The sequence below is a fragment of the Setaria viridis genome, chromosome 8, assembly GCF_005286985.2.
Source record: "Setaria viridis chromosome 8, Setaria_viridis_v4.0, whole genome shotgun sequence".
NCBI lineage: Eukaryota > Viridiplantae > Streptophyta > Magnoliopsida > Poales > Poaceae > Setaria > Setaria viridis.
Genome location: NC_048270.2, coordinates 15,252,193 through 15,324,281, shown reverse-complemented (window position 1 = coordinate 15,324,281; position 72,089 = coordinate 15,252,193). Strand labels below are relative to the sequence as shown.

At 46.2% G+C, this 72,089-nt stretch overlaps 1 protein-coding gene across 1 annotated transcript; it reads right to left on the bottom strand.

The window, feature by feature from the left end:
• Window positions 1-39,099: 39,099 nt before the first annotated feature.
• On the bottom strand, window positions 39,100-43,317 carry LOC117866585 (probable beta-D-xylosidase 7). Its single transcript, XM_034750827.2, has 3 exons — window positions 42,649-43,317; window positions 40,641-41,190; window positions 39,100-40,558 (listed from the first exon to the last, which is right to left on the bottom strand). Exons 1-3 carry the CDS (start codon window positions 43,102-43,104, stop codon window positions 39,201-39,203), a joined length of 2,364 nt encoding a protein of 787 aa, XP_034606718.1. The 5' UTR covers window positions 43,105-43,317; the 3' UTR covers window positions 39,100-39,200.
• Between the last annotated feature and the right edge of the window lie 28,772 nt (window positions 43,318-72,089).

Sequence of the window (72,089 nt, the reverse complement as noted above, 5' to 3'; positions counted from 1 at the left end):
CATGTTAGAAGCCAAAGTGCATTCACAAAAGTAAGAATGCAGGAGGAAATAAATTGTCGGGTGGCCTTGGCAGTTACCGAGATGGCCCAATTTGGAGCACTGCCAGATCCCAACGTCGTCAGCCCTTCTCAACGTTGAAGCAGATGTGCTTCCACAGGGGTTCCCGATGAGCACATGCCAAGATTACCCGTGGACAACCAACGGGTACCCTTTGGATGACATCACTCAGCGCACCTCATGTGAGCTGCATAGACCATTCGACAACATCACTATTAAGGTATACATATATATAATTTATGCAATCTTCTCAATTGATCCACACCTCGGGAGTTTAATAACTTCTTTATTTCTCCTATATGTACAGGTGGCGTACGGGAGTGCTTTACCGATTCTACCAGGGCAGACAAGCCATGACATAGAGATTCCATCTGGCTACTCTAGCGTCGGCCTAGAGCAGATTGTTGATAGTCAATATGAAGGCTTAGAGCTTGACCTCCTAGGAGGTGATGGAGAAAGGACACTTGGAGATGCACTTCATGGGATCATTCTATGGCGCAAACGCTACATCATCATCCCTAGCATGGAGGCATCATTGCTCCCCATAGATCCCCCCGCAGCGACCATCTTCTCAAAACTCAAGACCATCATCTCCAGCACATCCTGCTCTAGGACCGTCGTCACCATCGGGATTGTCGCATCCTGCTCGATCACCGTCTCCATCTCCATCGAATCCTGGTGGTGTGAGCGACAACGACAACAACACCCCTCCCCAATCACCATCGCCAGGACTAAGACCCGCAACGAGTAAGGAACCTGCAGCACCTCTGAAGAAGTCGCGACCGCCGCCTTCCAAGCCAAGGTAGCTAAAGAAAATAAAGAAGTCTTAACCCATTCAAAAGCTACCAGCCGATATGACTATAGAGGAATTGTGGGAAATATCCCAAGCAACTTGCAAGGAGTTCTTCAAAAAATGCGCTGAAGAAAGAAAAGCAAAGGAGATGGAGCCAAAGCTAGTAGATCTAGCAAAATTAAAAAAATTTATTGGCATGTCAAAAGAAAACAAGAAGACTTTACTATTGAACTACGATCGGGCGTTAGTTAAGTCTGATCAGAAGAAAAAATGGCGAGGAGCGTCATCTTCAAGTCATACTGTCCCCTAGCTTAGGGATTTACCAGATAAAGACGCTGAAACTATACGAGCAATGCCCTTAGAACAACAAATCAGAGTCGTTGGATTTATGCAGGATACATGTATGTCTCTTGTTGAAGTTCTAGGGCAAGTTAAACTGCCAGCTCCAGAACGAATTGTACCTAAATGGACCTTTGAGGTAGGCAAGCCTCTAGTAAGGCTTGAATTGGTACGGAAGCTATCCATGAAGATGTACGAATTCCATGAATGATACATGAAGCAGTCTGCCGATGAGAGGCTCATGTTTGGTCTTTGGGTTAAACCGATTGATTTTTTCGACGAAGGCGAGAAAGTCTTGAGGATGGAATTCAAGGATATATATGAAGTGTACCATCAAGTTGCCCTTGACGTCTCTCTCATCATCGCCTGGGTTCTGTAAGTGTCAGTTTATCAATATGTAAATTTTGGCTCAGATCATTATTTTTTGTGTGTGCGTCGTCCTACTAACTTCATCTTCCATTTTATGTAGAATGCTAATTTAGAGGTGCCGCAGAGAATTGTACTTTAATGTTGGCTTCATGGATCCATCGCTTGTTAACCAAAAGCAAATACGAGATCAACCAAAGAAAACATTGGAGGCAGTATACAATTTCTTGGACAAACAATATTACAAGGGATACATACTACTACCATACAACTTTAAGTAAGTGTGGGTACCGTCTATTTTCAATTTCTTTTTTCTTACCTAATTAATATTAGGTAGCTCTAATATGAACATTTATGTACGCAGTTTCCACTAGATTCTCATAATAATTATGATTGATAAAAGCCATGTTTTTGTGTTCGATTCATTGAGAAAACCACCGAAGGAGTACCACGACATTCACACATGCTAAACTCGTAATAATTCTGGACCTTTATCTCTATGCAAAAGTTTGTTTCCTAAATTTTCACCTAACACTGTATCATTCATTATTTTAATCTACAGCGCATGGAAATGATTCCTTAAGAATCATCGTGGTTCATTCAAAGGAAAACTTACATTTAGTACAAACTTCCCGGTAGGTATGAAGTTTGCACATTTTGTACATTCTATAACACGAATATTTCATAACTTTTTTTTACCACTAAAGTGCTTGAGATAGGAACAAGGCAACAATCTATATGGATACAACCTTTGTGAGCACATGCACAATTTTGTGCATCCCAAGGTGCTGTTGTTGCATGATATAAATGTATGTAAAATAAAATTATTAATAATTAATTATTTTCTAGCTTCTTATATTTAATTGTTCGTATAACATTCATATATTTTCAAATTATAGATGAATAAAATTCAACAAAAACTCTTGGAGATGGAGAGAATTTTGGCAATATGTGAAGGTCTCATAGGAGTCCTGGTGGACGAGGTGATAAATCCATAGGGAAAATTTGATTACGACGGACGTTCAATAGACGCACCGAGCAATACCACGACGGGAGGATCCTAGGAATGAAGTGGACAAATTATTATATATATATTAATTGTATAAATACTAATTTGATTTGTATAATATACTAAGAATTATATATATATATACATACTACTGCCATGAAATATATATACGACTTGCATACAATATTACTATGACTTGTATAGATTATTAATATGGAAAATAATTTTTTTTAAAAAAGTCTTAAGTTCTAAAGGGGTACGTGCATGCATGGTGCATGCACGTATGGACTTTAGTCCGGGTTGGTTTTACCAATCAGAACTAAGGGGACCCCCTTTCATCTTGAAAATTTAATGCCGGATGGATTTTCGGTATCTTTGAGGTCTACCTAACGAGACTAATGCCGCGTTCTCCACCGGTGGGTCCATCTTCGAGAGATTATTTGATGGACTGATGCATGGATTCTTGAAGGACAAATAAACATGATGAGATGGAGTACACAATTAGTGGTCCACACGCATGCGTTGTCTTCTTTGTTGCCCAACGGAAGTCTACCTCATTGAGGATTATTGCTTGAACGGATGGGGTCTTGTGAATCTTTAATAATTAAAGTCTCAGAGCTCCATTGGGAGATAGGAGCGAGACATATTTGTGCACATGCTGGTTTGTGGCAGTATTGTGGTGCAGAAATGATTCATGGTAGAGAATTCACCTTTGATCCACCCCTTTTATCCCGCTTTAAATTTGGCCTGTGACTAAAGCTGACGCACCACGGTAGGCCAGATTGGGGGGGGGGAGCTTTAGTCCTGGTTGTAAATACCAACCGGGACTAAAGCCCCCCCTTTAGTCCTGATTGTAACGGTCGGATTTTTCGCACCGACGGTGCCCCCCTTTTGCCCGTGTTGGAAGCTCCAACTAGGACAAAAACCTGACCCTTTTGTCCCGGTTGGAGTTACCAACTGAGACAAAAGATTTACTCCTGGTGGGTAATTCCAACCGGGAGAAAAGGGGAGGCTTTTGTCCCGGTTGGAGTTTCCAACCGGGAGTAAACTCCCAACCGGGACAAAAGGGGTTTGTTTTTGTCCCGGTTGGAACTCCCCTATAGAATCGCAAGACAGAGATCTCTTCTTCCTCCTCCAGCCCAAGCCACTCCACTCCACCAGAGAGCTTCATCCTCCTCTCTCCATGGCGATGAAGCAACTCTAGAGAGGTGCTGCCCGAATTTTTTTCCTCATTTACGTGGGGATTCACTCATCCAAAGTGTTGTGAAGGTTACCTACTTCATCCTCCTTTCATTTATTTTTATTATGCTTTGTTTTATGCTTTAGAGAGGGAGAAAAATTAGTTTTTTAGAATGAGGGAGAATGGAGAGGATTTTTATTTATACATATTTTGAGTTAGAATGTTATGGATAGTTTGCTTGTTATATACGATTTGTATTAGTCAAAACAACTTGACGTGTAGGAGAATGTGAAGGAGAAAATGGAGAGGATTTTGAGCTAGAATGTGAGGGAGAATGGAGAGTAAATATGAGGAAGAATGGAGAGGATTTCAATATTATGTATGACAAAAAAATTAGAGTAAATGTGTTTTTAATATTTAGTCATTGCAATAAAATTAAGGTAAATAAATTGTAGGGGTGAGAAAATATAATTTTGTCATTGCTACATTTTTTCATGTTACTATAATTTAACAATTAATAATTATATTTCTTTGACAAACAATTAATTTATGTCATGTTTAATGTAGAACAAAATTATAAACAATAATCTGATACGAAACTCTATGGTCATTTTCCATGTAATATGATGCAGATGGACTAGAAATGGATTTACCACCTCCATTCCTCCAATCCCAATTAACAGAATGTGCCGCTATTCTCTACACGTAATACGATGTAGATGGACCGGCAATGGATGTACCACCTCCGTTCCTCCAATCCTAATTAACAGAATGTGCTTACGCTATTCTCTACACGTAATACGATGTAGATGGACCGACAATGGATGTATAACGTGGATAGATGAACCAAGGAGTTTGTTGATGGCTTGCATTATTTTCTTGAAGTGGCCAAAGCGAACAAGCTAGAGAACGAGTTCATATGTTGTCCATGCTTCCAATGCAGTAACAAGAAGGACTATCCACAGGCTTCCTGGGGGACTATTCACAGCCACTTGTTTAGATACAATTTCATGCCTAACTATTTGGTTTGGACCAAGCACGGCAAAAGAGGGGTTGTAATGCAAGATGACGAAGAAGATGAGGATGATAACAACATTTCGAACTGGGCTGCAAGCCAAGCTTTTGCAAATACTACAATGGGCGAGGCTGATGAAGATGAGTTTGTAGAAGACAACCCTATTGATGACCTTGGTCAAGTGCTACGGGATGCACACAGAGATTGCAAAACTGTGAAGGAATCACAAAAGTTGCAGTGCATGATTAATGTGTAACGATCGAGCTTTGAACATCGTTAAGATCAGCAAGATCATTAGAGTCTTATTGAGCTGATGAATTAGCAGCTTTCACAGCAAAAAGACCACAATGACCTTAAAGAGTTAAACTGCTGTTTACATCCTAAACCACGTTTTTGGCACAACAACTTTAAGTTTCACCAACAAGAAAGTTGTCCAACTGGTTATATACCAGCAACCTTGGTTCTCAACTTTTGTTTTTCCTTAGCCAGCCAGAACTCTAAATCTGTGAGACAAGTTCAACCTTGGAGCCTTTTTACTCCAATCTGTTACGATCTTGATCTAACTTCTTTTGGCAAAGTTGTGCACGGGTTCAAGGACAAAAACTTGTGAAAGGGTTCAATTGGTGCGTGGTTCAAATTTTTGGAGAAGAGTTGCAAAGCAAGTAACTGCTCTGTTCTCATCGCGCCCCGAACCAGAGCACCCTGTGCGACATCGGCGCATGGCACGCCACCACCGGCAGCTCGCCGGCAACCAACCCACAGCCGTGACGCGACGGGACATTGCAAGCACTGCCCAATCGCGCCAGCAGGCCATCTCTCCTCTCTATTCCGAATCCCCAGCGCCCAATCCCGCTCCACCTCTCCCCTCTCCGCGAACGCCACACCGCTCTACCTCTCCCCTCTCCGCATGCCTTCGCCTAGTAACCAGCGTGATGCGACCACATGCGCACGCAGACCTAGCAGATCCGCATGCCAAGCAAAACTGCTTTGCCCCCAGCCTGAAATCCTTGCTGTCCAACCAGGGCAAGATTGCGTCCGAGCTCGCCAATGGAGGCGCCGACCAATCCCCGCCGCAACAAAGCACTTCCTTCTCCCTCGATCTTATCCTCTCACCTGCTCAAGCTCGTTTCCTTCCTCCGAACACTTCTGCGCATCTATAAAAAGGTACCAAAGCCTCTTATCAGAGTCCCCTTCACCACCACCGCCATTGCCGCACTACCTGCTCTGTTTTTCTCCCCCACACTCACCGCCGCACTTGGAGCTGCCACTCCGGCCAGCCCCGCGCAGCAACTCCTTCACCGTCAGCTTCACCTTGGTCGCCTGGAGCTCGCCAACCCGTTCGAAGAGCTCGCCGACCTGCTCAAGGAGCCTCTAAGGCCCCTGTCTTACCGCATCGCTGTCGCGAGTTTCCACGACGCCGACCAAAGCCGCCATTGTTCCTCGTTCCACCTCGGCTTGTTTCTTCCCGACCCCGGACCTCATCAGTAGGACTGGAGGTGAGCTGCCGACCCCTTTCCAGCTCTTCCCAACCCTGAATCGTCCGCGAAAGCCACCGGACCTTGTTCGCCTCGCCCGAGGGCTCGGTTGTGTCTTTTCTTTTGACCGAGGGTATCTGTGTTAAATTTCGAGGACTTCTCTATGTTAAATCTGAGGATCTTGGTACAGTTATACCTTAAGTCTAAGGGTCATATCATAAGTTTTCCCCGATCGGACTCTTTTAACTCAAATTAAATCGACAGAAACTTGGAAATTACATCTTAAATCAAGGAAAAATCAGAAAAATGTGAAATCACTTTGGTTGGAATCCTCGTTCTGAGTAGAATCCAATAAAGTAGGTTTCGCACCTTTTCCTATAGTTTTGCTACAGTTTTGGGTTTAAATCCTTGCATACTGTTGAAATCACCGTCTAAGTTTCTTATCCTTGCATTGCATCTCGTGTAGAACTGAGCGCTGCTGATGGCACCTACGAGCTGCATCAAGTGCTTGACGAGGACCCTGCTGCAGAGCAACTCCAAGTCGGAGCAGAGCCCATTGCTGAACCCACTAAAGGCCCTCAAGCTAACTTAGCATGTGAAGGCAAGCCCCGGAGCATAACCCGGTTTTTCTAAACTTGTGCATGCCTTCTGTTGTTAATATTTGTGCATTTACGTTTACAGGAGTTGTTTGGAAACTCTAGTTGCATGATCCTAGGTTCCTTTGTTCTGGATATTAGCATGACAGGATCTCAAGTAGTTGCTTTGCTTAAATAGGACTCGGTAAAAGTCGAGTGATTTCCTGTTACTCGCGAGTTATAGGAGTTGCTTGCTTTCTTTTTGCAACAACTATAAGGACGATGGACGGGGGCAGGGCTTGGTGAATTGTTTTGGTGGTCGGTCGGTTGCCCCGTCTATCTAAATGAATTTTGACTAAGGTCGAGATGTGCTAGTGTTCGTGATCAAGTGTTTGAACAGTACTAATCTCATACTTAGTATGGGATGGGGAAGCCTAGTACCTGATTGAACCGGCAACTGGCTTATACCCCTGCTATCCTTGGAACGTAGTTCCCATGGTGCATCATGTGGGTGCAAGTGCGGTCACAGTACAGTAGAGACCGGTACTGTGGAGCATTGCATGCCAAAGGCGGTTTGGACCTAACACGTGCCTAGGAATTGATGGGGACGGTGGACAAGTGAAGCTATCCTTTGTGGTGAGCGGATGTCATGGGATTATTCCCACCATGCATGGTTAAAACTCGGATCGATTCGTCTGCCTCTTATAGCTTGAGACTACTTGATCACTATGCTACACTGAGTAAGAAGAGGACTTGTTGATGATGTTAATGCTGATGTTTTCTATTAATTGTTTGTATAACCATGCTTGTTCAGTATGAGTTGCAAATGTAGAATGGTTAATGAACTAGAACTCATGGCTAAAATGTTGAAAGTAAGGATCCACCACTAGTCGCTTTTGGCAAAACAACCCCTTTGGCCAAACAGCCTGCATGTCTAGGTGTTGGTGGATTATTACCACCGACGGGTAAGTCTTGTTGAGCGTAGTCGCTCAGCCTTGTTGTGGCTTATCTTTTCAGGTTTTGTTGTGGAAGAAGGTACTGCTTGGCCTTTCCAACTCCCTTCGGGATGGACGGTCGAGTGGGCTCCCTCCTTGGACGGTAAGGATGGAGGTTACTGATGTCGTGACCGGCTTCGTCACGGTGTCGGGCGTCGATGTTTAGTTACTGTTGTTTATTTCCGCTGCTGAACACTTTGCAATCTTGTGTTGAATTTCAAACTCTTTTGTTATAATAAACTTATGCACTTGCTAGAAGAATGGACTGTTGTAATCTCTGCAACCGCTCACTCTCGGGTGAGTCCGCTTTCGCGATCCTGTAGCGTGGTTTCATCGGAAAGAGTTCGACAAATGACCAAATTGGCTTGACTAAGGTGCACGATCGCATGCCAAGAGACTTAATTGTGCTTCAGCTGAGTTAATTTGGATGGTTCTGCCACATAATGATCACAAAAAATTGTTGTACCTAGATTGCAAGTAGGGCCATAAAAAACTGGATACCACACAAGAATTTATACAATGGAAGACTAATAATGGTGTGTTCGATAAGGCATTTTAGGCGATGTTGCAAATTGTGAACAAGATTTTTGCCGAAAATAATGAATTGCCATCTACAACATGTGAAGCTAAACATATTGTTTGCCCTCTAGGATTGGAGGTTCAGAAGGTACACGCATGCCCTAATGACTATACCCTCTATCATGGTGATGAAAATGAGAAATTGGATGCTTGTCGTGTCTGCGGAGCGCTGCAGTTAAAGATTAGGCGAGATGATCCTGGTGATGTCGAGGGGCAGCCTCCCAAGAATAGAGTTCCCACGAAGGTGATGTGGTATTTCCCTGTAATACCACACTTGAAGTGTTTGTTCAGAAACAAGGCAAATGCTAAGTTGATGCGATGGCACAAAGAAGAATGTACGCAAGATAAGATGTTGAGACACCCCACGGATGGGGCCTAGTGGAGATCAATTGATAGAGCATTCGCGGACTTTGAAAGTGATGCAAGGAATATAAGGTTTGGTTTAAGTACTGATGGATTCAATCCCTTTAGTGAGTTGAGTAGTGGTCATAGTACTTGGCATGTGACCCTATGTATGTTCAACCTTCCTCCTTGGATGTGCATGAAGCGGAAGTTCATTATATAATGTGTACCAAAACAAGGCCGAAACAAGACCCAAAATAACCAGGCAATGACATTGACGTGTACCGAAGACCGTTGGTTGATGAACTTTTACTGCTCTAGAAGGAACAAGGTGTACATATGTGGGATGAGGAGAAACAAGAGACCTTTAACCTACGAGCATTGTAGTTCATAACCATCAATGATTGGCCTGCACTGAGTAACCTTTCGGGATATATAAACAAGGGATATCGAGCCTACACCCACTATTTAGGCGATAGAGATAGCATGTATTTGAAGCATTGTAAGAAGGGTTGTCTATACGGGCCATCGTTGATTTCTCCTTGCTAACCACCCGCTGAGAAAGAGAGGGATGCATTTCAAAGGGATGCTAGACCATCGTAAAAAACCTACACACCATAATGGAAAGTGTGTCTTTGAGATGATGAAGGATGTAAGGGTAGTCTTTGGAAAGGGTCTTGGTAGCGAACTTGTTCCAAACGAGAATAATAGACGTGCACCCATACGGAAGAAGTCAATATTTTGGGAGCTACCTTATTGGGAAATCCTAGAGGTCCACAACGCAATAGACATGATGCACCTGATGAAGAATATTTGCATGAATGTGCTAGGCTTCATGGTTGTTTATGGGAGCTCAAAAGATACATTGGAAGCATGACAGGAACTGAAACGTATGGGGCAACAAGATGACCTACATCCGAAAAAGAGAGATAACGGAGAGCACTACTTACATCCTCCCAGTTACACTCTCAGCAAGGAAGAGACAGATAGCATGTTTGAATGCTTGAACAATAACGAGGTCCCGTCTAGGTACTCCTCGAATATAAAGGGCATAATAAATATGAAAGAAAAGAAGTTCAGAAATCTCAAGGTCCATGACTGCCACATGTTGATGACCCAGTTGCTTCCAGTTGCACTGAGGGGTATTTTACCAGAGAATGTCCGATTGCCGCTCATAAAGCTATGCACGTTTGTTAATGCGATTTCGTAGAAGGCAATCAATCCAACCAAGCTAGTAAAGCTATAGAACGATGTGGTGCAATGTTTTATCAGCTTTGAGTTGGTATTTCCACCATCCTTCTTCAATATTATGACGCACCTCCTGGTTCACCTAGTCAAAGAGATTACTATTCTCAGCCCAGTATTCCTGTACAATATGTGGCCTTTCGAGAGGTTCATGTTAGTCTAAAAAACTATGTTCTTAATCATGCCCGTCCAGAAGGAAGCATCGCCAAGGGATATGGAACAGAGGAGGTCATTGAGTTTTGTATTGATTTTGTTGACTCAATTAATTCGATTGGGGTTCCAACTTCACACCACGAGGGGAGGCTACGGGGAACAGGGACCCTTGGAAGGAAATCAAGTTTGAGCAATGATACTGATTTGTTTGTGTTGAAGCCAGATTTCGTCACAAGTAAAATCGGCATCAGGAGAAGAAGAAATGGGAAGGTACAACAGAATACAGGGGTAATAGTTGGAAATCGGACGAATGGCGCTATAGTTAGAGATCGGTTGGTTGGTGCTACAGTCCAGGATCGGCCGATGCTACAGTACAGGATCGGCCAATGGATCCTTAGGAATTCTGCCTCGCTTGACCCTTGGGGTTTGGATCGGACACGCCTAGTTCCCGATCGGTTACCCTTTGCCGATAAGGAAATCGGCCGATTAGGATGTTGGAATAATTGGGCCGGTATGGGCTTGGAAAGGATCATAAGGATGAAGAGGGAATCAGCCCATGAAGCGTATAATAACCAACCTAGTACGAGTCGTACTTGTAAATATTCGTTTTCTATTTGAATTAGGGATAGAGTTCTAGTCAGATAAGGAGTCGTCTGTACGGGGCTATAAATAGCCACCTTTGAAGATCTGTAATCATCAACTACTCAATACAACAAACTACTGTTTCCTCGTACTTACTTTCTAGCAGGCGACTTTGCCAAATATTTTCTTCCTTTTCACGAGTTCGTACGGGTTGGCGGGGCTGCATCAACTTGACCTCCGGCCGATCTTGTAAGTTTCGTTTACCGAGTAAATTCTAAGCTTTAACTCCGGGCGCATCGCTGTCGTTTCGTTTAGATTTATTCACTAGTTATCGATATTTACTAGAATTGTAGGTTTTACCTGTTTTTCTAGTTTTATCACCAGTTATCCAGCTAGGAATCGGCAGTTTCGGCTTTTCTCATATTTTGTTGTTTAATTTACTTATTCCACGCGTAGCCGATTAGGTCTGTCCCTAGTGTTGCTATTGTAGCATTGTACCGATTACTCCAATAACTCTCGTTCACGCTGTTTGGTAGTCGGCTGCTTCATAGCTGATTTCTTTATTACGGCAAATCGGCCGATTCGCTGATAAGCTTTCTCGAGATCGGAAATTTAGCCGATCGCGACTTCTGGATCTGACACGTACTCTTCCTTGCCAATCAACAGGTCAGATTGGCTGGCACGCCGCGCGAACCGCACCAGGGCAATCACCCGAACAGGAGTTAAGCAGATTCTCCCGGGTCGTGTGTTAGACGTTGGGGATTCGGTTGACCGATTTCTAGCGCCAACAGTTTGCCAAGGCACACTTCACTGTTCTGCAACAATCATCCTTTGTAGCTCCATATATCAAGCAACACAAGCATATGCTAGTTTCCGAACACCCAACAAAATCCGATGCCTGGATTATACGTCATCAAATGGATACTTTTCCCTCTTGGTTGCGTCAACACCTTATGGGTAACTCTGAGATTCACCCACAGCTCGTTTAGTTAGCCAGGGGACCTTTTTCTAGCACAATTGTGAAATTCTAAGACTACGAGATAAATGGTTATACATTTTACACGAGAGCCGAAGACCGGAAAAGCACGAACCAGAATTGTGGTATCCGCATAGATGACATAGATAGCAACATGAGCAAGGACTCATATTATGGTTTCATGGAGGAGGTATGGAAACTCGAATACGGACCGCTGAACATCCCTCTATTTCGTTGGCAATGGGTGAAGCTAACTGGCGTAACCAAAGATCAGTATGGAATGACAATAGTGGACCTAACCAGGATTGGATACAATGATGAACCATTCGTACTTGCCAATGATGTGCATCCAGTTTTCTATGTGAAGGACATGTCTAGCAAACCAAAGAAAAATTCAAAAGAGCCATGGGAGCCAAAGTGCCACATAGTTCTTCCAGGTAAAAGAAAAATCGTGGGAGTCGAAGATAAAATAGACCAATCAGATGATTATGATCAGCTTGATGGCATGCCTCCATTCGCTATTAACCGACGGCTCATCGAGTTGACTTGATTAAGGCATGAGGATCGCGTGATAAGCGAATTAACCGTGCTTTAGTTGAGTTAATCCGAGGTGTTCCGCCATAGTCACAGGGTCGGATCTTGATTTGGTGATAGCAGCACGAAGATCAATCTTGGAAAACACTCTAGCTCCAGCTAATTGATCAAACAGAACATCAATGCGGGGAAGGGGATACTTGTTCTTGATAGTCATCGTATTGAGGGGTCGGTAGTCGACACACATGCATAGACTCTCATCCTTCTTCTTCACAAACAGGGCTGGGCAACCCCAGGGTGAAGTACTGGGTCGGATAAAGCCTTTCTCCAACAACTCATGTAGTTGGGTTTTTAACTCAGCCAACTCGGCGGGTGGCATCCGATAAGGTCTTTTGGAAATAGGGGCTGTGCTGGGGATCAACTCTATGGAAAACTCCACATCTCTATCGGGCGGCATGCCTGGCAAGTCATCGGGAAACACATCGGGGTACTCACAAACTACGGAGATGTCCTCCAGACGGGTCTCAACTGCGGGATACGCACAAGAATTCACATCTTCTCGGCGAGGCAATTGGACAACAGAGGGGCCTTGGTGGGGTGAGTTGACATGGATAGCTCGGGCTGGGATATCTAGCACAACCTGGTGCCTAGTCATCCAATCCATTCCTAGGATGACATCAATCCCCTCTAGATCGAGGATAACAAGATTCTCCTTAAAAAGGGTTCGGCCTAGCTGGATAGGCACATTGACACTCATCCTATCTGATGTGATTACCCCACCCGGGGTGGATATCCTAAAAGACCCTCTCGTTTGGCATTCCTTTAACCCATATTTGTCACTAGTCTTTCTTCCAATAAAACTATGTGATGCTCCTAAGTCAAACAAAATCAAAGCTGAACGACTGTGGATAAGAAAGGTACCCATCATTATTGGTGCACCTTCAGGAAGCTCTGCTACATTGGTGAAGTTTAGCCGACCTTGGCGAACTTGCATCTTGGGCTTCTTCCCTTTATTGAGCATCACATTGCTCTGCCCTGGGCGCTGATTCTGATTTCTGGGGCAATCCTTGGCGAAATGCCCCACATTGCCACAGGTGAAGTGCTACCGCTGGTGGGGGTCAGGCAACCCATCTTCCCGACTGCTGGGGTCGGCTGGGCGCCTATGGGGGAACCATTTTGAATCGCTGTGCAGGTGGGCTGGGCGTCGGCATTGGAGCCTTCCTCTTCCTCTCGGTTGCCAGAGCCTTCATGCAGTCCTCTTATGAGATGGCCAAGTTGACCAACTCGTTGTACGTATTCACCCTTATCGAGTTCAATCTCTCCCTGAGCTCCAGGCTTAGCCCTTTGCGGAACCTGTCCCGCTTCTTCTCATCTGTGTCCGCATGGTATCCAGCATATCAGCACAGATCATTGAAAGCCTGCGCATAGTGCAGGACATCACGACTTCCCTGGGTAAGGGCCAGGAACTCATTGAGTTTACGCTCCAGGAGACCTTCAGGGATATGATGGCCCCTGAACGCCATCTTAAACTCTTCCCAGCTGACAACGTGGTCGGCTGGCTGCATGGCGTGGTAGTGATCCCACCAAAGGAGGGTAGAACCACGCAGTTGTTACGTGGCAAATCAAGCCTTGTTCCCCTCTGGGCAATGGGCGGTGAGGAGGGAGAACTTGGATTCAATGGCACGAATCCAGGCGTTGGCGTCGAGCGGGTCTAGTGTCTTCTGGAACAAAGGGGGTTGCGTGCCTAAGAAATCCTCATAGCGAGCAATATGAGGTTGCTGCTGAGCCCTTCCCCCATGGGGCTACTGCTGTTGCCCTTGGGCAATATGCCTCAGCAGCTCAGTTTGAGCAGCCAAGATTGCCTCCAGTGAAGGCGGGGGCGGGGGCGGGGGAAGATCCTGCCTCTGCTCACTGCCACTGGGAACAGGGCCGGAACGGGTGCGGTGCGCCATCTGCAAGAGTCAGTGCTCCATTAGTTACATAATCCCAGAAGTATTCCAATCATGCAGGAACTTATGTGCTGAATCCTTAAGGCGGCTCTTGCCGATACTGCACACAACAACATATCTTTATTAATGAGGTGCACATCTCTTTTTGCCATCTTAGTTAGTAACTAGCTCATTTCTGCACTGTCGTTTTACTCTTGCTAACCGAACAGAAAGGTATTCTGATCCACGCTTGGTAGGGTCCACAAGATCCACGTTCCCATCGGCTGGTCCACACACACCCTCGGGCGAGTCAAAACCTTATCCCGTGGGTCCCGCTATGTCCGACCTTTAGTGCCCAGGTCGGGCGAAGTGGAGCCTTGCAACAACGGGTCGGGCGAGGCGGAGACCTGCCACGAGGGGTCGGGTGCATCCGACCTTGTGACCCTGGGTCAGCCAAGTTTTGGACAGACCCAAAAGAGCGGAAACTTTGCGTGCGGCTACAGCACAAGCTTCACACACAACTTTGGCATCCCAAGCGTGTCCCAAAGGGTCAAAAGTCGAGTCAAGAGTGAGGGGAAAATAGGAACTGATTTCACCAAGATCATTTCATTGCTGGTCTCTTAATACAGAAGGAGTACTCAAGTCAAGGCTAACCTATTACATCACTATCCAAAATTATAGGTTGCCGAGGAGTACAACAAAAGACCAACTTCTACAGCCTTCAACCTAAAAGTCATCCAGGTTGCCTACTAAGGAAACACTATGCGTTGGAGAAGGGGCGTCGCCATCTTCAATGTCCATACTTGAGACTCCCACTACCTCCTCGGGTCTTCCTCCTCCTCCGGGGCCATTTGCTCATCCAGCTGCATTTCCAAAGCATGGATATCATCGAGCTCAGCATGGTGCTCGGCCAAGTGTGCATTAGCAACCGCGAGCTCCATCTCGACCCCCAATTTCTCTTCGCCAAGCTTGAGTCATATCATGCTCCATGTCCGTCACTTCCTCCTCTAGCTCTGAAATCCTGGTCTGCATGTCGGAGACCTGTATGCCCCTTTGGATAAGCTGATATGACTGTTCCACCAAGTCTTTCTTGGCGGTGTTGAAATGCTCCTGGGTGTCTACGGCGATCCGTGCCAAGACAGCCATAGCCCATCCTTGAAGTTCAACCAGTCGGTATAAAGCTGACATGCACGTTGTCGTGGTGGAAACGGTGACCAGTGAGTGTGAGGCTGCCAACACCTCCATGTTATTCACTCGGTCAAGCCAAGCTGGGTCCATCCGATCCCTAGCGGGGAACAAACCGATCGGGTCCAAAAGGACCACAAACGGGTGTAGCCGGCAAAACTGAGTGAGAGCCTGCAAGGCAGCTGACTCCCAAGTGTCCTCAAGGGTGTGACCATAGGTTGAGACCTCGAGCTGGGGCCACTCGGTTTGTACAGGGGGTGGAGGTACAACTAGTTGCACGTTGCACCGCTGCACTCCGTGCTCTTGGTACTCACGTCCCTCATAAAGAGGCGGTGACTAGTACCCAAACCACCTCAATGTATCCCACAAAATAGCAGGAAAGCCCTCGAAATGTAGGCATGTGGAGTGGGAAGTGCCATCGGCGCCACGAAACACATGTCCGGGAGTAGCCATCTGGAACCAAAAACTGAAAGAAGTATGAGATAGAACCCCAAAAGAGAACAGATTGGGTAGGGTGAGATACTCGGATTTCTGACCAGAGCGCAAGCTGAGAAGGTAGCTAGAAATCCTTAAAGCGAAGAAGGGCTTTAAACCAGGGCAAGGTTGTTTTAAGGATGCAGTTTTACATATTTTAGTTCATGACGCATGCATGACCTACATCATCCTCTCAACCAAACATAACTGCCAAAAGCCTTAGTCTTACCCTATTAGTACCGGTGGCAAGGAAAAACGTACGTCGCTCCCTATAGTAGCTAGTCGGTTCCTAGCATCGTTCCCTAAGCGAACGCGGTTAGTGTACCAGCAGAAAACACAACCACATGAACCTTTCATGCCAGCACTCACGAAAGTGTCCCCAAGCATTACCGTTCACTATAGAAATGGTACCCATGCGTTTAACGCTGCATGGACAGCACAACAACCGTGGAAATAGGTCCCCTTTGAATAGAACCATATAACCCTTCACACGCTTGCGATACGGAATCTGCACACGTATAATAGACGTGGCACCGTGATGATAGGCTTGTTGGAATCAAACCATACCACCCTTCACATGAGTTAACATGCGGAACCTGCACACGTATGATAAACGTGAGCGAAACAACCGCGATGATAGGGTCCCTTGAATACAACTCCCTATCAACCCTCCCATACTCGCGATGCGGAACTCGGCACACGTATGATACATGTGGCGAAGTGCTGGACGTTAGCAAAATAACCAATAAGTAATAGCCACCTAAAAATAACCCCAAAATCCCCTAGGGCCTCTCGTACTAAGGTCATCCTTAACGATCGTACGAGATTTTTCAACACCTTTCATGCAAATTTATTTAAAATGGAAGTGTTTTAGGACCTATTGTGTTCTCTGTCCTGCTATACCAGCTTTGGTACCAGCTGTGGCAGAACAACACCGATTAAGTTGGGTAAAGCACATCTGAGTCGCCTAACACGCGATCATATGCTTTAATCAAGTTAACTCGATGATCCATCGGATTTCATCCGATAAACCACTATACTGGACCGAGTTAGCATGGCTCACACGAAGGTGAGTGGTTCCAGAGAATACAACAGATCCCTTACTTAAACAAGTACATTAAGTTCTTCAACACTGGTTCAAAAATCAGAGTTTTACAAGTTCACAAACAGCGGAAAGATAAACTAAACAGCGAAAGCTAGCGCCGAGTCAGATGTCCCTAATGAGGCCGATCAAGACATCAATGATCCCTCTCCTCATCGTCCAAGGAGGGATCCCACTCGACCGTCCACCCAAGAGGTAGCTGGGGCGACCAAGTACCAACAACAGCAAACTCAGAAGCTTCAACTTCACCAGAAAGAGATGCCACAAGCAAGGCTGAGCTGCTAAGCTCACCAAGACTTAACCGACTAGTGGGGAACTACTCCACCAACATCTAGACATGCAAGGCTCTTTGGCTGAGGGGTTTGTTTTGCCAAAAGCGACTACAGTAGGTCCTTACTTTCAATATTTTAGCTCAGATTCTAAGTTTATTAACCAGTCTACATTGGCAACTTATGCTAAACAAACATAGTTTCCAACAACAATATATAGAACAAGCATCAAGTTCATATCATCATCATGTTCCATCTTAACTTAGTGTAGCGTAGCGATCAAGCAATCTCAAACTGTGGGAGGCAGATGAATCGATTCGAGTTTCTTAACCATGCATGTCGAACCTAATCTCACGACATCCGCGCATCACAAAGGGTCACTTCATGTGTCGGCTGTCCCCATCAATTCCCAGGCACATGTCAGGTCCAAACTTCCCTTGGCATGCAATGCTCCACAGCCCCAACCTCTTGTCGTACTGTGGCCGCACTTACATCCACATGATGCACCATGGGAACCTCGTTCCAGGGACAGCAGGGGTATAAGACACGCCCTAGTTCAATCAGGTACTAGGCTTCCCCATCCCATACTAGGTATGAGATTAGTACTTTCAAATACTTGATCACAAACACTAACACTTTCCGACCTTAAGCAACTTCTTATAGACAGACGGGGCGATCCACCGACCACCAAAAGAGTTCACAAGGCCCTGCCCCGTCCACTGTCCTTATAGTTGTAACCAGAAGGAGAACAAACAACTCCTACAACTTACGAGTGATAGGAAATCACTCGACTTTTACCGAGTCCTATTAAGCACTGCAACTACTTGGACTTATCAAGCTAGTATTCAGGTCAAGGGAACTAAGTCATGCATCTATGGTTTCAAACAACTCCTGTAATGTAAATGCACATACATACAAAAAAAGGCATGCGCAAGTTTAGAAAGATTTGGTTATGCTCCGGGGCTTGCCTTCGAGCGGGGCGGAGGCAAACTGAGCTTCGGCGCACTCGGTTTTAGCTCCTGCAGTCGGCAGCTCAGCTACCGCTCTGTCTTCTAGCACCGGGTGCAGCTCGTAGGTGCCGTCGGCGAGAGTTAGTTCTACACGAATGCAAATGCAGGGGTTGACACTTAGACGGCTATTTCAACAACACCTGCAAGCTTTCGCCCAGAAACATGTAGCAAACTACAGGAAAGGTGTGGGAATCCCTGCTTCTGTTGACAGAGATTAGATAAAAGAGTCAGGTTGGGAAAAACTTATGATTTGACCCTCAGACCTAAGGAATAACTGTACCGGGGTCCTTAGACTTAACATAGAGAAGTCCCCGAAATTTTGCACAGATACCCTTGGTCAAAAGAAAAAGATACAGCCGAGCCCTCAGGCGAGACAGATAAGGGTCCGCGAAATAGATAGGGGTCGGGCGAACCAGACAGGGGTCGGCAGCTTACCCTTGGGCCTACTGTGAAGTCTTGGGGTCAGGAAAGAATAGGCTCAGGCGGAGCGATGAAAGGTGCTAAGGCTTGGGTGGTGGCGAGGTCCAGCGGTGCTCCGGCGGCGGCGGTGCTTCTTGTTGATACAAGTAAGCTCTAGCACCGTGCGGAGGAAACAAGCGGCTGGTGGGTTGGGAAAGGCGGGTGTTGAGCGGAGAGGGGAGTTCCTCAAGAGCTTAGGTGGCAGTGCTTGAGCACGAAACAGCGGAAGAAGCGGCAAGGCAACGATAGCGAAGGGAACTCCGGTAGAGGCTCTGATACTCCCTTTTATAGCTGTGCAGAAGAGACGGAGTCTGGGCAGCGCGAGGATCAGGTCGAAGAGAATGGAGTGCTCTACCGTGGCGGCGATTGGTCGACGCCTCCATTGGCCGGCGAAGTGGAGCTTCGGGGATAGGGTCTTCGGTCATTGGGCACTAAAGACAGAGCTTATGCAGGCATGGTCTTGCCGGAGAGAAGGATTGGCGAGGGCGAGCGCGGGTCTGGTCGCGTCAAGTGGCGGATTGGTGGCGACGACTCGGCTAGCATATGACAGGAAGGAAGGAAGGGGCACTGCAGGCGAGAGCGCTGCAGGTGAGGTGACAGGGTGAGCGGTGACGCTGGCAAGCGCCGAACCAGTGGCTTTGCCGGGGCACACTACTGGCGAGGCGGGAAAAGGAGTTGTCACTGCTGGATCCGTGGTTGGCGAAGGCAGCACCGTCGTGGGGCGCGTGCGTGGGCAACGCAACTGAGGGGCGACGGAAAAGCGAGAAGGTATTGGGGCGCACGGCTGGGGATCCGGGTGAGATGATGAGCGTGGGAGGTGAGGCGATCTGGCGCGGCAGCGGCCAATCCTTGGTCGCAACGGCGACAGGGCACCTGGCGCGGCCGGCGAGGTTGCAGGCGAGATGAGATTAGGCAGAGAGTTTGCAGGGCGCTTCTGCGCGCGATTGGGAAGGAGGCGCGCTGATCCATTTGGTCGTGGCCGGCAACTGGGCGAGGTTGGGCTCGTCGGAGAGGTTAAGCCACGCAGCAGCGGCACTCTGAGACAGGGCGCACGCTTGCTCTAGCGTGCTTGACCCGAGAGATCCGTGAGATCCTTTCCTTGGGTCCAACTTCCAGACTCTGGCTCTCCCAAAAACTGAACTGCACCACTTTGACTGCCTTAACAAAAAAACTAGATCTCAGGCCAAGGCCCAACTCTCGTAATTGGACTGAGTCCAAAAACGCAGTGGATTTAGGGATCCAAGGCTCCAAAGTTTGGAGGAACACTAGTTTTTGGGACTTAGAGAAAAATAGCGGGTTGTTGGGTTTCAGGGGTCGGGGCTGATTAGAACTGCAGATTTGGGAACTTGTCTTAAGATTAACTCGGCTGATGAACCTAAGTCGTTACACAGGTCCATAGCAGGGTCTGGTAATAACATCAACTCCACAAGGCAAATTCGTCTACTGGCCCAACATGAAACCACCGGGTCTTGCCAAGAATGATGAGTCACGCCTCATCGCCTACCTCGATACCCTCCCATACTGGGAGAGAACTCCTCTGTCGTCCATCTATGAAGAAGACAGCTCCATGGAGGTCATCACATCAAGTTCAGAAGCTATTCTCCAGAGCAAGAACTCTTCGCTCTCATTGCTACATAACAAGACGAGGATGAAGAGCAACCAGAGGGAAATCCGTGGCATGAACGTCACCCAGATGACGTCTCATAGGATGAGCTCACCGCAAACGTAGTCGGAGAAGAATCTGAAGCTCAAAGAGCTCGATGATGAGCAAGAAATGCGGCAAGAGTAGAGTGTCACTACCGCCTTGCAGCTAACTTGCCGATCATGAACTTGGATCACGTGTTTGAAGCAGTTCAATCACATCAATGTTGTACTCGTCTTGCCACCATCACATCCATTGATCTGATTACTCAGGCAATGCCACAGGACAGGTACACTAGGCAACTGGCTGAACTGGCAGAATGCGCGTACGAGCAACTCGATCAACAAAACCCAATACATTCAGTTCCGCATACCCCATCCTAGCACGGCAGTAGCCGTAGGCGTACTCCATCCAAACCAAGTCAAATTGGGAGCATCAAACCAAGCCAAGCCAGAGCAGAGGGTAGTTGGGCGGAACCCTTAGGAGGCCATGGCCACCATGGGCACAACCGAGAGCCTAAACACCCAGTACGGGACTTCCGTCAAAAGATCAATGCTAGCCGCGATGCCCGTACAATCATTAACAGATGTCGTCGCAAGTGTGAGCAAGAAGTCGAGTACCCAAGAGAGGATTCTGATGGGTTCCTCACATTCTCAAGACGAGTAAGGAGGATAGTTTTACCTTAAAAATTCAAACCTCCAAGTATCACTAACTATGATGGCAAGCAGGACCCAGTCCAATGACTAAGGTGCTACTCACTGTCAGTACAAGTAGCAGGAGGAAATAATGACACCAAGGTCATGTACTTCCCCATATGTTTGGAGGCAGCGCCACTCACATGGCTCGAGTCACTAAACAAGAACTCCATCGACATGTGGAAGGATCTCAAGGCGGCATTCACCAACAACTTCGCAGGACCAATGTAGTGTACTGGCAACAGGATCGACTTGTCTCAAGTCAAGGAGCAACAAGGCGAGACTCAGCGTAGTTACCTACATTGTTTCTTCGACAAGAAGGCCACAATCATGGACATCACGGAGTGTGACACCATAGATTGCTTCCAGAATGGTCTGTATGACCACCGGATATTCCAAGATTTTGGCAGGAGATGCCCTGAAGATATCAAATCTCTTATGGACGGATGAAGAAGACAAGGAGATTGAGAGATTTGAGTCTAGTTGCAACAAGGGCCAAAACAACAACAATCAGAGTAATGGCCAGCGCAACGACAAGAACCCCAACGATCGCCCCAATAATGACAATCGAAATAACTACTTGGGAGGACAGAATCGAAAGAGAAAGCCAGACAATACTGTCACGGTGATGTTCCAATCATCCAAGAAAGGTGGCAGGAACCAAGAAAGGACTCCGTTCAGCAAGCTTCTGAAGAAGCAGTGCAAATGGCACCTGTATCATAAGCACTCTATGATGGATTTCTATAGTCTACGTAGAGTCATGAAAGATCTGCCGAAACCTTCTGGAACCAAGGACAAGGACAAGGCCAAAGAAGACGAAGACGATGGTGATAATGGCAAATTTCAGAACCCTTCCAATACCATCAAAGTAATCTTCGGTGGCACACCGGGCACTGCTACTAAGCGGTCCTAGAAGCTAGCCCTCCGAGAGATCATGTCCATTGAACTAGCAATGCCTACATTCCTCAAGTGGTCTTAGGTGCCAATCACCTTCTCCAGGAAGGACCAATGGACTAGCTTCTCAAACCTAGGATGATATCCTCTCGTCCTAGACCCAGTAGTCGTGGGCTCGAGACTCACCAAAGTACTCATTGATGGCAGTAGCGGTCTCAATGTACTCTTCGCCAAGACATTGAGGAAGATGGGCCTCAATATTACTAGCATGCTCACCCCAATGAACTCTCCATTCTATGTGATTGTCCCAGGCAATGTGGTTGTACCCCTTGGTCAGGTGGTCTTGCCAGTTACCTTTGGGACCAAAGAACACTACCGGACAAAGTACATCCGGTTCGAGGTAGCAGCCTTTGAAACATCATATCATGCTATCCTCAGAAGACTTGCGTTGGCCAAATTCATGGCTATCCCACACTATGTGTACCTAGTACTCAAGATGCCAGGACCCAAGGGTGTCCTCTCCCTGCGTGGGGAATTTAAGAGATCATACGATTGCAACATGAGAGCCGTGGAGCTAGCAGCGACTACTTGAGTTCCAATTCAATGATGCAAGTCTTAGCTGCTTCCAAAAAATTGTCCCCATCAAAACTCGAGATTTCAAAGAAGAAGTTGGGGGCAACCAAGGTCAAGATGGCAAGTGAAGTCGACATCAAAGCCATTGACCTTGAAATGGGTGATAGCTCCAAGACTGCTCTAATTGGCTCAGGGCTAGACCCTAAATAGGAAAGCACACTCGTCAGCTTCCGCCAGGCCAACCGTGATATCTTCATGTGAAAACCATCAGATATGCTGGGAGTGCCCAGGGAGTTGATCGAGCACTCACTAAATGTGGATCCAAAAGCAACACCGAAGAGACAACGACTACGTCAATTTTCCCAAGAGAAAACAAAAGCAATCAAAAGTGAGTTGGCCAAACTACTTGCGGCAAGCTTCATAAAATAAGTCTATCATTCAGAGTGGCTGGCCAATCCCATCTTGGTGCGAAAGAAAAATAACAACAAGTGGAGGATGTGTGTCGACTACACATACCTCAATAAGCATTGTCTAAAGTACCCCTTTGGGCTCCTTAGGATTGATCAAGTCATCGACTCGACAGATGGATGCGCCCTACTCTGCTTCCTTGATTGCTACTCGGGGTATCACCAGATCGCTCTCAAAAAAGAAGACCAAATCAAGACCGCGTTCATCACCCCATATGAAGCTTTTTGCTACACTAAAATGTCCTTCGGGTTATAGAACACATGCGCTACGTATCAACAGGCAATCCAGGAGTGCTTCAAGAAACAACTATACTGCAATGCAGAAGCATATGTGGATGACGTGGTCGTAAGGACCAGGAATCCTGATGACTTGATTGAGGATTTGAAAGAAACCTTCGCAAGCTGGCGAGAATTCTAGTGGAAGCCAAACCCAACAAAGTGTGTGTTCGGGGTACCCTCCGGAAAACTACTCGGGTTCATCATCAGTCAGCAAGGGATTGAAGCTAACCCTGAGAAGATCTCCACCATCACCAATTTGCACACCCCACTGTGCATCAAGGACGTCCAGAAGCTTACTGGATGCATGGCGGCTCTCAAAAGATTCATCCCAAGGCTTGGAGAATGGGGACTACCATTTTTCAAACTACTCAAGCGGCAAGACAAATTCTAGTGGACCAAGGAGGCAGACAAAGCCTTGCAATAGTTGAAGGACTTCCTGTCAAAGCCATCGGTCCTCACGGCACCAAACCCCAATGAAGACTTGCTACTTTACATCACCGCGACTACCAATGTTGTCAACACGGCGATCGTGGTTGAAAGATAAGAACTAGGCCATGTATACAAAGTACAGAGGCCTGTCTACTTCATCAGCGAGGTGTTGTCAGATTCCAAAACCAGGTACTCGCCAATACAAAAATTGTTATACTCAATACTACTCACCTCACAGAAGCTACGAGACTACTTCCAGGACACAATATCTCCATCGTCATAGACTTCCCTTTGGAAGAAATCCTCCAGAATCAAGATGCGACAAGAATGATATCCAAGTGGGCAGTAGAACTCGAAGCATTGTTCCATCTAGGGTCTTCGTCCATGAACTACACAAGCCATCCATAGCGGAGCCGGCGCCATCAGAAACCACCGATCGAGGTCACTATGCACCAAACCGGGATGTTATGATGATCGATGTAGACTGGAGAACCCCCTTCATCGACTACATCAAGGAGCCCAAGCTACCTCCAGACAAAACAGAAGTAGAGCAAGTCTCACAACGCGGCAAGAATTATGTTCTAGTCGGGGAGAAACTCTACAGAAGAGGCGCGTCATCATGAGTAGTCATAAAGTGCGTCTCGCGAAAAAAGATGGCAAGGACATACTGGAGGAAATCCACAAAGGCATCTGCAGCACTCACGCATCCTCACAAACAATCATGGGTAAAGCTTTCAGAGCAGGGTTCTATTGGCCTACAGCTCTCGCTAATGCCGAGGAACTAGTCCGCTGATGCTAAGGGTGCCAATTCTTCACCAAGCAACAACACGTCCTTGCCTATAAGTTGATTACCATACCACCCTCCTGGTGTTTTGCATGCTGGGTGCTGGATATGATTGGCCCACTACCGATGGCATTCGAAGGGTTCAATCGAGTACCGGTGGCGATCGACGAGTTTACTAAATGGATCGAGGTGAAGCTAGTAACCTACCCCAAGGCAGACAGGGTACTCAACTTCCTCGATGAAATTGTCCATCGCTACAGTTTCCCTAATCGCATTATCACAGACTTGGGCTCCAATTTCAACAACCACGAGTTCTGGGTATATTGTAAAAATAGTGGGATTGATGTTTGGTGTGTGTCATCCACGGGCCAATGGCCAGGTTGATCACGCCAATGGGATGTTACTAGAAGCTCTCAAGAAAAGACTACACGACATTGGAAATACCAAAGGGGGCAAGTGGCTCAAGGAGCTACCCAATGTCCTCTGGGGCCTTCACTCTCAGTTATGTAAACCTATAGGGAAATCGCCCTACTTCCTGGTCTATGGATCAGAAGCCATCCTTCCCACCGACATCATGTGGAAATCTCTAGTAGTCGAGCAGTACAAGGAGGGCTCAGCAGAAGAAACAAGGCATCTAGACTTAGACAGCCTCGAAGCTCGCTGTGCAGCACTCATCCAGTCAGCAAGGTACCTTGAAGGAATCCACTGCTATCATGATTGCAACGTCAAAGAACGTTCATTCAACGTAGGCGATATGGTCCTCAAGCGTATCCAAGACACCAAGGGACCGCACAAGCTAAATTCTCCATGGGAGGGTCCTTTCGTCATCTCCAGGGTCACTGGACCTAGGTCGTATAGGCTCCAACACCTCTCTGGCGAAGACATCGACAACTCATGGAACATCAAACAACTTTATCGATTCTACCCTTAGTTTACATACTCATATAAATTGGCCATCGGCCTTAGTTGTATAATTATAATTTAATAAAGCAGATTTATCTTTTTGTCGTGAAATGACTACCTATTTCTTCCTGATTACGACTTGCAAAAAGCAAGTTCGCAGAGGTATTCATCTCCCTGGGTACTATCGCCCAACTTGCAGCTTGTAATCACAAGTCTGTATAAGGCTTTTCAAGCCTTTGGGCAAAATTGCCTACGTACAACTTCTAAAAGCAAGTTGACAAAAGTATTGTTGTGAGTTATTCAGCTCATTGGACAAGTCTGTCCTCTCGACGTCTTTCAGAAAAGAAGCCATCAATTATTTAGACTACTCGAGCTTTTCTTATCTAGACAAGTCTGTCTAGTCGTAGCTTGTAATAACAAGTCTGTAGTTCCAGGCTTTCGAGAACACAACATCTGGGCAATCTAGAGAGGTTGCAAAGATAGTTTCTAGTCAAAGAAATCCTTAAGAGTCTACTTGTCTACTAGGTATGACTACCTAGATGCTCCGAGTACTTGCACTCCATAGAAAGGAGTCGCATCCCAAAAGTACTCTACATTGTGAATCTGAGGAGGCTCATAAGAGTAGGCTTGTGGGCAGACACTCACGACTACCATACGAGCAACTATCAGGGTAGTTCGTGAGATGCACTAAAAGAAAAAAACAACAAGTTGGTAGGAATAAAAATTGCAACAAGACTTCAAATAATTTATATTTCTTCATATCACATTTATATTAAAATGAACTGATGTTTACTTTTTACATAAGACTACTCAAGGTTTAATTGACTGGCTACTTCCTTGCGATAGGAGCCACCTCTTGTAGGTACTGCTCGAACTTCTCATCAAAGCAGTGTTCTATGATCCCTTCCGCAACGGGAGCTATGTCTGCCTGCGGGTGAAAGGATTTCACAAAAGCAAGTAACTGCTTGAAGACCAACTCGGCTATCTTCTGGACGTAGCCAATAATCTTGGCAGGAACATCCTTGAGTACCTCCGACAGAGGGTGGGACTCCACGCCTTTGGCTGGGGGCTCCACCATGACTGCAATGGGTTGAGCTGCTTCAGTGAGCTCCTTCAAAGCAAGCTTTGTGGCCGCCAGCTCAGCTCCCAGAGAGTCTTCATGGCATTCACCAAGTCAACTTCTCCATCTGCGTGCATCTTCCTCTCCCTCTGTAGGTGATGCTCCAAATTCTCATATAGAGCAGACAATTTGTCGTGCTGTTCCATCACCCTGTAGTAGGAGTTCTGCCAATCAGTGGCTCGGCCTTGGAGATCTTCCTTTGTCTCCTCGAGTGCTACAAGAACAACACAAAGGGAATTAAGCACTACCAAGCAAAATCAGTACTCAATGACTAATGGGGGAAGACCAATTACCTTTCAGTTGATGCTTCAAAGCTTTGTTGCGCTTCCGGAGGCGGTCTTTCTCCTCCTCAAACTATTGTATGGCTTGCGGTACTTGGTGGCTTGGCCGTCATATTTCGTCAGCAGCTGGAAGGAGTACTCCCGCTCCTTGGCAAGTTCCCACTCGAGTGCCTGAACTTGCATTATTGTGTCACCATAGCCCTGGAGCATCTCAGACTTCCAGTGGGAGCAATTTATTATATCCTGCAAAATAGAGCAAGTACTTGTGTCAAGGTACAAGTACTAATTTCAAGTTGTGGACAAAGCAGGAGGAAGCTAACCGCTGCATATTTGCCTACACAGCGGTACATTTCCATCATTGTGACCTCCCTCTCTATGGTGAAAAGCGGGTCAGCTGATGTAGCACTGGCCTGATCTTCCGATAGGTATAGAGGGGTGGGGGCGCCCTAGGGTGTTCATCCCTTTGGCCGAAACACATCTAGCCTGTTGCAACTCGCAGACCTAGCAGTCTAGCTTGTGACACTTCCTCCCTGCACGTGTGGATACCTTGGAGGTGTTGCACCTGCAGCACTTGGACGAGCCACGACGAGCCGCGTCACGGGATGACCTTGCTGCACGTGGAGGAGCTGCTGAGGAGCTACTCGACATCGATGTGATCGACTACGTTGATCGACTTTGCTGCCCCGATGCGATTCTACATCTTGCGCACTAGTGTGTCGAGTGGTAATCCCGTGATCCATATACGACAGTTTTCCTGGTTTACACGGTAGAAAAATTTTATTTTACGCTAGCGTAGCCTACCTCGTATCCCAACATGGACAATCCCAAATATGGGGCTAGACACTGAGACGCATCTGACATGGAGACCAAATATTGGGCTGGACACAAAGATGCATCTAACATGGAGACCATGGCGTAGGATGGCGTATTCTACATGAAAAAATAGGAACTAGTTGAGGATTAAAGAAGTACTCATTGTAATAGAGTAGGATTCGTCTAGTTGTATCCGACTAGTTCTGTTGTAACCAACCGACCTATAACCCTACGCCTGACTATGTAAGGCAAGATAGGGACCCCCTCCAAAGCAGTTCAATCCAACCAACACACAGGACGTAGGGTATTACGCAATCTAGCGGCCTAAACCTATCCAAATCATGTGTCTGTGTTGACCTTCGAGTTCCTGATCTCGACCAGCCCCACCAACCAAAACACTACCTCGGGCACCTCCCTCGGTAGGTTGCCGGATCTAAACACCAATAGCTAGCGCGCTAGGTAGGAGATCTTGCCGAGAATCCAGTGGCGAACTCCATGGCACAAGTCATCATCAAGCCAATCACCGCATTTCAAGAAGGTGTGATCTTCGTCTTTGGCTCCTAGGTTTGTGTTGCGGATGGCACCAGAAGTTTCCACCACCACATTGCGCTAGCCCTGGAGAGGAAGCAACCAATCATGAAGCTCTGACACGAAGCTCTAGAGGATCTTGTCAAGAATTTCGGCTAATTTTAAATTTCTGACCTAGTCAGAGGTTGGGGGGACAAGTCCGAGTACAACTCGACTCCTTCTGCCAGTCGGATTGACTTGCACGAGCCGGTGCACAAGCCATCGTATGAGTCGGACTAGCCCTAGTGTCGATTCCCATTCGAACTCCACAATGCGGCCACTGTGTATTAAGTGGCCTTGTCTAGATCGCAATCCGATATGGATGAGATCGAGGACCTCGAGTACTACTCAGACAAGGGCGAGGACACCCCTTTATCATGTCCGTAGCAGGGCCTGGTAATGACATCAACTCCTCAAGGAAGATTCATCTATTGGTTCAACATGAAGCCACCCACTCTCACCAAGGATGACAATTTGCGCCTCATCGCCTACCTCGACACTCTCTCGTACCAGGAGGGAGCTCCTCTGTCGCCCATCTATGAAGAGGGTGGCACGACGAAGGTCATCACTTGGAGCTCAGGAAGCTACTCTCTAAAGCGACAACTCTTTGCCGTCATCACTCATGTGGGCAACGAGCACAAAGAACCCAACGACGATTGATCTCAACACCTGCGTGATGCCCCAAAATAAGTACACCCGACAATTAGCTGAACTAGCAAAACTCGTGTATGAACAACTCGATCAGTAGAATGACATACTGTTGGTCCAATGCTCCACATCCCAGCGAAGCCAACATGGCAGCGCCGCAGCAGCCATAGAGGCCCTCCGCCCAAACCAAGTCAAGTCAGAGGCACTAGACGAAGCCAAAAACGAGGTGCTAGACCAAGCCAAGATGGAGCTGAAGGTAGTTTGGCAGGACCCTCATGAGGCCGTGGCCACCGTGCGGGTGTCCCAGAGCTTGAACGCCCATTTGGAGACCTCCACGGTAAGATCAATGCTAGCCGCGACGCCCGCAGCATCATTGAATGACAATGTCATGAGCGCAAGCAAGAAGCTGAACACCCAGTCACCCAAGGGATGACACTGACAGGTTTCCCGCTTTCTCCAGACGTGTAAGGAGGACAATTCTACTTGAGAAGTTCAAACCCCCGGGTATCCCCAAGTACGACGGCAAGCAAGGCCCAGTATAATGGCTTCGGTGCTACTCACTGTTAGTATCATCAGCTAGCGGAAACAAGGACACCAAAATCATCTACTTCCCTATATGCACGAAGGCAGCAACACTTAGTTGGCTCGAATCTTTGGAGAAGAATTCCATCGACTCGTGGCAGGACCTCAATGTGGCATTCACCAACAACTACATAGGGGCAATGCAGCATCTTGGTAATAGAATCGACTTGTCTCAAGTCAAGTAACAAGAAGACAAGACCCTGCGGAACTATTTACGCTACTTCTTTGACAAAAAAGCCACAATTGTGGATGTATGGAATGCGATGTCATTGACTGCTTCTAGAATGGCCTCTGTGATTGCCGGATGTTTCAAGACTTTGGCAAAAGACGCCCCGCTATTGTCAAATCTTTGAAGATCATGGCACGTACATGGGCAGATGAAGAAGATCAGGAGATTGAAAGGTTTGTGTCCAACTGTAACATGGGCCAAAACAACAACAATCAGAGCAACAAACAATGCAATGATAAGAACCGCAGCAATTGCCCCAACAATGATAACCGAAATAACTACTTGGGAAGTTAGAACTGCAAGCGCAAGCTAGACAACACTGTCGTGGCAGTACAACACTCGTCCAAGAAAGGTGGCGACAAAAATTATGATAGGCCCTCGTTTAACTGCAGAAGCAGTGCCCATGGCACCCACACCATAAACACTTTGCGTGGGACTATCTTAGCCTATGAAGAGCCATGAAGGATGCGCCAGAGCCATATAGCACTAAAGATAAAGGTGAGGTCAAGGAAGACAAAGACGATAGGGACAATGGCAAGTTCCAAAACCCAGCCAACACCGTCAACTTCATCTTCGGCAGAACCCCGGGTACTGCTACTAAGCGGTTCGAGAAACTCACTCTACGGGAGATAATGTCCATCGAGCCTGTGGCGCCAACGTTCCTTAAATGGTCTGAGGTGCCAATTACCTTCTCCAGGGCAGATCAATGGACTGTTTCTCAAATACAGGATGCTATCCTCTCATCCTGAACCTGGTGGTCGCTGGCTCCAGACTCACCAAAGTACTCATCGACATTTTCCTTGTGATGAGCATAAAACGAGAAGCAATGTAATTTTTCGTTTTCTTTGATTTTATTAGGTCTACAAGACATCTGAAATTTCCCTTTCAAACTTTTGTACGACATAAGGCTTTCCTTTTAACGTTCTTTTATGGTCATATTTGTATATGTATCATTTTTCACGTGCTTGTAAATTTATTTGGTCAAATGATCATTGATGCATATGTGGAATAAAGTAAATTAAATGGTTATTTTCTACCATGGAATGTAAATGTGGCGTTCATTCTTTTTTTTCCCAAAATAATCTCCCTGGAAACATGGTGGAAAAAGGAAACATGCTCCCTGTAGAAATCTTTTTGACTCAAGTAACCCAATTCAGACTTGGACATTGGTTGTATTCTACTCGAAGATCGGTCTCCAAAGGACAGAAGTAGTGGCGTGTGATCCAATGATATTCTCTGGGTAATGCTTGAACAGTGGCTCGTTGGAATTTTAATTCCCATTTTATAAAGTCAGCACCCTATCCAATCTTTCAACAGTGACGCTATTATTATCCTACAATGAAATTAACACAGCTAGTAAGACATATTATCTCCCAGCTAGTATTGCCTCAAGAAAAGTACTCCATCAGGACCCGGTGTACCGTCCAAGCTTGAGTCATAATCAAGAGCTACCTATGAGACACAACTGTGCTCACAAAGTATTTAAATTTTACCTAAACTTTGAATTTGAGTATTTAGCTTTCTGTGCTCACAATATATTTAAACTAGACAAAGCTCTCATAGATACTTGGCTTCTTGATGAAGGCACTTTGAAATCTGGATTCCTAAACATGCAGCTATGTCACGCCCAGTTTTAAGGACAAAACCGAACGCACCCTTTATGCATGCAAAAGATTAATTTTTCATGCATAAAGTGACATCATCAGTGAATATCACAACAATATAATTATAAGTGTTAATATTTACAAAATGACCAGAGGGTCTAAAACAGAAGATTACATTATCGTATACTATGGCAGTGGAGTAGGCACCATCTTCCATACGAACGTCAACTGGGGACATGCCAACCTAGAACTCCATGTCTTCACAGGCTTCTCTATCTTCATGGCCTCCTCTATCTGAGCAGCATTTGGGGGAGAACATCAGGGGTTGAAAGGAAAACCGTAAGTACACCTGGAGGTGTGTACCCTGCAAGTGGAGGGAATTATATAAACATCATGTAGGCTAAAGCAAGGAAGGCTTTATTCAGTGGACTGCGAAGCTCAAGTTTTAGTTGGTAAAGTATTAATTAAGCACCTAAAAAGATTATCATTGTAAGGCTTCCCAGCCAAAACCAACTTAAGGTTAACCCACTAATAGCTAAACCCAAACCACAGATACCGCTCTGTGATCCACCCAAACCAGCTAACCATGTGAGGGTCCAGGCCGCTCTTGACCGTGAGCACGATTGTTGTACAGACCCTTAAACACTTCCGAGCTGAGTTGGAGGGAAACACTATGAGGCATTTTGTTGGTTCTCCAGCGCGCATTGACCCTCAGGCCCTGTACCGGCGCACCAGCGGTACACTGAGCCGCGCATTTCTATCTGAGGTGCTGCATGCCCCATACCCACTCAACGCTGGCCACTGGATTACCCAACTTGCTCAGCCAAGACCGTTGCACATCCGATTCTCATGGTTGCACTGTGAGTCCCGGGTGGTCGCTCCATAGATCAATCCTTAAGCTCGGTTCAGACAAAACCAACATAACATTCCTCAAAAACCAAAAATCTTTCCCACTTGTCTGAGCCGCCTAGGGTTCCAGGTTGCTAAAAAGATTACCATCCCACATTGCATAATTCAATTAGTCATGATTAATTAAGAACCAACCATCCCATGTAAAGCAAGGCTAAGCATAAAACTACCCATAGCAAGGTAACCTCTATGGGGGATATCAAGGAATGATCATAAAATTTCTAGTAAACATCCTACAAAGGGTTTCCCATAAAGTTTGACAACTAATGCAGAAAGCATAAATAAAAAGGTGATTATAGTGTATAAAAATATAGGAACAAAATAGCAAGATGTTCAAGGACACTTGCCCGTTTCCCAATGCTCCACTGCTCAGAGACGTTCCTCAGCATGAACAAATCAGCTGAAACAACACAATACTACAACGAACAAATCAGCTGAAACAACACAATACTACAACTACAAACAATACACCAAACAATAGTAAAATAGTTAGGATCCACACATTATGATGATGACAAAACGCAATGCATGCAGAAAAGTAAATATGAGCATAGACATGATGATAGTCTAGAAACAAAACTTAGAGTAATTAGCCACAAGTTAATCATGATAAGGTGGTGCCATGCATTTTATTATTTAAAAGAAACAAAAACTCAAAGAACGGGTTGCCTCCCGAAAATCGCTTCTTTTATAGTCATAGAGCTCGACTTTCACACATATCTTCTTTTTGTTGCAAAGGCATGGTCCTTTATGTAGCTCTCATTCATTTCCCATACTGTATATGATCATCTAGGCTCATTAGAAGACTTGCCCAAGCTATTTTCTCTCACATCATCATCTCTTTCATCATTCTTCGCTGCTGCCTCTTCTCCATTGAATTTCTCCTCTTCCAATACAGAACATGTACCAAACTTCTACCCCATTGCAAAGTTCATCAAATTCCCTTTCCAACAAGTGGTCATTCACCCAAAACAGACTCCGGATGAAAGAGTTACATCTGTTTTACTCAGGAACTGCATTCTGTCCCGAACTGATTTCAGAACACACAGCGTTTAACTGTGATTTCAGAACATGCATCGTTGAAAAATTTTATCATAACTTCTCGTACGGATCTCCAAAATTGGTAATTCTTAATGCTTTGGAAATAAGACTTAGTGGGGCTTCTGAATATCTAATTTTCCTCTATTGTACATCTCTGATCATGGTAGAAAATTGATCACAACAGCAATGTTCAACCTGAGATGTTGATGATCCAACTTGCAACTCTTCGGGCATGACTTCTCCATATCATTCTTATCTAATGTTCTTGCATGGTTAGTGAAATTTGGGAAATCTCCCAGCAAGTTCTCTTTTAAGTTCATTAGCTTGACTAAGCGCAAAGCAAGATCGAGATTTGCAAAACTTATTGTAGACATAAGCATCCATAATCACAACCACAGTTGATTTGCAAAAGAATATTATGATGAAATTAAATGTAGCATATGTTTCTTACATAGCACTAAGATCTACAAAAGGCAAAGGTTCTGAAAGCATAAAATCAATAAGTTCAAATAAAAGCATTGCCTCTTTATCATACTTAAGAAATTCTAGCCTACCAACATGATAAATATAGGTGCAAGGAATAGAATTTAATCTGTCTTTTGTACTATTGTTTGAACATAGGTATTTCAAGATATCATCATCAAAACCAATAGTACCTTGAGAGTTTAATGGGTACCGTAACCTTGGAGCTTTTTCAACAAGAGTGATTTTAGTTCGTCTACTAGAGTTGAAAGTAGATTGATCTCAATAATTGGAGGTGGTTCTTCATCATCATCTTGCAATCCCTTCAGCTCTCCATCATGTGGAACATGCAGTTCATTAGCAATATTAGCAATATTAGCAGTCACCTCTTCTTTGAAGTATTCATTATTTGGGATCACACTTACATCTTCATCTTCAAAGTATTTTGTATTGCCTTCATTATCTTCCATGTGCCACATGTCATCAAGACCATTTGTTGTAAACTCACCCTTTTCTTCATCTTTGAGTACTACCATATCCTGATCCTCTGGTGTTTCAGCTTCAATAGCACACAAGCTTTAAACCTGTGCAGATGGAGCTTCCAGGTCTGCAAAATGCATATTGGCTGATCGGCATGAACATGGCCTGGTGTTGATGGTCGTTAAGTACCAAAATGACCATCAATATACTCAAGAATAAAGGAGGATTGGCATTTCTTACATGCATATTTGGTTTCAAATAATGTAGTTTCACTTGTCCTTGGAGAATATTTGGTTGTAGGTGAACAAGCACAAAAGGATGAGGAAAGCACCCTCTATGGATCCAAGAAACACGGTTCTGGCCAATGGGAGGTCGCCACGAGTGCATCCCATGGATTTAAGGGCCCACAAACTACCACAACCGTCTCAATACATCGGATAGCGCATACAACCGCCATTGGGGCTCACAAGTTAGACTACCGTGCAAAGACGGTTGCAAGAGGGGCCACCAGGGGTTCGACTGAACCCTTGGATTGGCCGAACTGCCTCTAGCTCCCCTCATGATTTGCTTCCATGTGGCAACTGGTGATGACTCCCCTACGTCGGTTATGGGATATTCCCCAAAGATCTCCTTCCAGAACCGCCTCTTGGAGCCTACAAATATGAGGGGAAGGGCTCCATTCTAGGACACACACACAACTAGTGAATCACTCTCTCCCTCTTAGTTTCCAAGTTAGTGGAGTTAGGGCTAGAGTAGCTCTACTTTAGGTTCTAGGTCTCCTTGGAGTCTAGGGTATGGCTCTTGTATCTTTTATTCCTAGGTTCACTTTATTCTATTCAAAGTATACATCTTCTTTATATAGTGTTGTGCTTGGTTCTCATATGCATGAGTTAGATATATACCTTTGCTATGTTTATGTGCTAGGCTTATACACTAGGATGCTAGTCATATACCCTTGCTATCGTAGTATAGGCTTATATATGTCCATGTATGCCTTGAGACCTTGCTACACGTTATACTCTGTGTGCATATATACCTTGTATAGCTTAGTTTATCTATGCTACGACATCGGTTCTTTGGCCATTTCTATGGCAGCTTCAGCCCTTGTCACAATAGCTCGGGTCGGTTGGAGTGTTGTTTACAATGCAAGCATGGTGCTTGGATTGCTTAGCCTCATTGGATATGAGTTTGCTAGGGCTATGCCGCAGGTGGTGACAAACCTATTGGTCCTTTGTAATCCCCCATGTTCAGGTACGCTGTAGGAGTTTGAAAATTAGCAGTAATTATTCTAGGCGGAACCAGTACAGGTACTATCTCCCCGTGTGTGCCTAGGTGCATAGGCTTGAGTTGTATAAATTGTGTATGTATGTTATGCTTGTATGATCTGTACAGTATATAGAAAGGACATATGAACCTAGAGCTAACTCTTAGACCTTCTCCCTATCTTATTTATCTTGAGATGATTCCTGTGTGTGTCACACTATCTATCTATCTATCTATCTTACCCCTGCCTTGAGTATTATCTCTATCCATCTATGGTATACTCATATGCATCGTAAACTCTTTTTGACCTACCCGCCTTCCTTTAGGAAATACGATACCCTTGGGAATACTCTTGTGTAATTGCTAGAAAGGTATATCCATGTGCTTGCGGATTTATTTGTGATTGTTAAATAGACCAACACACAGTAGTTTTTGCCTTTTCTCTATGTCATCTTTCTCCCACTCATTCTTCACATTGTGTGCTCTTGCTTTCTGAAATTTATCCTCTGAAACTTTAGTCATATCACCAGAATTATTAGATAAGAGATCTTGAAATATTTCTTCAGTTGTCTTCAAGTCGGGAGTGATTCCTATCTGATCAACGCTTCTCTTCATTATCATTCTCTCTTTGTCTAGCATCAACCAATCAAATTCTTCTAGTGACTCTAATTCTTCTTCTTCAACTGGTGTGAATGATGCTGTAGAGAGGGACCTTTTGGGCTCATCATGGTTTTGTTCTTCTCAGGCTTCATCATCTATCTTTGAAATATAATTTGATCGATCCATCCTTCCTGTTCTTCTTCCTGAAATATTTTTTGGATCGACTCCACACTCATCTCTTGATCAAATATATCATCAATCTTCCTATCTTCGCTTCGTTGTTTCTTGTGTCATACATTGCTGACTAAATGGCCAAAATTAATTAGAATCCAATCAAGTTGTTCAAATTCTACCAATGGTCTAGCTTACTCAAAACTTTGGCCTGCATTCATGTTAGTTTCAGTTGTTTTATTATGTGTAACGACTTCTCTTACCTCATGAAGTGGTTCTTTGATTTTTAGCATGGTTGATTCATCTTTCTTAAGCTCTAGTTCATCTTTTTCAAAAAATTTAGCAAGCATCGTGGACTTGCTTTTGTTGTTTTGCTCCTCCTGGCAGAGTTTCTACCATTCTCGTTCCACTCTCTCTGCATTACTTATCCTTTGTAAGGTCTGTGTAGCTTCTCTAATTAGTTTCTCCATGAAATTACCTCCTACACACATTCTTACATATTGGATAGAGTGATGGGTTAGTGAAAAATAAAATGAATGCAACATCATGTCACCAGAAATTCCCAAGTTCAAGCCTTGCTTGAGCAGTCCCTTAAATCGGTTCCAAGCTTCATCAATTCCTTTGCCCTCTCCTTGCTTGAAGCAAATCACTAGCCTCCTTAAATATTGGACCTTACTTAAGGGAAAATATTGTACGCAAAATTCCTTCGCGAGCTTGTCCCATTTTCCCTTCACTTCAATAGATGCAAGTGTATACCATCTTCGCGCTTCACCTTCAAGGGAGAATGGAAAAAGATTCCACTTGAACCAAGCAGCCGAAACTCCTTCTTGTTGCACCATGTTGCATATCGTCGTGAATCGCTCAATGTATCTATATGGGTTGTTTTCCTCGAATCCTCTGAAAAGGTTTGTCGTCACCAACTTGATGATTCCATGCCTCAATTTATAGTGAGTTGTAGCAAGCTCCAAATTTGATTTTTGCATCTGAAAGTCCTCAGATGATGGCATTGCTAATTCCCTTAGGGACATTTCTTCGTTTTCCATTGATGAGACGAACAGATCCATCTAGGTACTGAAAAGAAAAATAAAAATAAAAAGATCTACATGAGAGTTAAGTATTAGCGGGTTAGCAAAATTAATACAGAGATCAAGCATAGCAAACTGACTTGTTCCTCGGCAACAACGCTAGAAAAGCTTGTTGATGGCAGTTAGCATGCCAATTCATGAACCGCAAGTGCACGGATCAGTTGTATCTTTTCCCTTAAAGTATTCCCCCAAGGTTATCAATCCGTGGAACAAGTGGGATGTTGGGGCTCTCACTTTATACTAATCTTACTAACGAAATCAGATAATATGGGATGTGTAGAGACACAAACCAATCTAAATTAAACAAGGAACAAGAAACAAAGCTTGATACAAGATATATAACAAAGATAGATATGCGTTCCCTCCCTGGGATCTAGGTTCACATGAATATGCATCTGCTACATAAAAGGGGTGTTGCCTTCACTAGCTTCACAGTGGTTATGTGCTTTCTCCACTCTTTTCCTCCTGCACACCGTCACTACACAGGGGTACTTAACAACCTCGCTCACACATCTACATCAAAGCGTCCACAGGGTTAAGGAAATCACCACGATTACCACAAACTCTACTAAGAATATATGCTAATCAGAACACATATGAATGAAGCATTACAACGACATAGACCATGAAGCATTGATAGGCATAATGTATATGCAGCAGTTACATATCAAGGATCCAAACAATTGTAGTGATGAACAGAGGCTTTACCCCACAGTCGTATAGAGATTGATGCAAAAGGAGGTGAAGGAGACTCTGGAGAACGTCGTCATCGAAGATGGCGGCGAGGGGGTGTAGGAACACCCTAGGCCGATCGGCCTAGGGCTCCTCAGGTTGATCGGCCTAAGGGCTTCCTTATGCCACCTTACTCCCACACAGCGTTAGTCATCTCAGTGATCTGATCTAATCCCTGTTTTCATCTTGTGGCAGCAGTGGCTAGGTCTAAACTCGTCGGGATTCTCCTCCTTGTTGGATGTCTTGGGTAATTATAGTTTGCGGCGTTGGTTGGGTCCTTAAGTATCTAGAAAATAACCCTATGAACATCGTGGGCTTCCACCTAGTGAAAGGGGACCACGATCGGGGCTGAAAACGGGCTAGGTCGATCATCCTGGACCCTTGTAGTCCGATTGGCCCACCTCTTTTGGCCTCCAATGCCCGATTACTTCATACAAAAGTTGTAGATCTCGTCGAGCCGTGCAATTATCCATGTAAATTCGCCTCAATCGTAGTTTGGATGAGGAAGATATGGCCCATGCAAGTTTCAGCTATTCCTGCGGGCCTGCAGTTCAATGTTCGTGTTTGGGCCTTCCAATATCCAAAGTACGTGCCTAAATCTAACTTGTAGAACAACCCTTCATTTATATCGTATTTCCTGTATTTTTACAATATGATCCAAAACACAACACGTATGCGAATATGGGGTTATTCCAGGTGCCAAGTGGCGGGTTAGTATAAGAATATGCCTGAAAACACTATTTAAGTAGCTCTAAAAGTGTGTTAATAACGAGCGTCAACAAACATGCTAGGCAAGATTGATTATCAACATATTATTGAAGATTTCAGTTGAAAGTAGAATAAAGAATAATGATGCGGCTCAAGCATATGCTATCTATAGTTCTAAACTTATCTGGTTGTTATATATCACATTATAACCTATGCATACACTATTATTACTCAGTTTTCGCTACCGGAGATATGACTCTTAGTATTGGATTTAGATCTCTCTTAGTACCAGTTTCGCAACAGGTACCGTCATGTGAGTACTAAAAGTGTGAGTTTTAATTAGTACCGGGCAAAGATCACGTTACCCAAAAACTAAAGAATTTTTTTTATGCAGAGAAACGAGGGAGTTCTGTGCTTGCTTGGGCCATCGTTGACTACTCTTCTTCATAGTATTTCTACGTTTGTATTCAGATTTCACAAGGAATTTACTATGTGGTAAATCGTAAACATTTTCCTTCACTTTCTATGGCATGAATGATCAATGAAGACATAAATCATACTCTGAAAGAATGGTACTTGTTCCCTGCCATCTAAAACTCAAGCCTCAAACGTGATCTCCATCTCATGGTCGTCAACCATGAGAAAGTGAGACCCTCTATCGATCACTTTCTTTCCATCCTCCCTCACCCTGCTGAAATGCTCACAGGGACTGACGTCGAACCTGAGGTTGGCCTTCTCCCCTGCCTTGAGATGCTTGCTCCTGAATCCGGTCAGCTGCCTCGCCGGCCGGCCGGCGGTCGCGTTGGACCACCGGAGGAACATGAGTACCGAGTGCTTGCCGTCCATGGGGCCGTGGTTCTGCACCTCTACGGCGGCCGGAAACTTCAGCTGCTCACACCCGTCGGCACCGATGGCGTCGACATGGTAGCTCGTGCCATCTTCCCCTGCCATCATCTCCCTTAGGCCAGCGAGGACGGTGGTGGGGATCGCCGGCATATTGGCCCCGGAGACTAGCTTGCGGGAGAAACTGGAGTAGCTGAGCCCGTAGCCGAACTTGTAGACGGTGTTGCCCTGGTAGAAGCGGTAGCTCCGGCCGGGGTAGCCTGTGGCCGGGTCGGCTCGCATCCGCATGTCTGTCATGGGGATCTTGGTGAACTCCTCCGGGTACCACGTCACCGGCAGCCTCCCGCTGGGGTTGTGGTCGCCGAAGAGGATTCTGGCAATGGCGAGCCCGCCGGCCTGGCCGGGGTAGCCTGCCCACAAGATTGCACCGATATTGGGGTTGGACTGCGCGAACGTGACGTCCACGGGGCCGCCGGAGAGGAGCACGAGGATCACCGGGCGCTTCGCCGCGTCGGCGACGGCGGTGACGAGGCTCTGCTGCATCCCCGGGAGGAGCAGGCTGGTCCGGTCCTTCCCCTCGCTCTCCTGCTGCTGGCTCAGCCCCATAAAGAGGAACACCTGGTCTGCGGAGGCTGCCAGCGCCGCCGCCTGGTCTGTCGCGGCGGTGTCGCACGCCGCTGTGCCGCACCCAGCCAGGAACCTCACGTCGCCCACGTAGCTCTGGAGCCCCTTGAGCGGCGTGGTGGACTCGCACGGCGGGCCGAAGTAGTTGGCGATGAGGGCCCGGCCGTCGTCGGCGTTGGGGCCGATGGCGGCGGCGGAGGCCACCGTGGACCGGTCGAGCGGGAGGATCCCGCCGTCGTTCTTGAGCAGGACGATGCCGTCCTGCGCCGCCTCGAGCGCGAGGCTCCGGTGCGCCGGCGTGCAGATGTCCGCGGCGCCGAGGGCGCCGTACGCGTTGGCCCTGGGGTCGCCGTCGAAGTGGCCCAGCCGCATCCGGACGGCGAAGAGGTTGGTGAGCGCCCTGTCGACGTCCTGATCCGTCAGCTTGCCCTGCTGGATCGACGCCGTGGCGTGCTGCTGGACGTAGGACCCGCAGTCGATGTCCAGTCCTGAGAAAACAGAGTGGTCAAGCAGAGGACACGAGCAGAGGAGGCATGGGAGCCAAGCCAAGAGGTGATCGACGAAACGCACCGGCCTTGAGGGAGACGGCGACGGCGTCCTCTGGCGAGGCGGCGTACCGCTGGGCGTCGCGCATGATGGCGACAGCGTCGCAGTCGGAGGCGACGTAACCGTCGAGGCCCCAGTCGCCCCTGACGGTGCCCGTGAGCAGGCCGGCGTCGGCGCAGGACGGGACACCGTTGACGGCGGTGTAGGCGCACATGACGCAGCTGGCGCCGCCGTCGGCGACGCAGCTCCGGAAAGGCGGGTTGAAGGTATCCTCGAGGTCCTGCGCCGTGACGCGGGCCACGAAGCTGTAGCGCTGCACGCCGTTCCAGTTCTCAAGGTCGTAGGCCGTGGCGTGCTTGCAGCACGCGGAGGTCTGCAGGAGGGAGCTGACGTTCCCCTGGATGCCCCGGACGAAGGCGGCGGCGTAGCGGCTGGCGACGGCGGGGTCCTCGCCGGGGGTCTCCTGGCCGCGGCCCCACCTCGGGTCGCGGAAGATGTTGACGTTCGGGGACCAGATGGTGAGGCCCTCCGCCTGGCCGACGTTGAACAGCGCCCGGGCCTCCCGGCCGATCGCCTGCGCGCGTGCACGTCAGCAAGCGACCACATTCATGAGATGAGTTTCACATGGCAGGCAAAAAATCTATGGAGTACATGGATAACATAAGGTGACAAGAAGGTGTTGCTAGTAAGACATGGTTGGGACACATTCTCTTGGTGACTGACCACATGCTGAGACCCTTTTTGCAAATTTTGTTCATTGTTACCGCATTAGTGTGGGATTCAAAGGTACTGCGCTATGGTGCAACACTTTTCTGCCCTATCTGATTGTTGAAGCTGGTGAACTAAATGAATTCGCACTGCATTTGCGAGTTGCCGAGCCGAGACAAGTGCGAATTTCATTTGAATGTAGAATGCAAGTTCCATTATTTGTTTACCAGCTCTAATTGGAAGTAATTTCATGATCTTCAATCTATGTCAGGGCTTGTGTTTAATTACAGGATGCGAGATCCTGAACCTCACAAAAATACTTCTAAAAAGCAGAAGATATAGGACCACAAATAAGGCCCTCAGATCGGATCATCCTGATCTGCAGCTGAAGCTATAGCACGGGTGGACACGCCGTACCCACGGCGAACGATCAACGAAAAGGTAGCCAGTTCGGCAGTAGAATCCAAACGACCGTGATCTGGACATTCAGATGAGCCTGCCCCGCGATCGCTCTCACACACACACGTGAAGCGTCCCGGAGGGAAAAAAGGCGCTACCTTTTTCTACACAAACATTCTGCGATCGATCGGCTCCTTTTGGCACGGGCCGGACATGCGTCCGTGTTCACGTGCTGGTCCCTTAAATTTGTCTGGACTTGGGTTTCTCTTTTGGGCTAGGTTGTTAAACCATTTGCCCTTTAGGAGAAATAAGTGAACCCAAACAAGCCCTCAGCCGCGAAAGAAACTACGACGTCAATGGGCTAACGGTTTGGTTTGGGAGAGTACAGAAAGGAGCCGGTTCGAAATTAGCTAGCTAGCCAGTATGAAGTTTGGCCGGGTTCCAACGTTTCCATACCAAATTTGTGCCTAATTCACGACTTGCCCTCTCGAACGAAGTCATCATGCTGTGGTACATAGCAGCTCAAATTTATCAATTCGGCAATTCCCCATCAATGTCAGACGTAGCGATGGATCAGATATTCCATTGGACAGAAATTAAATTAGCGAGGCCCAGTAATAACCTCACTAAATAGCATTGCTTTTGTCCGTTCCCAAGCGTGTCACGGATGGCACCAGCAAAAAAGCTCAAAGCTCGCGGCGCCGGCGCGTGCATGGATGGGCATGGGCACCGATCGATCGTGGTGGTTGGTGGACGACGCATGTGCCCATGCCACCGAAACCAATCGATCGCGCGGCACCCCACCCCGTATGGCAAAGCCATGAGTGCCAGCGTGCTCGTGTGCCCATGCCGCCGCCGGCCGGCACATTGTCGCAAGCAATGCAACGCAAAGATCGCAAAATGCTGGACGCGTACGAATACGTACCTGGCCGATGCGGAGCCAGAGGTCGTCGTCGAAGGCGGCGGCGGTGAGGAGCACCTGGGGGAAGCTGGTGGCGGCACGGACGCCGCCCACGGCGTCGAAGTGGAGCCCCTTGCCGGAGGTGGCGAGCCCGTGCAGCGCCTCGTTCCACCACTTGTACCCCGGGACGCCCAGCCGCGGCACCCCCGGCGCCACGTCGCCCAGCTGCGCAACCTTCTCCGCGGGCGTCAGCCGGGACACTAGGTCCGCCGCGCGCTGGGCCGGGCCCAGCGTCGTGTCGCAGAACGCGTACCCCTGCGACGCCTCCGCCGACGACGGGCCGCACGAGAACGGCGGGGTCGTCCCTGCTGCCGCCACCGCCGCCGTCAACGTCGTCGCGAGGAGGATGAGTGGCACTAGCGCCGTCGCCATGTCGCCGCCGTTGGTGTTGTTTCTCGAGCTGGAGAAGCTGCTGGCCATGGCGCGCGTGCGGTGTCGAACGTCACGAGGACACTCGCCGGAGTGCGCGGCTGCCTAAATAGGCCGCGTCGGCCAATGGGAGCCCGCCGCGTGTTGCTCACAGGCGTTGCGTGTGGCGCACTGTACACGGGCAGCTGTAGCTGCTACTGGTAGAGGTAGTAGGAGCCATCAAAGAGGAATCGCAGAGCACGCTTGTGAAGGAGATGCTTCTCTTGCGCTTTCGGCCGTCCGGACAAGGTTTTAATTTTAAATGGAGGTCGATCGATGGATCGATGCGTCATGCGTGCCGGCGGGTGTTTCCGTTCCACGGAGATATGCGTTTCGTGGCACTGGGTAATTAGGCTAGCTACTACCTCTACCAGTAATTGATTAGCGCTTCAAAACTAACCCGATGTTTTTGCGTTAGTGTACACAGTATCTAACTGGACGATTTGCTTAAGAAGATACGTACATCAATACAATGAGTCTTTAGACTGTTGCTCAAATGGAGAAAGAACGAGGTAGCTCCTATGGGTCCTGTACTGTCTTATTAAGCTTGCGCTTGGTAATGCTGGTCGACGAGTAGAGAATGTGCAAGTGATTTATTACTTCAACTTCTAGTACTTAATCCAAACACAAATATATTACTCCATCTATATTTTTCCGAAGTCAGACTTTTTAACCTCTGGCTAACAAAATCTGTAATTTTACATAGATTGGTAATAACTCGAGATCGGCATAACACAATATTACAGTTCGGTTGGAACTTTGTGAGAAAATACACATGGGTTTCAACCTCGTGTTTTCTTCTCACTACTTTTAAAACAAGATCAAAAAATGTCACTATATATGTGTAGCTATAATGTATCACGTTTGAATGCCGGTGATGGTACCGGATCTTTCAAAAAAAAAAAAGTGGCCCGTTCCTAGAGGAAAGTAAATCAATAAATACGAAGATCAGTGATTGATTGACTAGGATCCTAGCTGTCAACATTCTTGAAGGAAAATAATTCAACTAAAATGCTTATTGTGGTTAGATAATGCAACATTATTCATAAGACATCGCTAACAATTAAATGTGTGGTGCTAAAGATTCAATTGGATAATGCATGAAAATATCATCATTTAGAAAACATACTGAATTTGACTATAACATGAAGAAACAAAAATGAACTGAACATATCCTACCATAATACATAGTTGAATCACAATTAAAATCAACTAGAATTTAGAGATCAAGTCTTTCAAAGTAGTTGGTCAGTAGTGTGCTAAAAATGTAAACCGGGTAAAATGAAAAGTTGAAAGTTAAAGTGTCGACCAAAGCACTATGTAGAAGTTGACATAAAGAATGCATCATATATTCATCCAGCAAACTTTTTTTCATAGCTAGACTAGTTATCTATGCATCTTTTATGCCTAATTGTCAGAAAAGTAGAATGCAATCTGCTGAAGTTTTTGAGAGAGAGAATCACATATACGCTAAAACAAGGCATATACGTACAAATTTGAAGTGTGCATGAGCGGAGGTACACTACTGCATCCATAGCTTTTCACTGGGTGGTGACTGGTGAGAGAGAGGGATTCCTCTCCTTTGACTTCAGAAGGCAACAAAGCAGAAGACGACCTTTTGTTAGGTGCTGATGATCAATTTATTATATTTCATTGCACAAAAATGGCAAGCAGCTAAAGAACAAGAAACTGGACAGATTCACGTACGCCCATCGTGCGTTGCTGCCAGACACGGAGCATGCCGTGACTGCCGTCTTTTTTTGCCATTTTCCTCTCGATCAGCTGCCGCCTGCAGCTGCAAGTCCATTGGATTTGTACTTACCCAGCATGTGAAGGGAGTTCTTTTGTAGGCATCTCTGCGTTTTGCAGTGTTTTATGTTGAAGTTCACACATGCATTCCAGGAAATGCTGATACTAATTTCCATACCATGGATCGGAGCTGCTGTCAGAGGCAGGCAATGGCAGAGCCTCACAGGTCTCTCATCTCATACAAAACGATAGTAGCATGTGACCATGTGAGTTTGGACCCATCTGCCAAAAGGAAATTGCTACTGTAGTCGGAAGAATGATTGGATGGATCTTCAGAACTATACACTAATGCGGCGATGTAAGTGTGAGGAGCACACCTGTGTCATGGCTAGAGACAAGAAATCCGGCGAACTATGGCTTTTACTAACTGTGATTAACAACCCATCGATATCATGAAAAGTAGAAATTAGAATAACTGATGGCTCAACCGATAGTGATAATCCTCAGTCTACAGTTTTTTCATGTATGGTCTCGACAGGAGCATTTGGACAGTTTGGGTTTGTGTCCACTCAAAAGGGCGTTGAGTAGAATCACTTTTGACTCTTGGGCCAGGGAATCCACTTCGGCACTCAACCATTGATCACTTAATCGCATCACATCACAACAAGATAATACGGCGGTGGAAAAGTGGTGCTACTCGATCATGACTTGCTTCGGCAAAACGCATCCGGTGCTTTACATATCCGGACAAGTTAACTTTTGCTGCGGCAGACCTCACAGTGAGTGCTTGCTCGATCCGGTTTGGCAAAAAGTGTGCGAGAGCGTGAATGGCTCAATGGCTGCATTATTTCTAGTCGGATAACATGATATCACTAGTAGATCCTTTCTCCTCAGGGTTTTCCTATAGAGAACTCACCTTCCATGCGTCCTTTTTTGTCCTGGTTTAAAGTTAGCTTAGGATAAAATGAGATGCGCCACGGTAGGCTGAAATTGAGCGGAGCTTTAGTCTCGGTTGGTCCCTTTAGTCCCGGTTGTAATGGCTAGTTTACAGCCACCGACGGCACCACCCTTTTGTCCTGGTTGGAGCTTCCAACCGGGACAAAAGCCTCACCCTTTTGTCGCGGTTGGAAGCTCCAACCGGGAGTAAACTTCCAACCGGGACAAAAGGGGTTCCTTTTCATCCCGGTTGGAATTTCCAACCGGGATAAAAACTTGTCCCCTATATACACGTAAGACACAAGACTTTCTTCCTCCTCCAGCCCGAGCCACTCCACTCCACAAAGACATCCTCTCCATGGCGCTGAAGCAAGCTTAGGGGAGGTGCTGTCGAATTTTTTTTCCTCATTTTCATGGGGATTTAACTCATCCAAAGTGTTGTGAAGGTTAGCTACTTTATTCTCTGTTTATTTATTGTTGTTATGCTTTGTTTTATGCTTTAGAGAGGGAGAAAAATGAGTTTGCTTGTTAGAAAGAGGGAGAATGGAGAGGATTTGTATTTATACATGTTTTTGATCTAGAATGTGATGGATAGTTTGATTGTTATATACAATTCGTATTAGTTAAAACAACTTGATGTGTAGAATAGAGATGGATCGATAGTTTATTTGCTAGAATGTGAAGTAGAAAATGGAGAGGATTTTGAGCTAGAATGTAAGGGAGAATGGAGAGTAAATGTGAGGTAGAATGGAGAGGATTTCAATATTATGTATGAGGAAAAATTGGAGTAAATGTGTTTTTAATATTCAGAAATTGCTATAAAATTAAGGTAAATAAATTGCAGGGTAAGAAAATAGAATTTGATCATTGCTACATTTTTTCATATCACTATAATTTAAAACTTAATAATTGTATTTATTTGACCAACAATTTATTTATCTCATGTTTAATGTAAGAACTAAATTATAAATAATAATCCTATAAAAAACCCTACGTTCATTTTCCACGTAATACGATGCGTAATGTGGGGTTCATATGTTGTCCATGCATAATCCATTTTCATGCGTAATACGATGCAAATGGACTGGCAATGGATGTATAACGCGGGCCGATGGAGCAAGGAGTTTGTTGATCGCTTGCATTATTTTCTCAAAGTGGCCAAAGCGAACAAGCTAGAGAACGGATTTATATGCTGTCCATGCTTCCAATGCTCTAAGAAGAAGGACTATTCACAGGCTTCCTGGGGGACTATTCACAGCCACTTGTTTAGATACGGTTTCATGCTCAATTATTTGGTTTGGACCATGCCTAACTAGGGCAAGTTGAGCTGTCAGTTGCACCTCCAGTTGAACCAAAATGGACCTTTGAGCTAGGCAAGCCTCTAGTAAGGTCTAAGTTGGTACAGAAGCTATCAACAAAGATGTACGAATTCCATCAATGGCATATGAAGTTGTGCGTCGACTCGAGGGAGATGTTTGGCCTTAAGGTAAAACCGATAGATTTTTACGGTGATGGCGAGAAAGTCCTGTGGGTAGAATTCAAGGATATATACGAATTGTACCTTCATGATGCCCTGGACATCTATCTGATCAGCGCCTGGGTTCTGTAAATATTCGTTTACCTGCATGTAAATTTTAGCTCATATCATTATTTTTTATGCGTGCGCTGCCGCCGTACTAACTTCGTCTTTCATTTATGTAGGATACTAATTCAGACATGCCGACGACAACCGTACCTCCATGCTAGCTTCATGGATCCATTCGTAGTTAACCAAAAACAGATACAGGATACACCGGACAAAATGTTGGTGCAAGTATACAATTTCCTAGTCAAATAAAATTACAAGGATTTCATACTACTTCCATACAACTTCAAGTAAGTGTGTGTCTAGCGTCTATTTTCATTTTCTTTTTCCTTACCTGATTAATGTTAGATAGCTCTAATATATATGAACATTTATGTACGTAACTACCACTGGATCCGCATTATAATTGAGCCTAAAAGAAGCCACGTCACTGTCTTTGATTCGTTGAGGAAAGATTCGGTGAAGTACCAAGACATACTAGGCTTGTAATAATTCTAGACCTTTATCTCTATGCAAAAGTTTATTTTCTAAATTTTCACCTAACACTATATCATTCATTATTTTAATCTGCAGTGTATGGAGAGAATTCATCTGGACACACAAAGATCCATTCAAAGAAAACTTACATGGAACAAAGACTTTCGGGTACGTATGAAGTCTGCACATTTTGTACATTCTATAGCATGAATATTTCATAACTTGTTTTTTTCCCCACTGAAGTGCTTAAGACAGACCCTGTTTCTATATGCTTTTCTGGAACTCCCTGTTTCTATAAGCCTGCTATCTGGAGAATCCGCTATCTGAATAAGCTGGGTATTTGGCAATCCTGATTATTTTGTGTCGAATGTCTGTCCTGGCTGGTAAATTAACCCGAATGCCCCTAAGGTTGATAATAGCTCATTTTTGTTGTGAATCTAAGAAGAAGGTAATAATTCTAATGTCTTTGGAGTTTGTTAAAAAGAAAGGCACCACTACCTCTCCTTCTCAATAGCAGCAACACCACCCACCTTTCCTTAACAGCAACAGCACCAGGGGTGGGGAGGCGGGCAGGGGCGACCAGCGGTGCGGGCCAAGCCCAGGGGCAGCAGCAGAGCAGGGAGGCGGGCGGCAGCGGGGCCCAAGCCTAGGGGCGGCGGTGGAGGCAGGGAGGTGGGCAGGGAGGACACAAGCCGACAGCGGGTGGCAAACGGAGCCAGCGGCGACGAGATCTAGGTAGGAGGTGGCGGACGGGATCTGGCTGGTGGAGGGTGGAATTTGTGTAGGGAGCCAGTGGAGGCAGGTGGGCAGCGGACGGAGCCGGCACCGGTCGGAGGGCGACGAGCGGCGGACGCACCCAGTGGCGGACGAGGCCAGCGGCGGGTGCGGGATCCAGGCGCGGAGGACGGACGGCAGGGACGCAAGTGTCGGTGGGGTAAGGGTATCTGGGGAAAAATCGCTTCTCTTACCCAAGAAGCACCCCTAAGGCCGCGTACAGGATAAGCGGTGCGCCAGTTATTTTCCAGATTGTGGGCTAAGCGGCTTGGGTGGTAAGCAGGAAATAAACAAGGCGTTTGGGTGGGCTTATGGCTTATTTCCACCGATAAGCGAGAAATAAGCGGATACAATTAGACCTACAGGAACCCGGGAATAATCTATGTTGCTACTATGTCTGTGAGCACATGCACAGTTTTAAGGGACCCAAGGAAAAGATGACGCGGCACAACTATAAAGTATGTAAAATAAAACTGTAAATAGTTAATTATTTTCTACCTCTTCATGTAAAATTCACATGTTTCCAAATTATAGGTGTTTAATATTCAATAGGGACTCTTGAAGAAGGAAAGAGTAGTGGCAATATGTGAAGGTCTTATTGGATTTCTGGTGGATGAGGTGGTAAATCCACAGGAAGAATTTTATTACGATGGACGAAAATTAGACGCTCCGAGCAACACCTTGACGGGAAGATCCTAGATAGTTTGATTCATATAATATGCTAAGATTTGTATAGTATGTTAAGAATTATATATATACACTAAGAATTGCATATATAATAATCGTATAAGTACTAGTTTGATTACTAGTTTGATTCGTTTAAATACTAGTTTGATTTCACTATAAAATAAGTCTCAACTACTTAACTAAAGGGGTACGTACGTGATACATGAAATTACAGGTGCTATGCAGGTGCCTGCAGGGCGCGCGCCTAAAATTTCAAGCAGGACTTTAGTCCTGATTGGAAAACCCAACCGGGACTAAAGGGGCTCCTTTACTCCTAGTTGTTAAAACCAACTGGAAGTAAAGGGGCTTTTCCCGCGCCAACCAGGACTAAAGGGTGTCTTTAGTCATGGTTGAGTGACCCAGGATCAAAGACCCTCCTTTCGTCTCCATTGCTTTATCCCGGATGGATTTTTGGGAGATTTGCTTCCTACCAACTGGGACTAAAGGCGAGTTTTACACCAGCGTGTGTTATTTGATCGTGCAGTGGTGCGTTATCTAGGCACTACGGGAAACTTTAAATTTGCCGAGTGTTTTCTTTTTGCCGAGTGTTTTTTTTCGGACACTCGGCAAACAAGCTCTTCGCCGAGTGCCAAGCTAAAAACACTCGGCAAAAAAAAAACACTCGGCAAATCGTGGCTTTGCCGAGTGTCAAATAAAAAACACTCGGCAAAGCCCCCTCTTTGCCGAGTGTCAAAAAAAACACTCGGCAAAGAGGGGGTTTGCCGAGTGTCAAAAAAAACACTCGGCAAAGAGGGGGGTTTGCCTAGTGTTTTTTTTGACACTCGGCAAAAAGATAATTTTTTTTTCTCTTTTCACCATGAAATTTTTTCTACTCCCCACATACAACATGTGGTACTCCATGTTAAAATTTGGTATATTTTTGAATTTATTTGCTATATTTAATTAATTAATTGCATTTCAAGGGAATTTTTGGTATAAGTCAAATTTGAACTGCAAGTGATTCAAATTATGAAATAAAATGAGTAGAAAAATGATATTCATGTTATTTGGACCAATTTGAGACCTGACCCATGAAATGAAAAGAAATTTCGAACATCTTGTTCAGGAAACACGACCATGAACAATCAAAGTCTGAAAATCTTAAGATTTGTCATGATGTGATGATATAATACGTGGAGGCTGTGGAAAAAAATTGAGAAGGTTTTGCACATTTCATCATGTACGATGATTACAAACCGAAGCATCTCAGAAGAAGAATAGTAACTTTAAGAAGGATTCGATAAAATTTAGAGTCGAAGTGACGGTCGAGTTCAGTTTGACTACAAAACTTTTTGTATAGTCAGTAGAAAACCTATATTGGTTCGTGTGAAAATTTGGTATTTTTTTAAATTTGTTGGATATTTTTTAAATTTTTTTCAAAAAACGTTTGCCGAGTATCCTACGTTGGACACTCGGCAAAGAAACTCTTTACCGAATGTCCACGTAGGACACTCGGCAAACCAAGTGCCCGGCCCCCTCAATTAATAAGTGCCTCCGCCGGCCCCCCTCTCTCTCACTCCTCTCACTCCCGGCCGGCCCCCCTCTCACTCCCCTCACTCCCTCCTCTCTCCCTCCTCTCTCCCTCCCGCCGCCGCCCGAAGGCCCCTGCCGCCGCGCGCCGCCCAGCGCCCCCCGCCGCCGCCCGCCGCCGCCCGCCGCCCCGCGCTCCCGGATTCGCCGCCGCCCGCCGCCCCGGCCCCCGCCGCCGCCCAGGTCCCCCGGATCCGCCGCCCCGGCCCCCGCCGCCGCCCCGGCCCCTGGATCCGCCCGCCCCCCCCCCCCCCCCGGCGCCTGGCCCCCGGCCCCCGGATCCGCCGCCCGCCCGTCCCCTCCACCGGATCCGCCGGCGCCGGGGCCTGAAGAGAAGAGGAGAGGATGGTGGCGGCGGCGGCAGCGGCGGCGGAGCAGTGGCGGTGCGTGATTTTTTTTTATTTTTTCAATAATTGTTCGCCGAGTGTTTTCTGGGCACTCGGCAAAGTCTTTGCCGAGTGCCCGACACAAAACACTTGGCGAACTAGTGTTTGCCGACTCGATATTTGCCGTGTGCCGTTTGCCGAGTGTTACACTCGGCAAACGGTTCGCCGAGGGTATTCTGCCCTTCGCCGAGTGCTCCTGGCACTCGACAATTTGACTGTGTCCGGTAGTGAGGATCGGGCAGTGGTGGTGCTCCAGTGCTTCATATCCACGCAAACTGTTTTCAGCGTGTCATGCACACGTTATTTGTTTTTTTTTTTTGGAGGCCTTGGTATAGTAGCAACTAGCATGTCTGCAGGTACAACGACAAGGCACCGGGCAGGGATATAAGCTCTTATTTTTTTTAAACGACCGTACAAAATTTGCCTTATTTTTATTAGAAGGAGATGAAACACACGAAAGAGAAAAAACAACTGAAGATGCGACATCCCTCCTCCAGACAACTACGCTGCTACGACTATCGAAAAAGAGAAAGGAAAAAAACGGAGGAAAAAAAGCAACTAGGCAGGGGGTGCATCAAAGAGAAAAAACAACTATGGCACATACGAAAAAAGGAGACAAAAAGACTATACAGAGGACAAATCCGTCGCTTGTTTTGCCATTCCGAACTGTTGGATATCTTCTTTTATCAGATAAACCACTTTGGATTCTTGGTTGAAAACTCTTCTATTGCGCTCTTTCCAAATGTTCCACCAAAAACTTATGAGAAGGCCATCAAAGTAGGTCTAATCTGTTTGTCCACCTTAGCTCTGTTTTTCTTCCACCATCCTACCAAAGAGGTGGACATGTTGCTGTGCGGTGACCTTTGCAAGCCGAACCACTCCGAGATCTTCGTCCAAACTTCTTTCGTGTAAGCACAGTCCTTGCATAAGTGTGTTGGTGTTTCAGGTTCCATGTTGCACAATCTGCACAACGGTCGCTGGGCCATCCCCTCTTTTCCAGGTTGTTAGCTGTTAAGGTCTTCCGATGCAGTAGGAGCCATGCGAAGAAGCCACATTTAGGTTCTGCTTCGGCTTTCCAGATTGAGCTGATGTTTAGTCTTTTTGTCCAGCCTTGGAATTGAATGCGGTAAGCACTGCGAGTCGTATATTCACCGTTTGCAGTCAATTTCCATGTGATTCCATCCTCAGCGTCGAGGTCTCGCTAATTGCCTCCCACAAGTTGACATATTCATTTATTTCTTCCCCGGTCGAGAGAGGATATACTTGGGCAATCTAATAATTGTTGTTAAGTGCCTTCTGTACCTTGAAGTTTTTTCTTCGTGATTTTTTGAAGAGTGTCAGTCCTAGGATTTTGGGTGATGTCCCATTCAGCCAAGAGTCATGCCAGAAGCTAGCTTTATTACCGTTGCCTACCTTGACTATTGTTGAAGCATAGAAAATGTCCTTGTCACTTTTGTCACATGCGATCTCAAGATCAATCCATGGTCTGTTCTCCCCTTTCCATTGAAACCAGCACCACCGGAGTCTCAGTGCTCGTGCCAGTCTTTCCAGGTCTAAAATGCCGAGTCCCCCAAGTTCCTTTGGGGAACAAACCGTTAGCCAATTGATGAGACAATATCCTCCATTAACTTTTTCTAGTTCCTCTTCCTTCCAAAGGAAACTCCTTCTCATACTGTCAATCTGCTTAGAGAGCCATTTTTGGGTTGGGAAGACCATCAGATGGTAGATCGGTTGCGACGTTAGCACACTCTTAACTATTGTTTCTCTTCCTGCTGTGGACAACAATTTTCCTTTCCATCCCAGCAGCCTGTTGCCGATACGGTCAACGAGCGGTTGGACATCAATTTGTCGGAGTCTGCGGGTATGTAGAGGAAGACCCAGGTACTTTCCTGGGAAGGACGAAATCTTCCTAGGGAACTCAAATAGGGCTTCAAAGATGATTTCATTTGTGCATCGAATAGGGAAGATTTCTATTTTGTTTAAGTTCACTTTGAGACCCAAGCATGCCTCAAAAGTCCTGAGTTATTGGTTGATGCTGTGCAGTTCTGCTCGGTCTGGATTTGCAAAGATCGTAGCATCGTCTGCATAAAGGGAATATTGCAACTTAGCAGCCCTTTGGAAGATTGGATGCAAAATATTTTTGCTGGCTCCCAACTCGAAAATTCTATGTAGGGGTTCGATGGTGAAGATGAATAACATTGGTGATAAAGGATCACCTTGACGCACCCCACGGGCGTGCTTGAATCTTTTGTCAGGTATCCCGTTGAGGAGCACTCTCGACGATGATGTTGCCAGTATGGCTGAGATCGAGTCACGCTATTTTTCTCCAAAGCCTAATGCCTCCATGGTCTCGAGTAGGAAGGCTCAGCTCAGCGAATCCATTGCTTTGGATTTGTGTAGTGCTTTGATCACGCTCTGGACGTATAAGAAGTTATCATGAATACATCATTTTTTAATGAAGGTGTTTTGGCAGCTTGAAACAAATTCGTTGATTTTGGGAGCCAACCGAGCTACCAGCGCCTTGGTGATTATTTTGGCCAAACTGTTGATGAGGCTAATAGGCCGGAAGTCTGACACGTTTGTTGCTCCTTTTTTTGGTAGAAAGACAATGTTGGCCTCATTGATCAGGTCCATCTTTCTAGTTTTAAGAGAATGGAAAGCTCTCAGTGCATCAATGAGATCCGAGCCAATAATAGGCCAGCAATTTTTATAAAATAGGCCGATGACCGTCAGGCCCTGGTGCCTTCTCCACTAGCAAATGCACAACTACCCTTTTAATCTCTTCCTCCTCGAAGGGGTCCTCTAAATCTCTTAGGTCGTGTGGTTGGTACCCCAGATTGGCCCAGTTTAGGCTGAGAGTTCTCTCTTGTGTTTGGCCTAGTAAGCTAACAAAGTGATCATAGATGTCCTCTTCCTTCTGTTGGTGGTTTGTTGTAGGTCCGTGTTAAGTGTTTAGGGATGGGATGTGTAGCCTTCGTTATCTGCCATTGGTGTGTAACATGAATAGCCGTGTGCAAGCATCTCCCTTGCGCAACCAGGTCAGCCGGGAGTGCTGTCTTGCCCGTGATCGTTGGATTGCCGCAAGCTGAGGGCTTGTTGAGTGAGGGCTCGTTGTTCCTGGGCTGCGTCAAGGAATCTTAGCACTTCATTTGCTATGGCTAGTTGGAGTGATAAGTTGCCCATCTTTTTTCCTCTTCGAAAGCTTTAGGGCCTTGGCTGTTCGTATGAGCTTTACATGGATACGCAGGATGGCATCTTGGGTGTTGACTGGCTGGCTCCAGACCTCTTGGATGGTCTCCATGAAACCTAGCATGGTTGTCCAGTATGATTCGATGCGATGTCACCAGTTAAGAAAAGCGGGGAATGGTCGGATCCCATAGTTGGCAAGGCTTGCAAGTCTAGATTTGGGAAGATGACGTGCCATTCTGGTGAACCGAAAACGGATCAATTCTTGTAAAGGTTGGATCATCTCGCTCATTACTCCATGTGAATATGCGTCCCTTTAGCTCGATCTCCATTAACTGATTCTCATCGAGGACTTGTTTGAATTTCTACATTAATCACCTATTCAACCTGTTGTTGCTTTTGTCTTCAGCCTTGTATATGAGATTAAAATCTCCTATGACCAGCCATTTCTCTAGGACTTGATTTCTTAGGTTCTTTAGTTCCTCAAGGAAGGTCATTTTGTCGTGATCGTCCTATGGTCCATACACTCCTGTGAGAGTCCAGGAATTGTTATCTGCTTTCATTGTGATGGTGGTGGAAACTGTGTAGTTTGTGTTTGATGTGTTGTGTAGGTTGCAGTGGTTATCATTCGCCGCTATGAGAATGCCTCCCATGGTGCCTTTTGCTGGGAGCATTGCGTAATTGTTTGCGAAAGGCTGTCCCAAAGTTTCAGATACAAGTCTTGACATCCAGTGGACTATCTTCGTTTCCTGTAGACAAACGATGGTCGTGCCGGTGGAATGTACCGTATAATATACGCTCACCCTCCTTGCTGCCACATTAAGGCCACTCACATTCCAGCACAAAATAGTGCAATCTTTTTGTGACATGAGGTTGGACCTTTCGACTGATAACATACCAACCAGCAAGGAAAGCAAATAGGCAGCGTTCATCAGGCTTGGCGCGCAGGCCAAATACACAGCCAAGATCGAAGGAACCGTCGTCGTCAGGATAGGTGAGCTTCGTGGGCATTGGTGTCCGGCCCAACGTAGTGGACCAAGCATCGCTGAAGCCGCAAGGCCAAATTGTCACCCCATCAAATATTACAGATCACCATAAGTACTAAAGTCTATTACATAACATGGCTAAAATAAATGACAACTAAGGATAGTTTCAAGGTGACCCATTTGGTGATGGGCCTCAGGCCTCCTAGGCTGCTTGGGCCCCTGGTGCTGGCGCTGACATTGGGGTAATCATGCTCTTCTTCCGGCTCTTGGGCTGGTTCCCTTGCTCCACCAAGGTCTTGATTATTGTCATCCTCGTGCTCATTAGAGGTTGTGGAAGGGGTTGTGCAAGAACATCAACATCAATATTAGTAATCTCTTTCCCTTTTAGTGTCAGTTCACCCAGTTTGTTGATTAAGACTCTGTAAGCTAATTGTATGCTATCCTTTCTTGGGTGGAGTTTGGCTTTGTCTGCTAAACAAGTGCTTTTCCTTTGGTGGTTGTTTCGTTTTGGCTACCAACTTGCTGACTGGGGTTGCATCTTGGTGGTGTGCTTAGGATGGGTACTGGTGGAGGGCGTGAGATGAAATCGATGAAGGCAGTGAGATCATCAGCCTGATTGTGCGCTTCTACGGTTGATGTTTGGTTGTCAGGTGCCCCTGAAGGCTCTATAGGTGTTATAGTTTTTTGCAGGTACCTTGGAGCTGTTGTTATGTTATTGAGTTGCAATGTGGGTTCAGGTTCAGTATGTGAATGCTGTCCAACCAGCTCCACATTAGGTTCGGTTTCAGTATGAGGGAGTTGATCATCTAGCTCAGCATTAGGATTTTGTGTAGTTGGGTTTGGTTTCTGAATCTGAGAGATAGTGGTGGGATTGTGATGCATAGTAAAATCAGGTGGTGGTATCAAAGTTTCTGCTCTCTCATTCTCTCTCAAGTCAGTGTCCCTCACACCAACTTCAAGCAGTGTCGTAACAGGATTTGGGGTGTTGCTGACCTGTGGCTTCTCCTTGTTGATGGAGCATGTGTTGAACCTCTCACGCGTCACCCCTGCTCCCCTACCACCAACAGGGGAGGAGACCGGAGCCTAGACAAGTGCCGCATCGAGCATGTCCTTGATGCGACTCTCCACGGTTGGAACACCTGTGCAAGTGTGAGGGATGAGCGACTCTTCTCTCATGGGGTCCAACCCTTACCAGTTTAAATGATGTGGTGACATTGCAGCAACTAAATTGTAGCTTAAGTCTGGCTCACCCATGATCTGCACCAGTAGGTTGGTGAAGGAGACTCTCTTACGGGTACTGACCTTCTTGCACCATGTTGCATGTTCTCCAGAGGGGGCAGCAATATAGTTGCGGTGTCCTCCGTACCCCTAGTTGCCGCCACGATGACGGGTGGAGTTGTAGCAGTCCTCCACCGTGCCACGGTAGCAAGTCATCTGCCCCCCGGAGGATTGTATGCGGTGGTGCCTCACGCAGCGATTGAAGTTGTCATCGTAGTCATCTATGTCCCTGCAGGGATGGTAGTCGCGGTCGGCATGGTTGTCATGTCCATGGCCGCTACGTCATTTCCCAAGGGAGTCCAGCGCCCCATAGTTCCAAAGGAACTTGCGGCGTGGCTTCCTGTTGGGTAGGCCATCTCCAACTCCCCGGCCATCATGGAAGGAGAGGTCCTTCACAACGTCTAGGTGGACATGGAACTTGTAGTCAAAGGTGCCCTTGCGGCCACGTGGTGGGTTGTGGTACTGTGTAGTGGTGTCATCGTTGATGTGCTCCCTGTTAGGATCAGCGATCGTCAACAAAACTCGCTTGTGCTAGCCCCAAAGGTTGTAGGTCCTCATGCAGTCCTGGTGATGGGAGTAGCCCTTAACGTACTGGATGGTACAGGTTGGCCCGATGACTTTTGCCGCCACCTCCTCGGACCAAGCGTGAACTGGCACCCCTTCGATGTATAGCCGCACCCGATACTCCAACTTGCTCTCCACGGCGCCTCGTCCACTACTCGAAGTTGAACACCCGGCCATGGCTCCGCACTCCGTGGTGATGCAGGACACATTGGTAGGTGCGGCTATCGGAGAAGAAGATGAGGTACTGCTTGGGGAAGTGCTTGACCACCTCACTTTGATCTCACGGCAGTCAATGTGCAACTGTTCTTCCAGGACGTTGGTGACATGGTAAGTGCCGGAGTCATGGTTGTTGCTGTTGAGCCAACGGACCATCGTCTTGCTGATGATAGCCTCCCTCTTGCACTTGATGGTGACTGTCGCAATGATGGCGCAGACCGCCAGGTTAGGTTGGGCACGGTGGTCGCCATGGTAGGGCTCCATGGTCACCGGCTTTCCCTTTGCAACTTGGAGGTAGGAGTGCCCAGCCGAGCAGAAATGCTCGGCAGGCGGGTAGGATGTGGCTGGTGCTGGCTAAGAAGTAGTGTGGGAGGGAGCAGTGTGGGAGGAGGTTTGCTTCTGTTGCTCTATCTTCTTAAATAGGCCTCTCTAGGAAGGGCAGGAGTGAGCCTTGTGCCCCCATTGCAGACATCTCCAGCATTTACTCTAGTACCGTCATTCTGCAACTCTGTGTTGCGTTGAGAAATAATTGAGCCATTTACCTCTGATGTGTGCTTTGTATCTCTCCCTTCTTTGAAACGCATCTTTAGGTTGTTGTGGCTATGTTTCCCATCTTTAATGCTTAGTCTCGTTGCGCCACCAGTATGCCGGCTTGACAACCTGGAAGCCATGCCCATCAATTTGCAGTTTTGCCTCTGTGCTGTCCTGCTGAGATCTTGCTGATGGATTTCGGTGTGGATTCGAATGCTGTTGGTAGTGGTAGTGGTCATTGTTCCATCTCCCTGACCTCCCCTATCCTGGATTGAATGTCGCTAACCTCCCCTGTCCTAGATTGAATGTCCCTAACCTCCCCTACCCTGATCCATCTCCCTGCAGTAGATTCCACTGTCGTGCCAAGCTGTGATCCTCCATGGCTTTGAAGGGAGGTGACCTTTGTCCTTGCGACTCCGGCTATCCAATCTCCTTCCCTTTCTCTGCTCGGGTGTATCACCTCTTCTCTATCTTCATTACTGGCTTGCTTGGAGTTGGATTTGCCATGATGTTGCTTGCTGGTGGTGGATCTCGTCGGATCTCCTAGCTGCTGAGCCTTTGAATGAGGTCGTTGGTCAATGGTTCCTCATCGATGCGGTTGCTCTCGAGCTGCGAGCCTCTGAAGCCATCTTGGATTTGTAGCTTCCTTGCAAGATCCGGCAGTAGGATTGATGCTGTAGGACTGATCTGGAGTTGATTCGCCATGTCTGGCTGTTGGATTGTTGGAAGATGCTTCAAGGGCTGACGAGGTAGCAGTCGTGGCCGGCCGGAGCCGCGCCATGACTTGACTTGATCTCCTTCAATGTGGGGTCTTCCAGGTAGGGAGAACAATGAGGATGTAGATCATCGAGGGGCGCAACCGGATCTCGGGTGGGATGGGTGGCCTTGGCGTCGGAGGTGGCGGATCTGGCTGGGATTGGGTGGTTGGGTTGGGTGTCGCCATGGGAGTCGCCTCTCAAGGGGTCGGGGATGAAAGGACCATCTTTTTCCTTCGAATTGGAATTCTCATGGATATAAGCTCTTACGACAAGAAAAACAGGAGTAATCCTGTGCAGGAAAAAATCATTATGGAATTGAAATGTGAATTACTTGTCTGGGATACTTGGGTAATGTTTCTGTCGGGGAGCATTCTGCCAACTGGGATAGAATCACAGAAAATAGAAATTCTATCGATTCGCTGTCACAGTCAGAAAACATTTTTCGGTGTCGTAAGGAAATTTGGCACACAGGGATATTCCAATTTCCGGTAATGAGCTAAAAATTTGTAGTCATGGTTACGGTTTATTCCTTCTCTCACTTATGCGTGATGGAATCCCAAAGCAAACGTACTGCCCAAGCATCCATGAAATCATCGTAATGCTTTTAGGGAGTATATGAACCTCGATAAGTTTAAGAATCAACCATGCACTTTACTCTAATATAGTACATGGGAGCATTACCAAATAATTTTACAAACACAAATATCATCCTTCAATTTGAATCGTGCATACAAAATTCCCAATACCTCAAGCGAAAACATTATGTATGTGAAGCTCCTAATAAGTCCCAAAGGCTATCCTTTTATGTAATTACTGTTTTCAACAAATTCAAATATTTCAATGTGTTATTCTATGGATTCAAAAAAATTTACATAAAAAAGTTAATCGTATACGTTCAACATATTATCATAAATTATAAATAGGGATGATCAAATGTTAAATTTCAGAACAGGGCTGTAAATTTTAAAAATGTTGCATTTGATTTTTTTTGTCTTTATGTAAATTGAATTATGTTTCATAAATTAGTTAATTAGGTATTCTTAGTATCGCCGGTGCAACGGAATGCAATAGGGAACACGTTCTTAGCATTTCCTTTACAGGCATGGTGTATCCAGGGACTTAGAGCAACTCCAAAAGCTTTCTTAAAATTGCTCCAAAACCTTATTTTGGGGGGAAAACATACCTTTAACACTACCCCCATCCTTCCCGTAAAAATGAGCGGACCCTAAAAACACCTCCATCGCCCCACATATATGCGGGGGACTGGTACTTCCCCAATTGCTCCTCATGCTATCTGTTCTCGTGTACATCAAGCCACCGACCTTCTCGCGAGCCACGAGTGCCTCGGCGGCCACCACGCGGCGCACCTCGAGGGCGCGTTGCAGGATGGCATCCTTCGCCTTCCACTGCCATCACCTCTGCCAAGGACGCGGCAAGCCAGATCAGGAATTCAGGATCCGGTGGTGAAGCCTTTTCTGGAGGTGTGCCCCGTCCATGAACTAGAGGAGAGCGGAGATGGCAGCAAGAGAGAAGAAACCCATGAAGGCTGCTCCGATGTGGTCCATCGACGCTACTACCTTCCCCGTAGCGACAAATCCGCCATCTCCTCCATAGTCGCGGCTGCTTTGGTGTGCTACCTCATCAGTGTGTGAGCTCCTGCCGTCGGTCTGCCTTTTGTGCGACCACGAAGGGGATGTGGACGGATGGGATTGAGCCGGAGCGTCGGGGACAGCACTGGAGCCAAGGGTGCGGCAGCGATGGCAGAAGAGGCGAGGTGAACTAGATAGAGTCAATTTCGTCCGCGGGCAAGGAGGTGGCCATTGGAGGGAGTGGACTGGAAGGTGGAGCTCCTCCTATCCGCTTTTCTATTCTGGTTTGGGCTGTTTGGCTGACACGTCAGTGGTGGAGGACGTAGCCGGGCAGGTGAGGCAGGTGTGGGCGGTGGCGATTTGGAATTGGTAGAGTAGGGGCGGCGGATTTGGCCGGCAGGTGGAGTGCTGCTCGCTCGTTTGTTTATGGCAGAGGAAGAAGAAAGGAGAACAAGTGGGTCCACGTCCTGACGTGGTCAGTTTTGAAATATTGGAAAGTTTATTATTGGGAATCTGCTGTGCGATGATATGATTTTGGAAGAAAATTTTTTTAGTAGAGCCCCAAAGAGATAGTTTTGGAGGAGATTTTTTTGGTACACTCTTGGAGTTGCTCTTAGAAAAGGAAGAAATTCATCTTCATTAGTTGTTGAGCATGTGCCAAAGAAAAAAAACATATTTAAATCATGTCAATTAATTAAACAGAACGACAGTGAGTGTAGAAAATAATCGAAAATTAATAATTGAAACACAAAGAAGTTGATTCGTGGGCCTCATTAGTGATGGGCCTGCCGATCTAAGAGGACACCAGGCAGAATAAACGTGCTCTGCTCATTTTTTCAAACCATCACCTTCATTGCATTGTCGTACGAGCCACCATCACCAACATCAACAGCATGTAAGAGCAAGTCCAAAAATAATTTGTATCCTACCCCTAATACCTTGTTTAGAAAGACAAAAAAAAACGAACTCCAACAGCTCCCCAAAACTTCCCAAGCTATTGGCGATGCCAAAACAGAGCCCGTCAACGGCATATTTGTGCGATATCCTACCTCCCCTAATCGCCCCCTTCCCACGTGCGTTGCGCTGGAGCCCGCATGAGGTGGCTGCCGCTACCGTGGGTCGCACAAGAAGCAGCGCGAGGAGGTGGCCGCCGCCGTGGCCGTGCTGCCCCGACCCCGGCTGGAGCTCCGTGCAGCAGCCACCGGTCCCTACCGTCGTTGCCCTGCCCGTGGGGCCTAGCCATCGGGCCCTGCGCTTGCCAGCATGCCGCTGTCCCACGCCCCGAGCCGCTGTGCAGCTGCCCCGCGCTGCAAGGCTGCCGCCACGGGCTGCCCGTGCCGCACGTCCTCGGCCACCGGCGCTCGCTTCCCTGAGCCGCCGCCGGGGTGCGCCGCTGCCCCGTGCCCTAGGGCCGCCACCGCGGGTGCCTGTGCTCTGCATCCCTGGCCGCCAGCGTGTTGAACGGAGATGGACGCGACAGACGGTGGTGGAAGGGAGGACGGGGAGCTCGCCGGCAAGCTCCCTGCACAGAGGATGAGCATGGTCAGTGAGAGGTAAAACAGGTACGCGAGCTCGAGGGTGTGCTGTGGCTGTGACGAATCGAGATGGGAGCTAACCACAATGGCGAATTTTGCCAGCAACGGTAGGGAGCTCGAAGGTGGTGGCAGTAGCCATGGTGGAGGGGGGATCAGGGTTACTAGAAGTTGGTGGGAGGAGGCCGGAGCGCGGTGGATGGTGCCGGCAAGTGGAGCTCGGTTGGTCTAACAATGGAGGGGAGGGAGTGTGGAGGAGGAAGAAAAGGGGTTGGTCTAGCTGGGAGCGCTTAGTGGAGCGGGCGAGGCACGGTGTTGTAGGTGATGTGAACGCTGGTTGGCGCGCGTATGGTGAGGCCGTACGTTGGCGGGAAACGTGGTGCGTGCGCTCTAGCGCCGGTTGGCCACGACAAATTGTTGGAGGTATGCCCTAGAGGCAATCATAGAGATGATGATATTCTATTTGTATCCATGATTTATATTGTGTTCCTTGAATATTCATTAAAGGCTACTTGAATTGATTTGCAATTATGTGAATTGTATGTGAAACTCTTTACTTGTATGGTTATTCTAAAATTGTCCCTAGTCGGAGTTCATGTGAGGACACAAATGAATATTAGACTAGCACATGTATTAGTTGATGACTATGTTTCACAAGTCATGGACATGGAGATGTTAAACTAATAATGTGAGCACATGTGGAGACATGTGCTAGGACTGACCCAAAACGAGAAGTAGTTCTCTCTTTACACAACATATACGCTTTGTCCTTAGACCTGAGATTGTCGCATGTACTCAAGATGTGGATCGACTTACTTAGGGGCTATCAAACGCTACACCGTGACAGGGTAGTTAAAAAGGTAGCTTTCGGGTTTGTCAAGAAGCATGCTATGAGACATGGTCAATCAAGATGGGATTTGGCCCTCTCTGATTGAGAGTGATATCTCTGGGCCCTCGAGTGATCGGATTCGAAAATGCATGGCCATTCTACGTACGGTTAAGAGTTAACCTACAAAGGGTTTCCGAATCATAAGATCGAGAAAGAGCGGTCGGCTTGAAGCTAGACCAAATATTGTGAGGCAAAGGGAATAGCATGTACATAATGTTGTGATGGTTCGTCTACTATGATCTTCGTGTACGTATAGGAGTTGGCACGTCTTGCTAGAGGCTGCTACCGACTATTGGGCCGAGTAGGAGTACTCGGGCCATGTCTATATGTATCCGAACCCATAAGGTCACACACTTAAGGGGTCGGAAGCCCAATTCGGATGTGATCCAAGTTGGATTAGGTTTAGAAGTACTAATGGGCCTCGGACCCAGAGGCCCATCAGGAACCTCTATAAATAGAGGGGTGGGGGCGCCCTAGGGTTTACACCTTTTTGGCGAAACACATCTGCCGCGCCTCCCACGCCCTCACCTTTTTCAACTCGCGGACCTAGCAGTCCGGCTTGCGACGCTTCCTCCCTGCACATGTGGATACCTTGGAGGTGTTGCGCTTGCAGCACTTGGACGAGCCACGACAAGCCACCGACAAGCCACGATGCACCGACGACGAGCCGCGGCACGAAGACGATCTTGCTGCATGTGGACGAGCTGCTGAGGAGCTGCTCGACATCGACGTGATCGACTATGTTCGACTACGCTGATCGACTTCGCTGCCCCGACGTGATTCTACATCTTCCGCACCAGTGCGTCGAGTGGTAATCCCGTGATCCTTATACGGCAGTTTTCCTGGTTTACGCGGTAGAAATTGTTTTTGATTTGCGCCAGCGTAGCCTACCTCGTAGCCCAACACCAATGGCTCAAGTTATTCATCCGAATTTTGATTCTTCTTCGTCTGGAGGAAGAAGAAGAAAGAATGATACGTGGAGGGAACAGAAAGGCACCTGACTGGGCCCAATTACGATGATGTGGTCTGTTTTGAAAAATATTGGGGGCTAGTTATGAGCAATCTGCTGTGAGTTGATACGTTTTTGGCAGAAAAACTTTTTGGAAGAACCCCCAATACATAGTTTTGGGGAAGAATTTTTTGGAAACTCTTGAAGTTGCTCTAACTTAAGCCATTCCTAATGACCTTGCTTTATCACCGACGAACCAGCTCAAACAACATTGTCGAAGGACTTATTTGCCATGACAATCGCCGATCAGCAAGAGACCCTCTTGGCCTCCTCTGTCTTGGCCTGCCTGGATGCTCAGACATTAGAGATGAGGATTTAAAGATTCAATGGTCTGCTAACGAGAGCCGCAAGCGAATCTCTACTCCATAAAAAGTAAAAACGAGACTATATTTTTTGGTGTAATTGGGGCGGCAGTCATCTTTCACTACGCCAACTACGCAACCCTGCTGTCAGATCTTTTTTCACCCGTCCAAAATCACCAGCGCCACCCCACGCCTCCGCTCCCTCCTACATCTCCCTCCTCCACTGTCTGCTCCGCGCCCGCATCACGCGGCAGCCCTCTCCCATCGTGATCCCTCGACGCCCCATCGCCCCTCCCTGCCCCCTCTACCACTAGTAGATCTTTGGTCTAATGCAACGGTGGAAAAATGTTGCAATATGCCCAAAATCGATGCAATATCTAGCAATTGCAATGGCAACTGGTTGGTTGGCAGGCGTGGCAAGTACTTGCATGGCAATAGCTCTTTGCAACGTTTTTTGTGGGCCGTTGCAACTTATGGTAATTGTCACACACATTTTCGTTGCATTATGGAGTATGGCAACGGAGGATTTTGTTGCATTAGCATGTATTGCAACGCAAGCAGTCATTGCTATAGTACGTAGTTGCAACGTACAAACTCTGTGGTAATATGGTATTTCGCAACGATTTACGTGGTGGTAATAGAATATATAGCCATGGAAATTTGACATTGTGACATATCCTATGGCAACTAAATTTCTTTCGTGGAAATAAACTATATTGCAACGGAACCATTTTCGGTGGCAATAATTAGTTTTGTAACGGAAACTATTACGTGGGGACTGTTTATACGGCAACACAACTGCTTTCGTGGCAATAACTTATATTGCCATGGAAACATGTCTGGTGGCGATAATTCGCCTTGCAACGGAAAATATTATGTTGTGACAGATCATATGGCAACACAATTGGTTTCGTGGAAATAAACTATATTGCCATGAAAACATATGTGGTGGCAATAACTCATTTTGCAACGGACAATATTTAGAAGCAAGATGATATGTTGCAACGAATTAGCGGTGAAGGTTATTATGTATTATTGCAACTTTTATCTTCCGTGGCAATAAGTTGTTGTGCAATTGAAAGTATATAGATGCAATAAAAGATGTTGCAACGAACTGGAGTTGTTGCAATTATTTGTTTTTGCAACAGGTGGATGTATTTCTTTTCGCAATTAGAAGATGTTTTTCGCAACGGATTGCATTTTATATATTTGTATATCGAATCGTTTGTGCAATGAAATGGTTTCACCAAAATATGAATTGTATGATCATGAATATAAAACCAAGCCATCTCGACATTCATAAAGTCAAAGTGCCAAATACATATTCCAAATCAAAAATAGTTCATAACTAGTGTTGGTATATCAACAATACAAAATTCTTGTAATGTAGGTTACACGAATCATGCAATACATTGATTTTCCTTGAGTCAACCATGTCATGACTCTAAGCCCATGCGATCCATTGAAGAAGAATGTTCCTATCCAAAAAAAAAGAATGCAGTGCATCAGCAAAAGGGTCTCATAGTGCAGTAGTATGTACTAAACAAACATGATCTTGGTAATTTGTCTTGTGCTTGTGGACACGTGGTCTGGCACAGAGCATATTATTCGCACACAGGAGACTGCTCTAAGTTTACTGATGCACTTAAACATAGATTATAAATCAGGTTTACTTCTGCATACCTATTGGCTTCTTGTGCGCACACGTTTTGTAGCAGCATTCAGTAGTTGCCGTGTACTAATATATGCTCCTGCAACATTGTTGCTTTTGCTATTTTGAAAAAGATCTCGAGACACTGTACTAGTTCTATGTTTGCTAGCATTTTTCTCAACTATTGGCGTAGCATCACTTGGGATGATGCTCCTTGGGTCAGTCTGCATAGGAAAAAAAGGTGGAAGTAATTTGGCGACAAAACACATTCCAATATGCTAATTTGTGTAACAAATATCCAAATTGCCTTTACCTGTAGTAATGGGGTTTCTCTCTGTTCAGCGAACTTTGATGGCATCTCTTTCATGATATCTTCTCTAAGTGCTTGCCTTTTGTTATTTTCCTCTTCTTGAATCTGTAGCAATTTTTCTTCCAATATCCTTTCCCTTTCAGCCTTTTGATTTGCAAGTTGTTCTTCTAACTTGTCAACCTTTTGTTGGAGCGCATTATTTTTCTGGTTGGCTGCTTCTATAGCACGGGCTTGCTCTTGGATTTGAGCTTTCAGCAATTCACTACGTGATGGAGTTTTAGACAAGTAACCATGACCATGGGTTCTGTGGGTTTTGCAACCTGTACTTTGCTTGTAGCATATTTGGAAAACATTGTTTTCCTTTGCAATGGAGATGGGATTTGTATCATCATTGCGATCTCTCTCGGAAAACCTTAGGCATGCATTGTCCTAATTTAAACAGCAGTATTGGTGTCGGTATTGGACATTAAAAATAATAAGAATAATGTTGTTAACAGTGAACTATGTAGATTACTTACATACACAACCTTAGATACTTCATCTGACCATTGCCCATTCTTCATATGAGTACTCAACCAAAGTTTTAAATCACATGGTTCTTCTCCCGTATCCGGGTCTCTCTAAAGATGGCATGAATGAAGCACATTAGCTTGACATGTATGCAAAAAGACTGTACCATACAGCAAATCTAAGCATTACCTGCTCATGGCTCCTGTTGGAAAATGATTCGGACCCCATGACATGGTTCGTCTTTGCTTCTTTATGGTTCTTGGAGTTCTGGTTGCTAGCTTTCTGTACAGGGTGTAAGTAAAAAAGTACATTAGTATTGCATTGATCGAACTAGTAATAAATACATGGGATATATGAAATGATGAAAAGGAAATGCTATGAGACCTTGAAATCTGGAGATCCAAAATACAAGATAAGGTAGTGCCATTCTGCAATGTCAAGGTCTTCTGGCTTGTGTTTCATTCTTGCTACGTAACTGTCATATGCCTTGTACGTGGCACTGAGTGATGATCTCCATCCTTTGTATCGTGCCATCGCGATGGCCTAAATCTTTTTCTTTTCATCATCAACGTCTACAAGCTCCCACCTATTCTGTTTATGTCAGAACACATTCAGATGGAGAAGTATTTGGCTATTTGAGGATTATTATTATAGCAATCATGCAACATAATTAAACATCGTACATACCAGTATGTCGGATGCTATAGAATTTTTCACATTTTCATGTATGTCTTTCCATTTGTTGACTCCAATAAGTGGAGCCCTTTTCCTTGTAAACATTACAATTTCATCCACAAATGACCGAGCGTGAGGGCCTATGGGACCTCCCAGCTTTGTGGAAAATTTGATTTTAAGTTTTTGTGAGCCGCTCCTTATCCTCTCTATGGCTGCTGATAAACCCTTAAGGGCACCACGTCCTCCTTTTATCGCTTTTTTGTCACGCCGAGCATGAGTTGGCCTATCTGATGGTGGTGATTGCATGGCTGCAAGACCTTCGTCATCAGGAAGGTTTTCAACTTCCTCATTGTCATCTTGATCTAAATAAGATATTGCATATCATATAATGGATCCACATCAGTCTATACATTTTTTGTTCACAAGTACTATTAACTTTGATTGCTGAATGAATGAATAGAAATTACTAATGTCTTGAAGATACTCTTTACAACTTAACCATTCTTTATATGTCTTGATGGTTTTGTCCCTGTAATCATCTTTCAATTCTGCACGTAATGAAGATATAAGTGAAATGGATAATACAACACATAGCTTATATAAATTGTGACTGGAGGAATTGTACCTACCTATGTCTGGTTCATCCTGCTACAGGTTTTGAAGCCATATCTTGTAAGCATCTATTTGTTCTCCTACAGGTTTTGCCTCGCGCCGTTTCGTGCCGCCCAGCCGCCCTTTAACCGGTCCTTCGGCTACTTAGTCCCTTTGTTTCCCCAGTCAAGAGGCGTCTCCTCTTCCGATGTGCACGGTTGCGTTAATGCACTGTCTCTCATGCACGCACGCATATATAAGGGCCCTCCCGCGCGCAACAAGCCCTCTACACCCTGCACCCTCCCGCAACAAGCCCTCGCCACTATGCCTCACCGCTTCAAGACTACTTGGGCAATGCTCAGCCCTTCCTCCTCCGTTCCTCGCTCACCAACAACGCGGCCTCCCCCGTCGTCATCCAACGATTTGGACTGCTCCTCCTCCCCACCTCGCTCGCCGATGCCGCCGCCTCCCCCGCTATCGTCCAACTCATCGGACCTCGAGGTCAACCTCGAGGATGATCTGGATCAGGAGACCGATTCAGAAGAGGAGGATTTGGCGATGGCTCAGCAGGGGCCATGTCCGGAGGACATTGCCGTCCTCCACTCCTTGGAGACAGCGCGCCAAGAAGAGGAGGACCGGCGCCTGTGCACCATCACACGAAAGGAGACTGAGGACTGCATCCTCAGGCGCACTCTCGAGATCTCCGCCGCAAAAGCGGAGCAGGCCACCCAGAAGGAGGAGCAACGGGTGGCAATGGAGGTGGAACGCCACCGGCGCGTGGCTGCAAGGAATGAACGGGAGGAGGTGGCAGCGGTTAAGGAGCGGAAGGTGCACTAGAACTAGTTTATATGTAAATGTTGTCAATGTAATGAACTGGTCTTTTGTTTCGGTTGTCGAACTTGTTCTTTTTATGTTTTAACGATAGTGGTAATGGTAACCAGTTAGTAGTTTTATCTTGTTCTTGGAGTTTTTGCGAATGTTACTGGTTAGCATAGTAACCTAAAAACACGGTGCAAAGGATCCAACACTCACTTGAGTAGGCGATCAACATCAAGTCACAGCAGTGTAAATGTGGTGATCAACATCAAGTCACATCAGTCGCCTAGCCCATTTTCACGTAAACATCTTCTACTCCGTAGTACTCACTTACTGCTGAAGCGGCACATCTACACAAGCGGCTTAAAAGCAAATGCGCATCTACACACAAGAAGAGACCCCGGAGATAGTGGCATGAAATCATACATAGTCACATGTAATCATATGTTTCACAAGTCTTAACTAAAATTATTGGGAATTTGGTAGGTTCTACAAGTTTCGTTAATCTAAAAAAATGCACAATGTATGTAGTATAAAAAAGGAAAGGTAAAAAAAGGACCACTGCCAAAGGGGGCCCGATGAGGCTCAACCTCATAGAGAGCCCAATAGAAGGCTCAACCACAGAGGGAGCCCAACTGAGCCCACCAAGAGCAAGCAGTCAGGTAGCGAATCAGGTGGCGTATCAGATGGTAAGTCAGAGGATTTCGATGCTGCTTGTGTGCCTCCCTTTTTAAGTATGGCAAGGAGCTTCTTCATGAGCGAGGTGGTACTAAAAATTGTGGCCATGAACTCTGGCGCAACAGATTTCGTACGTGGACTGGCCCATTACAAATTCTTCCCCGTTCCTCCGTCTCAATCGCTTCTTCCCACATGAGGCCCCAAATCGCTCTGCCCCGAGCTCCTGCGCCGGCCGCCACTCTTCCGCCGCATCGAGATCAAGCGCCGCCTTCCGGTGAACTTGGGATCCGACGCCGCCTTCCAGTCAACAGGTAGGTTGCCGGCCAGCGGGGAACGGGTAGGTCGCCATATCCCAAATCTTCAATTTATTATATTGTTAGATTCACCGTTAATTGCAAAGATCTACAAATTATGACAGTTAAACAAAAAATACATCTTCCGCTCCGTCCACAGTAGAATTCACAGGCGCAATGTATCCATCATCGATGTAGTCGTCCGTGTCATCTTCTTCATCTTCATTTGCTAAGTCAATAGTTGTCGGTTCGGGTACAGACTCAGCAAGAGCCTTTTCGATAACAGATGTGTCATCGGTGACACCTTCAACACCAGTCCTAGTCTAGTTTGTCAAATCTTCATGTGTGCCCGATTCGATCATATCTCCGACTCCGACATGGATTGAATCAACATCAATTTCTTCCAGGTTGTCTAATTTGGGCATGAAGAACACATTTCTGGGGTTCATTCTAATAACAGTGCTCCAATCTTGTTTCTTTGAACCTTTCACATAAAACACTTGCTGAGCCTGTGTCCCCAAAATGTAAGGTTCATTTAAATATCGCAATCGAGTTGTATCGATATCTATAATACCATACTGATCCTTGTTGAATCCTTTACCTTTGCTCCTACTGGCAGTAGGCACATCGTACCAGTCACATTGAAACAGGATGACTTCCTTTTGTATCGGGAAATCTAGTGCGTAAATTTTTTTGACCACACCATACCAGTCGATGTTGCCAGTAGTAGGATCACCATTCACAACAACACCAGAATTTTGTGCAGTCAGATTCTTCTCTACATGAGCAGTTCTAAACAGAAATCCATTGATTAAGCACCTATTAAAAACACGTGCTTGATGGTCTGGTCCCTGAGAAAGTGCATGCATGGCATCACTTGTTTTTCTTTCTGCATAAAGTATGTTCATCTGCAAGAAGTATAAAAGAACAATGTATGAGTACATAAGCACTACAAGCAATAAAACCTGTGAGGAAATTGTATTTCACCTTACGCTCGAACCAGCCTACAAATTGTTCTGTATGACATTGTTCAACATTCTTGACACACTGTTTTCTGAGTAAATTCTTATGCATACTACAGTAACGGGAAAAAAGCGGGAAATACAAAGTCAACAAAAAAACATGTATGTGCATACTCCAATGTAAGTAAATTAAAGTTACTACTTACTTGGCCCATGGAATAATCTCATCACAATTTGTTAATATCTAGCCTAGTAAGTTGCTCAATTGCAAATCCTTTCTTAGTATAATCAATGTTGCTGAATATGCTTAAACCTGCTGGTGGTTCATTCACTGCAGCCCTTTCATGACGCTCTCTACGATTAATCTTTGTGTCCATGTCATCCAAAAAGCGAGAGCAAAAAGTCATGCACTCCTCTAGTATATATCCCTCTGCTATTGAACCTTCAGGATAGGCTTTGTTCCGCACATAGCCTTTCAACGTACGTAGATACCTATCTATTGGATACATCCATCTATAGCATACAGGTCCTCCTAGTTTAGCCTCTTCAGCAAGATGAACTGGCAAATGCATCATGATATCAAAAAAAGCTGGTGGGAAGATCATCTCCATACGACAAAGAGTCTCTCTAATCGAAATGTTCAATTTTTCTAACTCTTCGGTGCTCAACTCCTTAAAAAAAATTGCATTGAAGAACCTACTAAGCTAAATTAGTGGTTTAACAACCTCTTGTGGTAGTATGTGACGAACCACAATGGGTAATAGTTTCTGAAATATAACATGGTAGTCATGAGTTTTAAGTCCAGGGAGCTTACACCTGGGCACATCCACACATCTCTTGATATTAGACGCGTAATCATCAGGCATCTTGACACCTTGCAGAAATTTGCATAGATACACCTTGTCATCTTGACCCAAACTGTACAACGCTAGAGGCAAAGTGTATTTGTCATTCATCACCAAAGGATGTTGATCCTTCCTCATGCCCAAATGTTGCATGTCCATACGAGCCTTCTCGCTATCCTTGGATTTTCCTGCCATGTCAAGCAAGGTCCCCAATATGCTCTCACATATATTTTTTTCAATGTGCATCACATCCAAATTATGCCTTACAAGCAACTTTTCCCAGTAAGACAGTTCAAAAAATATACTCTTCTTCCTCCAATTGTGCCATCTAGTGTCCTCTTCATGCTGCTTCCTATTTTTAGTCGTGTTCCCAAATGTCACTTGCTCAAAGCTTTCATACTGGTTCAGCACACCTTCCCCATCCAGTGGTACTAGAGGCTCCCTCTTTTCCACCTGGTTGTTAAAGCTAATCTTGTTGCGGTGCCACCTGTGATCCATTGGTAAAAAGCGGCGATGACCCATGTAGCAATGCTTTGAACCAAATTTTAGCCATAAATAGTCAGTATCCTTGTGGCAGTATGGACATGCAAACTTGCCTTTTGTGCTCCAACCAGATAGCATGCCGTATGTTGGGAAGTCATTAATTGTCCAAAGTAGAACAGC

Bases quoted from the DNA above. Each gene is read 5' to 3' on its own strand.
- LOC117866585 (XM_034750827.2), bottom strand. From the start codon at position 43,104: ATGGCCAGCAGCTTCTCCAGCTCGAGAAACAACACCAACGGCGGCGAC. The intron at 41,191-42,648 runs GTACGTATTCGT...GCACGCGCGCAG, and splicing joins TCTGGCTCCGCATCGGCCAG to GCGATCGGCCGGGAGGCCCG. The intron at 40,559-40,640 runs GTGCGTTTCGTC...CTGTTTTCTCAG, and splicing joins CGCCGTCTCCCTCAAGGCCG to GACTGGACATCGACTGCGGG.